This window comes from Meles meles, chromosome 5 (genome assembly GCF_922984935.1).
Source record: "Meles meles chromosome 5, mMelMel3.1 paternal haplotype, whole genome shotgun sequence".
In the NCBI taxonomy this organism is placed as follows: Eukaryota; Metazoa; Chordata; class Mammalia; order Carnivora; family Mustelidae; genus Meles; species Meles meles.
Window position 1 is genome coordinate 157588339 of NC_060070.1, and position 71657 is coordinate 157659995.

Sequence of the window (71657 nt, forward strand, 5' to 3'; positions counted from 1 at the left end):
ACGTCCCGGCGACAACGGCACCTTTCGCGGCTTCGTCCCAGCCGTGGAGTGAGAGATCACTCCGTTCCCCCACAGGGCCAGCCCCCTCCACGGGCGCCCCGGCCGCCCGCCACGGCGGAGGCGGACGCCCGGCCACGGCGCCTCCATTCACTCTGCTCGGGAAAACTCCCCGGCGCCGGGGCCGCCAGCCGCGCCCCATCGTCGCGGCTCGTTTTAGGGGTGGCCGCGCCATGCCCCGAGCGAGAAAGCGCCCTGCTCCACACGGCACTGGGCGCTGACCAGGGCTGCCCAACGCCGGCCAATTCTCACGAGCGTTCTGCCCAAATCGATCCCGATTTGGGCAGAACGCTCGTGAGAATTAGCCGGAAAACGCCCGGCGAACACACTTCGGGCACTACAGGGCCGCAGGGCCGCCCCCCCGGGGCCCTGTCCGGGATCGCGTGTCGTCGCTTTCCGGCACCGCCAGGAGGAGCTCCGGGAGGCGGGCCCCGGGGAGGCCGACGCCTCCCGCTCCTCAGCCTCCGGGGTTCCCCTCCCTGGCGCCGGCCGCTGGGGCCGGGCCAGCCCCGAAACCCGGGCCCGGGCCCGGGCCTGCTTGCTCAGCCTTCCGTTGCCAGGGGCCTGAGCCTGGGGGCCTCCGCATGGGGAACCCTGAGTCCCGCGCCACGAGTCCCCCCGACCGTCCCGGCGACAACGGCACCTTTCGCGGCTTGGTCCCAGCCGTGGAGTGAGAGATCACTCCGTTCCCCCACAGAGGCCAGCCCCCTCCAAAGGCGCCCCGGCCGCCCGCCACGGCGGAGGCGGACGCCCGGCCACGGCGCCTCCATCCACTCTGCTCGGGGAAAAACTCCCCGGCGCCGGGGCCGCCGGCCGCGCCCCATCGTCGCGGCTCGTTTTCCGGGAGGCCGTGCCACGCCCCGAGCGAGAAAGCGCCCTGCTCCACGCGGCCCTGGGCGCTGACCAAATCGATCCCGATTTGGGCAGAACGCTCGTGAGAATTGGCCGGAAAACGCCCGGCGAACACACTTCGGGCACCACAGGGCCGCAGGGCCGCCCCCCCGGGGCCCTGCCCGGGATCGCGTGTCGTCGCTTTCCGGCACCGAAAGGAGGAGCTCCGGGAGGCGGGCCGCGGGGAGGCCGACGCCTCCCGCTCCTCAGCCTCCGGGGGTCCCCTCCCTGGCGCCGGCCGCTGGGCCCGGGCTAGCCCCGAAACCCGGGCTCGGGCCCGGGCCTGCTTGCTCAGCCTTCCGTTGCCAGGGGCCTGAGCCTGGGGGCCTCCGCATGGGGAACCCTGAGTCCCGCGCCACGAGTCCCCCCGACCGTCCCGGCGACAACGGCACCTTTCGCGGCTTGGTCCCAGCCGTGGAGTGAGAGATCACTCCGTTCCCCCACAGGGCCAGCCCCCTCCACGGGCGCCCCGGCCGCCCGCCTCGGCGGAGGCGGACGCCCGGCCACGGCGCCTCCATTCACTCTGCTCGGGAAAACTCCCCGGCGCCGGGGCCGTCGGCCGCGCCCCATCGTCGCGGCTCGTTTTCCGGGTGGCCGCGCCATGCCCCGAGCGAGAAAGCGCCCTGCTCTACACGGCACTGGGCGCTGACCAGGGCTGCCCAACGCCGGCCAATTCTCACGAGCGTTCGGCCCAAATCGATCCCGATTTGGGCAGAACGCTCGTGAGAATTGGCCGGAAAACGCCCGGCGAACACACTTCGGGCACCAGAGGGCCGCAGGGCCGCCCCCCGGGGCCCTGTCAGGGATCGCGTGTCGTCGCGTTCCGGCACCGCCAGGAGGAGCTCCGGGAGGCGGGCCCCGGGGAGGCCGACGCCTCCCGCTCCTCAGCCTCCGGGGGTCCCCTCCCTGGCGCCGGCCGCTGGTGCCTGGCCAGCTCCGAAAGCTGGGCCCGGGCCCGGGCCTGCTTGCTCAGCCTTCCGTTGCCAGGGGCCTGAGCCTGGGGGCCTCCGCATGGGGAACCCTGAGTCCCGCGCCACGAGTCCCCCCGACCGTCCCGGCGACAACGGCACCTTTCGCGGCTTGGTCCCAGCCGTGGAGTGAGAGATCACTCCGTTCCACCACAGAGGCCAGCCCCCTCCACGGGCGCCCAGGCCGCCCGCCACGGCGGAGGGGGACGCCCAGCCACGGCGCCTCCATCCACTCTGCTCGGGGAAAACTCCCCGGCGCCGGGGCCGCCGGCCGCGCCCCATCTTCGCGGCTGGTTTTCCGGGTGGCCGCGCCATGCCCCGAGCGAGAAAGCGCCCTGCTCCACGCGGCACTGGGCGCTGACCAGGGCTGCCCAACGCCGGCCAATTCTCACGAGCGTTCGGCCCAAATCGATCCCGATTTGGGCAGAACGCTCGTGAGAATTGGCCGGAAAACGCCCGGCGAACACACTTCGGGCACCACAGGGCCGCAGGGCCGCCCCTCCGGGGCTTTGTGCGGGATCGCGTGTCGTCACGTTCCGGCACCGCCAGGAGGAGCTCCGGGAGGCGGGCCCAGTGGGGGCCGACGCCTCCCGCTCCTCAGCCTCCGGGGGTCCCCTCCCTGGCGCCGTCCGCTGGTGCAGGCCAGCCCCGAAAGCTAGGCCCGGGCCCGGGCCTCCTTGCTCAGCCTTCCGTTGCCAGGGGCCTGAGCCTGGGAGCCTCCGCATGGGGAACCCTGAGTCCCGCGCCACGAGTCCCCCCGACCGTCCCGGCGACAACGGCACCTTTCGCGGCTTGGTCCCAGCCGTGGAGTGAGAGATCACTCCGTTCCCCCACAGAGGCCAGCCCCCTCCACGGGCGCCCCGGCCGCCCGCCACGGCGGAGGCGGACGCCCGGCCACGGCGCCTCCATCCACTCTGCTCGTGGAAAACTCCCCGGCGCCGGGGCCGCCGGCCGCGCCCCATCTTCGCGGCTCGTTTTCCAGGTGGCCGCGCCATGCCCCGAGCGAGAAAGCGCCCTGCTCCACGCGGCACTGGGCGCTGACCAGGGCTGCCCAACGCCGGCCAATTCTCACGAGCGTTCTGCCCAAATCGATCCCGATTTGGGCAGAACGCTCGTGAGAATTGGCCGGAAAACGCCCGGCGAACACACTTCGGGCACCAGAGGGCCGCAGGGCCGCCCCCCTGGGGCCCTGTCCGGGATCGCGTGTCGTCGCGTTCCGGCACCGCCAGGAGGAGCTCCGGGAGGCGGGCCCCGGGGAGGCCGACGCCTCCCGCTCCTCAGCCTCCGGGGGTCCCCTCCCTGGCGCCGGCCGTTGGGGCCGGGCCAGCCCCGAAAGTCGGGCCCGGGCCCGGGCCTGCTTGCTCAGCCTTCCGTTGCCAGGGGCCTGAGCCTGGGGGCCTCCGCATGGGGAACCCTGAGTCCCGCGCCACGAGTCCCCCCGACCGTCCCGGCGACAATGGCACCTTTCGGGGCTTCGTCCCAGCCGTGGAGTGAGAGATCACTCCGTTCCCCCACAGAGGCCAGCCCCCTCCACGGGCGCCCCGGCCGCCCGCCACGGCGGAGGCGGACGACCGGCCACGGCGCCTCCATCCACTCTGCTCGGGGAAACTCCCCGGCGCCGGGGCCGCCGACCGCGCCCCATTGTCGTGGCTCGTTTTCCGGGTGGCCGCGACATGCCTCGAGCGAGAAAGGGCCCTGCTCACGCGGAACTGGGCGCTGACCAGGGCTGCCCAACGCCGGCCAATTCTCACGAGCGTTCTGCCCAAATCGATCCCGATTTGGGCAGAACGCTCGTGAGAATTGGCCGGAAAACGCCCGGCGAACACACTTCGGGCACCAGAGGGCCGCAGGGCCGCCCCCCCGGGGCCCTGTCCGGGATCGCGTGTCGTCGCGTTCCGGCACCGCCAGGAGGAGCTCCGGGAGGCGGGCCCCGGGGAGGCCGACGCCTCCCGCTCCTCAGCCTCCGGGGGTCCCCTCCCTGGAGCCGGCCGCTGGTGCCGGGCCAGCCCCGAAAGCTAGGCCCGGACCCGGGCCTGCTTGCTCAGCCTTCCGTTGCCAGGGGCCTGAGCCTGGGTGCCTCCGCATGGGGAACCCTGAGTCCTGCGCCCAGAGTCCCCCCGACCGTCCCGGCGACAACGGCACTTTTCGCGGCTTGGTCCCAGCCGTGGAGTGAGAGATCACTCCGTTCCCCCACAGAGGCCAGCCCCCTCCACGGGCGCCCCGGCCGCCCGCCACGGCGGAGGCGGACGCCCGGCCACGGCGCCTCCATCCACTCTGCTCGAGGAAAACTCCCCGGCGCCAGGGCCGCCGGCCGCGCCCCATCTTCGCGGCTCGTTTTCCGGGTGGCCGCGCCATGACCCGAGCGAGAAAGCGCCCTGCTCCACGCGGCACTGGGCGCTGACCAGGGCTGCCCAACGCCGGCCAATTCTCACGAGCGTTATGCCCAAATCGATCCCGATTTGGGCAGAACGCTCGTGAGAATTGGCCGGAAAACGCCCGGCGAATTCACCTCGGGCACCACAGGGACGCAGGGCGGCCCCCCCGGGGCCCTGTCCGGGATCGCGTGTCGTCGCGTTCCCGCACCGCCGGGAGGAGCATCGGGAGGCGTGCCCCGGGGAGGCTGACGCCTCCCGCACCTCAGCCTCCGGGGTCCCATCCCTGGCGCCGGCAGCTGGGGCCGGGCCAGTCCCGAAAGCCAGGCCCGGGCACGGGCCGGCCTGCACAGCCTTCCGTTGCCAGGGGCCTGAGCCTGGGGGCCTCCCCATGGGGAACACTAAATCCCGCGCCACGAGTCCCCCGACCGTCCCGGCGACAACGGCACCTTTCGCGGCTTTGTCCTAGCTGCCCAGTGAGAGACCAGTCCGTTTCCCCACAGAGGCCAGCCCCCTCCAGGGGCGCCCCGGCCTCCCGCCACGGCGGAGGTGGACGCCTGGCCACGGCGCATCCATGCACTTTGCTCGGGGAAAACTCCCCGGCGCTGCGGCTCTCGACCGCGCCCCAAGTCGCGGCTCGTTCTCCGGGTGGCCGCGACATGCCCCGAGCGAGAATGGGCCCTGCTCCACGCGGCCCTGGGCGCTGACCAGGGCTGCCCAACGCCGGCCAATTCTCACGAGCGTTCTGCCCAAATCGATCCCGATTTGGGCAGAACGCTCGTGAGAATTGGTCGGAAAACGCCCGGCGAACACACTTCGGGCACCAGAGGGCCGCAGGGCCGCCCCCCCGGGGCCCTGTCCGGGATCGCGTGTCGGCGCGTTCCGGCACCGCCAGGAGGAGCTCCGGGAGGCGGGCCCCGGGGAGGCCGACGCCTCCCGCTCCTCAGCCTCCGGGGGTCCCCTCCCTGGCGCCGGCCGCTGGGGCCGGGCCAGCCCCGAAAGCCGGGCCCGGGCCCGGGCCTGCTTGCTCAGCCTTCCGTTGCCAGGGGCCTGAGCCTGGGGGCCTCCGCATGGGGAACCCTGAGTCCCGCGCCACGAGTCCCCCCGACCGTCCCGGCGACCACGGCACCTTTCGCGGCTTCGTCCCAGCCGTGGAGTGAGAGATCACTCCGTTCCCCCACAGAGAACAGCCCCCTCCACGGGCGCCCCGGCCGCCCGCCACGGCGGAGGCGGACGCCCGGCCACGGCGCCTCCATCCACTCTGCTCGGGGATCCGGGTGGCCGCGCCATGCCCCGAGCGAGAAAGGGCCCTGCTCCACGCGGCCCTATGCGCTGACCAGGGCTGCCCAACGCCGGCCAATTCTCACGAGCGTTCTGCCCAAATCGATCCCGATTTGGGCAGAACGCTCGTGAGAATTGGCCGGAAAACGCCCGGCGAACACCGTTCGGGCACCACAGGGCCGCAGGGCCGCCCCCCCGGGGCCCTGTCCGGGATCGCGTGTCGGCGCGTTCCGGCACCGCCAGGAGGAGCTCCGGGAGGCGGGCCCCGGGGAGGCCGACGCCTCCCGCTCCTCAGCCTCCGGGGGTCCCCTCCCTGGCGCCGGCCGCTGGGGCCGGGCCAGCCCCGAAAGCCGGGCCCGGGCCCGGGCCTGCTTGCTCAGCCTTCCGTTGCCAGGGGCCTGAGCCTGGGGGCCTCCCCATGGGGAACACTGAGTCCCGCGCCACGAGTCCCCCGACCGTCCCGGCGACAATGGCACCTTTCGTGGCTTCGTCCTAGCCGCGGAGTGAGGGACCAGTCCGTTTCCCCACAAAGGCCAGCCCCCTCCACGGGCGCCCCGGCCGCCCGCCACGGCGGAGGCGGACGCCCGGCCACGGCGCCTCCATCCACTCTGCTCGGGGAAAACTCCCCGGCGCCGCGGCTGCCGGCCGCGCCCCATCGTCGCGGCTCGTTTTCCGGGCGGCCGCGACATGCCCCGAGCGAAAAAGGGCCCTGCTCCACGCGGAACTGGGCGCTGACCAGGGCTGCCCAACGCCGGCAAATTCTCACGAGCGTTCTGCCCAAATCGATCCCGATTTGGGCAGAACGCTCGTGAGAATTGGCCGGAACACGCCCGGCGAACAAACTTCGGGCACCAGAGGGCCGCAGGGCCGCCCCCCCGGGGCCCTGTCCGGGATCGCGTGTCGTCGCCTTCCGGCACCGCCGGGAGGATCTCCGGGAGGCGTGACCCGGGGAGGCCGACGCCTCCCGCTCCTCAGCCTCCGGGGGTCCCCTCCCTGGCGCCGGCAGCTGGGGCCGGGCCAGCCCCGAAATCCGGGCCCGGGCCCGGGCCTGCTTGCTCAGCCTCCCGTTGCCAGGGGCCTGAGCCTGGGGGCCTCCGCATGGGGAACCCTGAGTCCCGCGCCACGAGTCCCCCCGACCGTCCCGGTGACAACGGCAACTTTCGCGGCTTCGTCCCAGCCATGGAGTCAGAGATCACTCCGTTCCCCCACAGAGGCCAGCCCCCTCCAGGGGCGCCCCGGCCGCCCGCCACGGCGGAGGCGGACGCCCGGCCACGGCGCCTCCATCCACTCTGCTCGGGGAAAACTCCCCAGCGCCGGGACCGCCGGCCGCGCCCCATCGTCGCGGCTCGTTTTCCGGGTGGCCGCGCCATGCCCCGAGCGAGAAAGGGCCCTGCTCCACGCGGCCCTGGGCGCTGACCAGGGCTGCCCAACGCCGGCCAATTCTCACGAGCGTTCTGCCCAAATCGATCCCGATTTGGGCAGAACGCTCGTGAGAATTGGCCGGAAAACGCCCGGCGAACACACTTCGGGCACCACAGGGCCGCAGGGCCGCCCCCCCGGGGCCCTGTCCGGGATCGCGTGTCGTCGCGTTCCGGCACCGCCAGGAGGAGCTCCGGGAGGCGGGCCCTTGGGAGGCCGACGCCTCCCGCTCCTCAGCCTCCGGGGGTCCCCTCCCTGGCGCCGGCCGCTGGGGCCGGGCCAGCCCCGAAAGCCGGGCCCGGGCCCGGGCCTGCTTGCTCAGCCTTCCGTTGCCAGGGGCCTGAGCCTGGGGGCCTCCGCATGGGGAACCCTGAGTCCCGCGCCACGAGTCCCCCCGACCGTCCCGGCGACCACGGCACCTTTCGCGGCTTCGTCCCAGCCGTGGAGTGAGAGATCACTCCGTTCCCCCACAGAGAACAGCCCCCTCCACGGGCGCCCCGGCCGCCCGCCACGGCGGAGGCGGACGCCCGGCCACGGCGCCTCCATCCACTCTGCTCGGGGATCCGGGTGGCCGCGCCATGCCCCGAGCGAGAAAGGGCCCTGCTCCACGCGGCCCTGGGCGCTGACCAGGGCTGCCCAACGCCGGCCAATTCTCACGAGCGTTCTGCCCAAATCGATCCCGATTTGGGCAGAACGCTCGTGAGAATTGGCCGGAAAACGCCCGGCGAACACCCTTCGGGCACCACAGGGCCGCAGGGCCGCCCCCCCGGGGCCCTGTCCGGGATCGCGTGTCGGCGCGTTCCGGCACCGCCAGGAGGAGCTCCGGGAGGCGGGCCCCGGGGAGGCCGACGCCTCCCGCTCCTCAGCCTCCGGGGGTCCCCTCATTGGCGCCGGCCGCTGGGGCCGGGCCAGCCCCGAAAGCCGGGCCCGGGCCCGGGACTGCTTGCTCAGCCTTCAGTTGCCAGGGGCCTGAGCCTGGGGGCCTCCGCATGGGGAACCCTGAGTCCCGCGCCACGAGTCCCCCCGACCGTCCCGGCGACCACGGCACCTTTCGGGGCTTCGTCCCAGCCGTGGAGTGAGAGATCACTCCGTTCCCCCACAGAGCCCAGCCCCCTCCACGGGCGCCCCGACCGCCCGCCACGGCGGAGGCGGTCGCCGGGCCACGGCGCCTCCATCCACTCTGCTCGGGGAAAACTCCCCGGCGCCGGGGCCGCCGGCCGCGCCCCATCGTCGCGGCTCGTTTTCCGGGTGGCCGCGCCATGCCCCGAGCGAGAAAGGGCCCTGCTCCACGCGGCCCTGGGCGCTGACCAGGGCTGCCCAACGCCGGCCAATTCTCACGAGCGTTCTGCCCAAATCGATCCCGATTTGGGCAGAACGCTCGTGAGAATTGGCCGGAAAACGCCCGGCGAACACACTTCGGGCACCACAGGGCCGCAGGGCCGCCCCCCCGGGGCCCTGTCCGGGATCGCGTGTCGTCGCGTTCCGGCACCGCCAGGAGGAGCTCCGGGAGGCGGGCCCCGGGGAGGCCGACGCCTCCCGCTCCTCAGCCTCCGGGGGTCCCCTCCCTGGCGCCGGCCGCTGGGGCCGAACCAGCCCCGAAAGCCGGGCCCGGGCCCGGGCCTGCTTGCTCAGCCTTCCGTTGCCAGGGGCCTGAGCCTGGGGGCCTCCGCATGGGGAACCCTGAGTCCCGCGCCACGAGTCCCCCCGACCGTCCCGGCGACCACGGCACCTTTCGCGGCTTCGTCCCAGCCGTGGAGTGAGAGATCACTCCGTTCCCCCACAGAGGCCAGCCCCCTCCACGGGCGCCCCGGCCGCCCGCCACGGCGGAGGCGGACGCCGGGCCACGGCGCCTCCATCCACTCTGCTCGGGGAAAACTCCCCGGCGCCGGGGCCGCCGGCCGCGCCCCATCGTCGCGGCTCGTTTTCAGGGTGGCCGCGCCATGCCCCGAGCGAGAAAGGGCCCTGCTCCACGCGGCCCTGGGCGCTGACCAGGGCTGCCCAACGCCGGCCAATTCTCACGAGCTTTCTGCCCAAATCGATCCCGATTTGGGCAGAACGCTCGTGAGAATTGGCCGGAAAACTCCCGGCGAACACACTTCGGGCACCAGAGGGCCGCAGGGCCGCCCCCCCGGGGCCCTGTCCGGGATCGCGTGTCGTCGCGTTCCGGCACCGCCAGGAGGAGCTCCGGGAGGCGGGCCCCGGGGAGGCGGACGCCTCCCGCTCCTCAGCCTCCGGGGGTCCCCTCCCTGGCGCCGGCCGCTGGGGCCGGGCCAGCCCCGAAATCCGGGCCCGGGCCCGGGCCTGCTTGCTCAGCCTTCCGTTGCCAGGGGCCTGAGCCTAGGGGCCTCCGCATGGGGAACCCTGAGTCCCGCGCCACGAGTCCCCCCGACCATCCCGGCGACCACGGCACCTTTCACGGCTTCGTCCCAGCCGTGGAGTGAGAGATCACTCCGTTCCCCCACAGAGGCCAGCCCCCTCCACGGGCGCCCCGGCCGCCCGCCACGGCGGAGGCGGACGCCCGGCCACGGCGCCTCCATCCACTCTGCTCGGGGAAAACTCCCCGGCGCCGGGGCCGCCGGCCGCGCCCCATCGTCGCGGCTCGTTTTCCGGGTGGCCGCGCCATGCCCCGAGCGAGAAAGGGCGCTGCTCCACGCGGCCCTGGGCGCTGACCAGGGCTGCCCAACGCCGGCCAATTCTCACGAGCGTTCTGCCCAAATCGATCCCGATTTGGGCAGAACGCTCGTGAGAATTGGCCGGAAAACGCCCGGCGAACACACTTCGGGCTCCACAGGGCCGCAGGGCCGCCCCCCCGGGGCCCTGTCCGGGATCGCGTGTCGTCGCGTTCCGGCACCGCCAGGAGGAGCTCCGGGAGGCGGGGCCCGGGGAGGCCGACGCCTCCCGCTCCTCAGCCTCCGGGGGTCCCCTCCCTGGCGCCGGCCGCTGGGGCCGGGCCAGCCCCGAAAGCCGGGCCCGGGCCCGGGCCTGCTTGCTCAGCCTTCCGTTGCCAGGGGCCTGAGCCTGGGGGCCTCCGCATGGGGAACCCTGAGTCCCGCGCCACGAATCCCCCCGACCGTCCCGGCGACCACGGCACCTTTCGCGGCTTCGTCCCAGCCGTGGAGTGAGAGATCATTCCGTTCCCCCACAGAGGCCAGCCCCCTCCACGGGCGCCCCGGCCGCCCGCCACGGCGGAGGCGGACGCCCGGCCACGGCGCCTCCATCCACTCTGCTCGGGGAAAACTCCCCGGCGACGGGGCCGCCGGCCGCGCCCCATCGTCGCGGCTCGTTTTCCGGGTGGCCGCGCCATGCCCCGAGCGAGAAAGGGCCCTGCTCCACGCGGCCCTGGGCGCTGACCAGGGCTGCCCAACGCCGACCAATTCTCACGAGCGTTCTGACCAAATCGATCCCGATTTGTCAGAACGCTCGTGAGAATTGGCCGAAAAGGCCCGGTGAACACACTTCGGGCACCACAGGGCCGCAGGGCGGCCCCCCCCGGGGTCCTGTCTGGGATCGCGTGTCGACGCGTTTCGGCACCGCCAGGAGGAGCTCCGGGAGGCGTGCCGCGGGGCGGCCGACGCCTCCCGCTCCTCAGCCTCCGGGGGTCCCCTCCCTGGCGCCGGCAGCTGGGGCCGGGCCAGCCCCGAAAGCCGGGCCCGGGCCCGGGCCTTTTTGCTCAGCCTTCCGTTGCCAGGGGCCTGAGCCTGGGGGCCTCCCCATGGGGAACCCTGAGTCCCGCGCCACGAGTCCCCCGACCGTCCCGGCGACTACGGCACCTTTCGCGGCTTCGTCCTAGCCGCGGAGTGAGAGACCAGTCCGTTTCCCCACAGAGGCCAGCACCCTCAGGGGCGCCCCTGCCGCCCGCCACGGCGGAGGCGGACGCCCGGCCACGGCGCCTCCATCCACTCTGCTCGGGGAAAACTCCCCGGCGCCGCGGCTGCCGGCCGCGCCCCATCGTCGCGGCTCGTTTTCCGGGTGGCCGCGACATGCCCCGAGCGAGAGAGGGCCCTGCTCCACGCGGAACTGGTCGCTGACCGGGGCCTCCCAACGCCGGCCAATTCTCACGAGCGTTCTGCCCAAATCGATCCCGATTAGGGCAGAACGCTCGTGAGGATTGGCCAGAAAACGCCCGGCGAACACACTTCGGGCACCACAGGGCCGCAGGGCCGCCACCCCGGGGCCATGTCCGGGATCGCGGGTCGTCGCATTCCGGCACCGCCGGGAGGAGCTCCGGGATGCGGGCCCAGGGGAGGCCGACGCCTCCCGCTCCTCAGCCTCCGCGGGTCCCCTCCCTGGCGCTGGCAGCTGGGGCCGGGCCAGCCCCGAAAGCCGGGCCCGGGCCCGGGCCTGCTTGCTCAGCCTTCCGTTGCCAGGGGCCTGAGCCTGGGGGCCACCCCATGGGGAACCATGCGTCCCGCGCTACGAGTCCGCCGACCATCCCGGCGACAACGGCACTTTTCGCGTATTCGTCCTAGCCGCGGAGTGAGAGACCAATCCGTTTCCCCACAGAGGTAAGCCCCATCCAGGGGCGCCCCGGCCGCCCGCCACGGCGGAGGCGGACGCCCGGCCATGGCCCCTCCATCCACTCTGCTCGGGGAAAACTCCCCGGCGCCGCGGGCGCCGGCCGCGCCCCATCGTCGCGGCTCGTTTTCCGGGTGGCCGCGACATGCCCCGAGCCAGAAAGGGCCCTGCTCCACGCGGAACTGGGCGCTGACCAGGGCTGCCCAACGCCGGGCCAGCCCCGAAAGCCGGGCCCGGGCCCGGGCCTGCTTGCTCAGCCTTCCGTTACCAGGTGCCTGAGCCTGGTGGCCTCCCCATGGGGAACCCTGAGTCCCGCGCCACGAGTCCCCCGACCGTCCCGGCCACAACGGCACCTTTCGCGGCTTCGTCCTAGCCGCGGAGTGAGAGACCAGTCCGTTTCCCCACAGAGGCCAGCCCCCTCCACGGGCGCCCCGGCCGCCCGCCACGGCGGAGGCGGACGCCCGGCCACGGCGCCTCCATCCACTCTGCTCGGGGAAAACTCCCCGGCGCCGCGGCTGCCGGCCGCGCCCTATCGTCGCGGCTCGTTTTCCGGGTGGCCGCGACATGCCCCGAGCGAGAAAGGGCCCTGCTCCACGCGGAACTGGGCTCTGACCAGGGCTGCCCAACGCCGGCCAATTCTCACGAGCGTTCTGCCCAAATCGGGATCGATTTGGGCAGAACGCTCGTGAGAATTGGCCGGAAAACGCCCGGCGAACACACTTCGGGCACCACAGGGCCGCAGGGCGGCCCCCCCCGGGGCCCTGTCCGGGATCGCGTGTCGTCGCGTTCCGGCACCGCCAGGAGGAGCTCCGGTAGGCGTGCCGCGGGGAGGCCGACGCCTCCCGCTCCTCAGCCTCCGGGGTTCCCCTCCCTGGCGCCGGCAGCTGGGGCCGGGCCAGCCCCGAAAGCCGGGCCCGGGCCCGGGACTGCTTGCTCAGCCTTCCGTTGCCAGGGGACTGAGCCTGCGGGCCTCCCCATGGGGAACCCTGAGTCCCGCGGCACGAGTCCCCCGACCGTCCCGGCGACAATGGCACCTTTCGCGGCTTCATCCTAGCCGCGGAGTGAGAGACCAGTCCGTTTCCCCACAGAGGCCAGCCCCCTCCAGGTGCGCCGCGGCCGCCCGCCACGGCGGAGGCGGACGCCCGGCCACGGCGCCTCCATCCACTCTGCTCGGGGAAAACTCCCCGGCGCCGCGGCTGCCGGCCGCGCCCCATCGTCGCGGCTCGTTTTCCGGACGGCCGCGCCATGCCCCGAGCGAGAAAGGGCCCTATTCCACGCGGAGCTGGGCGCTGACCAGGGCTGCCCAACGCCGGCCAATTCTCACGAGCGTTCTGCCCAAATCGATCCCGATTTGGGCAGAACGCTCGTGAGAATTGGCCGGAAAACGCCCGGCGAACACACTTCGGGCCCACAGGGCCGCATGGCGGCCCCCCCCGGGGCCCTGTCCGGGATCGCGTGTCGTCGCGTTCCGGCACCGCCAGGAGTAGCTCCGGGAGGCGGGAACCGGGGAGGCCGACGCCTCCCGCTCCTCAGCCTCCGGGTGTCCACTCCCTGGCGCCGGAATCTGGGGTCGGGCCAGCCCCGAAAGCCGGGCCCGGGCCCGGGCCTGCTTGCTCAGCCTTCCGTTGCCAGGGGCCTGAGCCTGGGGGCCTCCCCATGGGGAACACTGAGTCCCGCGCCACGAGTCCCCCGACCGTCCCGGCGACAATGGCACCTTTCGTGGCTTCGTCCTAGCCGCGGAGTGAGGGACCAGTCCGTTTCCCCACAGAGGCCAGCCCCCTCCAGGGGCGCCCCGGCCGCCCGCCACGGCGGAGGCGGACGCCCGGCCACGGCGCCTCCATCCACTCTGCTCGGGGAAAACTCCCCGGCGCCGCGGCTGCCGGCCGCGCCCCATCGTCGCGGCTCGTTTTCCGGGCGGCCGCGACATGCCCCGAGCGAAAAAGGGCCCTGCTCCACGCGGAACTGGGCGCTGACCAGGGCTGCCCAACGCCGGCAAATTCTCACGAGCGTTCTGCCCAAATCGATCCCGATTTGGGCAGAACGCTCGTGAGAATTGGCCGGAACACGCCCGGCGAACAAACTTCGGGCACCAGAGGGCCGCAGGGCCGCCCCCCCGGGGCCCTGTCCGGGATCGCGTGTCGTCGCCTTCCGGCACCGCCGGGAGGATCTCCGGGAGGCGTGACCCGGGGAGGCCGACGCCTCCCGCTCCTCAGCCTCCGGGGGTCCCCTCCCTGGCGCCGGCAGCTGGGGCCGGGCCAGCCCCGAAATCCGGGCCCGGGCCCGGGCCTGCTTGCTCAGCCTCCCGTTGCCAGGGGCCTGAGCCTGGGGGCCTCCGCATGGGGAACCCTGAGTCCCGCGCCACGAGTCCCCCCGACCGTCCCGGCGACAACGGCAACTTTCGCGGCTTCGTCCCAGCCATGGAGTCAGAGATCACTCCGTTCCCCCACAGAGGCCAGCCCCCTCCAGGGGCGCCCCGGCCGCCCGCCACGGCGGAGGCGGACGCCCGGCCACGGCGCCTCCATCCACTCTGCTCGGGGAAAACTCCCCAGCGCCGGGACCGCCGGCCGCGCCCCATCGTCGCGGCTCGTTTTCCGGGTGGCCGCGCCATGCCCCGAGCGAGAAAGGGCCCTGCTCCCCGCGGCCCTGGGCGCTGACCAGGGCTGCCCAACGCCGGCCAATTCTCACGAGCGTTCTGCCCAAATCGATCCCGATTTGGGCAGAACGCTCGTGAGAATTGGCCGGAAAACGCCCGGCGAACACACTTCGGGCACCACAGGGCCGCAGGGCCGCCCCCCCGGGGCCCTGTCCGGGATCGCGTGTCGTCGCGTTCCGGCACCGCCAGGAGGAGCTCCGGGAGGCGGGGCCCGGGGAGGCCGACGCCTCCCGCTCCTCAGCCTCCGGGGGTCCCCTCCCTGGCGCCGGCCGCTGGGGCCGGGCCAGCCCCGAAAGCCGGGCCCGGTCCAGGCCTGCTTGCTCAGCCTTCCGTTGCCAGCAGCCTGAGCCTGCGGGCCTCCCCATGGGGAACCCTGAGTCCCGCGCCACGAGTCCCCCGACCGTCCCGGCGTCATCGGCCCCTTTCTTGGCTGCGACACAGCTGTGGGCGACAGATCTTTTTGTTCCCCCAGAGAGGCCAAGCCCTTCCTGGGCGCACCGGCCTCCCTTCAAGGTGGAGCCGGATGCCCGACCACAGCCTCTCCATCAACTCTGCTCGGAGCAAGCTCCCCAGCGCTGAGGCCCCCGGCCGGGCCCCGTCGTCTCGGCGCGTTTTTGGTGGCTGGGACATACCCCGAGCGAGAAAGGGTCCTGGGCCATGCGGAACAAGGTGGTCCCCATGGTTGTCCAACGCCAGCTAATTTTCATGAGCGCTCTGCCCAAATCGATCCCGATTAGATATGGACCCTCAACTCTATTGTGATATAATCATCGAGAAATCAGGAAAAAATATTCAATGTAACAAAAGACATTCTCCTCAATCAATGGTGCTGGGAAAACTGGACAGCGATATGTAGAAGAATGAAACTCGACCATTCTCTTACACCATACACAATGATAAACTCGAACTCGATAAAGGAGCTCAACGTGAGACAGGATTCTCTCAGAATCCTAGAGGAGTTCATAGGCAGTAACCTCTTCGATATCAGCCACAGCAACTTCTTTCAAGATATGTCTCCAAAGGCCAAGGAAACAAAAGCGAAAATGAACTTTTGGCACTTCATCAAGATCAAAAGCTTCTGCACAGCAAAGGGAACAGTCCACCAATCAAAAGGCAACCCACGGAATGGGAGAAGATATTTGTAAATGACAGTTCAGACAAAAGGTTGATATCCAGGATCTACAAAGAACTTCTCAAACTCAACACACACAAAACAGATAATCATATCCAAAAATGGGCAGAAGATATGAACAGACACTCCTCCAACGAAGACATACAAATGGCTATCAGACACATGACAAAATGTTCATCATCACTAGCCATCAGGGAGATTCAAATGAAAACGACATTGAGATACCACCTGACACCAGTTAGAAAGGCCACAATTAGCAAGACAGGAAACAACGTGTGTTGGAGAGGATGTGGAGAAAGGGGAACCCTCTTACACTGTTGGTGGGAATGCAAGTTGGTGCAGCCACTTTGGAGAACAGTGTGCAGATGACTCAAGAAATTAAAAATAGAGCTTCCCTATGACCCTGCAATTGCACTGCTGGGTATTTACCCCAAAGATACAGATGGAGTGAAAAGAAGGGCCATCTGTACCCCAATGTTTATAGCAGCAAAGGCCTCGGTCACCAAACTGTGGAAAGAACCAAGATGCCCTTCAATGGACGAATGGATAAGGAAGATGTGGTCCATATACAAGATGGAGTATTATGCCTCCATCAGAAAGGATGAATACCAACTTTTGTAGCAATATGGACGGGAGTGGAAGAGATTATGCTGAGTGAAATAAGTCAAGCAGAGAGAGTCAATTATCATATGGTTTCACTTATTTGTGGAGCATAACAAAGAACAAGGAGGACATGGGGAGATGGAGAGGAGAAGGAAGTTGTGGGAAATGGGAAGGGGAGGTGAACCATGAGAGACTACGGACTCTGAAAAAGAACCTGAGGGTCTTGAATGGGTGGGGAGTGGGAGGTTGGGAGAACAAGGTGGTGGGTATTAGGGAGGGCACGTGTTGCATGGAGCACTGGGTGTGGTGCAAAAATAAGGAATACTGTTACGCTGAAAAGAAATAATATAGATAGATAGATAGATATTGAAAGTGAAAAAAAAAGGAATGTGCTGAACCTACAGAGCAGAAGAAATCAGAATGCCTCCCTGACGCCACCCCCAATACCGCCGCCCCTGAGGAGCAGGAATGAGGAGTCTCACGGTCCTGCAGACTCACGTCCTCAACTCAGGCATCGGGATTGGTCATCACTGTGCCGGCAGATCCGGGCCGCCATGCCCCTGTGACCTAAACCTAACCCTCGGTTGGGTGTTCAGGCTTCAGTCCCCAGAGGACTGGCTCCCTAGCCCTCCAGACTGGGGACCCCATATTCCCAACGTAGGACTCTGGCCGCCACCCATGATGAAACTTGACCACATGGACCTTTGCAGAACGCTCCTTGCCGGAGAAACCTCCATGACCCCTAAAGCCAACCACATCTTCTGAGCACCCCCACACCACAATTCCTTAGCCTTACAGGCCACCAGAACAATGCCCTCAGCCCAGCCCTCCAGAGAGCCTGAGTCCGTGCTGGCACATCAGGCCTGCCATTCTCCCAGGACCAAACCCTAAGCCTAGGTTGGGTGTTCAGGTTCTAGAACCCTGACACCCAATTCCACCCATGGGTGGGAGCATCAAACTGATGGCATGACTCAGCTTCTCAACCAGCAGGAGATTCCATTTGGTGCTCTCCAACACCCTCAGAGCCCTAGGAACCGGCCAAGCTGCCCTGAGGCCATTCCCGCCATCTTTGCACCTCCAGGCCAAAAACCCAGGGCCTGAGAAGCCTCCGGAGCCCTGCCCTCAACTCAGCCCTTGAGTGAGCCAATATCTGTGCTGGCAGATCCCACATGCCTTCTCCCTAAGACATAACCTTAACGCTAAGCCTAACCCTAATACTAACTCTAGCCCAGGTTGTGTGTTCAGGCATCCCTCCTCCATAGCCTGGTCCCCCAAACGGCCAGATGGGGGACCCCTGAGCTGCACCCCATAATTGCGCCTGATCCCAGGAGGAAACCCTGCCCTTTAGAAATGTGTTGAACCCGCAGAGCGGGAGAAACCTGCATGCCTCCCAGAGGCCACTGCCACTTCTGGCACACCCAAGGACCAGGAACCAGGACTCTCACAGTGCTACAGACTCGCGCCCTCAACTCGGGCATTGGGAAGCATCACCACAGCGCCATCAGATCGGGGCTGCCATGCCCTTACAACCCTACCCTAACCCTAGGTTGGGTGTCAGGCTTCTGTCCCCTGAGGACTGGACCCCTAGCCCTCCAGACTGGGGACCCTGGATTCCCAATGCAGGACTCTGGCTGCCACCCACGATGAAACTGGACCATATGATCCTGTGCAGTATGCTCCTGGCCACAGAATCCTCCATGCCCCCTAAGGCCACCCACGCCTTCCAAGAAATGCCACACCACAAACCCAGAGCCTGACAGGCCACCAGAGCAATGCCCTCAACTCAGCCCTCCGGAGAGCCTGAGCCGCACTGGCAGGCCTGCCATTCTCCCAGGACGAAACCCTAACACTAGGTTGGGTGTTCAGGCATTGGACCCAGAGGCCTGACACCCAATTCCTCCCATGGGTTGAGCATCAGACTGTCGGCAGGACTCAGTTCTCAGCCAGGAGGAGACCTTTTCATTTGGTGTTCTCTCACACCCTCAGAGCAGTAGCAACCAGCCATTCTCCCTTGAGGCCATTCCCACCAGCTTTGCTCCTCCAGGCCAAGAACCCAGGGCCTGAGGAGCCTCCTGAGTCCTGCCCTCAACTCAGCCCTTGGGTGAGCCCGTATCTGTGCTAGCAGATCCGACATGCCCTGTCCCTAAGCCTAACACTAACCATAATACTAAACCTAGCCCAGGTTGTGTGTTCAGGCGTCCATACTCTGACTCCTGGTCCCCAAGGCCCCAGATGGGGGACCCGTGAGCGATACCCCATCATTGAACCTGACACCAGGAGGAAACCATGCTGTTTAGAATTGTGCTGAACCCACAGAGTGGGATAAATTTGAATGTCTCCCTGAGGCCACCCCACTTCCAGCGCCCCCAAGGACCAAGAACCAGGAGTCTCATGGTCCTGCAGACACACGCTCTGAACTCAAGCATTGGGATGGGTCACCACAGCGCCAGCAGATTGGGGCTGCAATGCCCCTACAACCTAACCCTCACAGCAGGACTCACCCTCTCAGCCAGAAGGTGACCTTTCATTTCGTGCTATCTAATGCCCTGAGAATTGTAGAAACTGGCATGCTCCCCTGAGGCGATTTTCAACATCTTTGCCCGTACAGCCCAAAACCCCAGTGCCCGAGGAGCCTCCAGAGTCCCGCCCTCAACTCAGCCCTTGGGTGAGCTGATATCTGTGCTTGCATATCCGACATGCCTTGTCCCTAAGACATAACCTTAACCCTAATCCTAATACTAACCCTAGCCCAGGTTCGTGCTCAGGCATCATCCTCCCACAACTGGTCGGTGCTCAAAACCCCAGATAGGGGACCCCTGAGTTGCACCCCATAATTGCACATGATCCCAGCATGAACCGTGCCGTTTAGAAATGGGCTGAAGCCAAAGAGCAGGAGAAGCCTGCAAGTCTCCCTGAGGCCAAAGCACTTCTGGACCCTCCCAAGGACCGGGAACCAGAGTCTCAATGTCCTGCAGACATAGCCTCAACTCAGGCATCAGGATGGGTCACCACAGCACTGGCAGATTGGGGTTACCATGCCCCAAAGACTTAACCATAATGCTAGGATGGGTGTTTATGCTTCGATCCACAGAGGCCTGGCTCCCTAGCCGTCCAGACTGGGGACCCTGTATTTGCAATGCTGGACTCCGGCTGCCACCCACAAGGAAAATGGCCCACATGGCCCTGTGCAGTACGCTCCTGGCCGGAGAAACCTCCATGCCCCCTAAAGACACCCACACCTTCCGAGGACCCACACACCACCGCCCAGTGCCTGATGGGCCACCAGAGCAATACCCTCAACTCAGCCCTCCGGAGAGCCTGAGTCCGCACTGGCACCTCAGGCCTGCCATGCTCCCAGGACCAAACCCTAATACCCTAGCTCAGGTGGTCAGGCTCTGGACCCCAGAGGCCTGATACCCAATTCCATCCCAGTGGATAGGATCATCAGACTGATGGCAGGACTCAGCCTCTCAGCCAGGAGAATAAATGAAATAAACCATTTCATTTAGTGCTATCTAACACTCTCAGAGACCTAGAAACCAGCATGCTCCCCTGAGGCCATTCCCACCATCTTTACCTTCTAGGAAAAAAACCCAGGGCCCAAGGAGCCTCCTGAGTCCCGCCTTCAACTCAGCCCTTGGGTGAGCCCATATAAGTGTTACCAGATCCAACATGCCTCGTCCCTAAGACATAACCGTAACCCTAATCTTTTTATTTTTTTTTAAGATTTTATTCATTTCTTTGACAGAGACAGATCAGAAGAAGGCACAGAGAGGACGAAGCACGCTCCCCGCTGAGCAGAGAGCCTGATGTGGGGCTCGATCCCAGGACCCTGAGATCATGACCTGAGCGGAAGGCAGAGGCTTTAACCAACTGAGCCACCCAGGCGCCCCACCTTAACACTAATCTTAACACTAACCCTAACCACAAAACCTAACCCTAACCTCTAAACCTAACATAACAACCTCGGAGCAGTAGAAACCATCATGCTCCCCAGAGGCGATTCCCACATTCTTTGCCCATCCAGTCCAAAAATCCAGGGCCTGAGGAGACTCCTGAGTCCCGACCTCAACACAGCCCTTGGGTGAGTCCATATCTGTGCTGGCAGATCTGACATGCCTTGTCCCTAAGACATACGCCTAACCCTAAGCCGAACCCTAAACCTTACCTCTAACCCTATCCCCTAACTCCTAACCCTAACCCCAACCCTAACCCTAACCCCTAACAACTAACCCTAACACTCTCCGAACCTCTATCCCTAACCCTAACCCTCCAGACTGGGGATTCCAAAGTCACAACACAGGACTCTGCCTGCCCTCCAGAAAGAAAGGTGCATGAGCACCTAAACACACCCGCCATTGGAAATGCCCCAGACATAATGCCAGATTCTGCCACAACGCCAGATGCATGTCATCCACTCAGCCCTGAGGGAGCCTGCCTCAACACAGCATATCAACAGCATATCAGAGCTGCCATGCCCCTAGGCCTTAACCCTAACCCTAGGTTGGGTGTACAGGCTTCCGTACCCAGAGGCCTAGCCACCAAACCCGCCAGATTGTGGATGCATGAGACTCATTCTGGCAGTCTGGAGGCTGCCTATGCTGTTACAGTGCCATTTGGAGCTACTCAGACCTCAGAGCAAAAGATAACTTCATGCCCCCCAAGGCAAGCCCCAGCATCTGAGCCCCTCCTGAACACAAACCCAGATTCACACTAGCCACCTATCACCGACCCTCAACTCAGGCCACCGGGGAGTCCGCCTCAGCACTGGCAGATTGGGCCTGTCACGCCCCAAGACCTTAACCTTAGTTTGAGTTTCCAGGCTTCCATCCCAAGAGGCCTAGCCTCCAGGCTCCCTGGATTAAGGACCCCTGAGTGACATTGCAGGATTCCAACAGCCACGCAGGATGAAACCTTGCAGTTTGGAGCTGCTGAATACTCAGAGGGTGAGAAACCTTCAAGCCCCCGTAAAGCTATCCGCACAATTTGCGGCACCCCAGGCCAGAAAGCTGGTTTCTATGAAGCTACTGGACACATGCCCTCAACTCAGCCCTGAGGGGAGCCCATCTCAGCGCCAGCAGATTGGGCCTGCCATGACCCTAGACCCTAACCCTAACCCTTGGTGGGGTATACAGCCTTCCGTGCCCAGAGGCCTGTACCCCAAGCCCATCAGACTGGGGATGACTGAGACTCCCGCCAGCACTCCTCCAGCCTCCTAGGGCAAAATGGTGCCATTTGGAACTGTGCAGGAACCTCAGAGCAGGAGAAAGCTGCATGCCCCCCGAGGACACCACTAGCTTCTTTGCCCCCACAAACACCAACACAGACCTCAATTCCTGCCTGATTCCCACCCTCCATTCGGCCTATCCAGGAGACCCCCTCAATTGCAGCAGATCGGGCCTGCCATGTCCCTAAGCCTTAACCCTAACCCTAGTTTGGATTTTCAGGCTTCCATCCCAAGAGGCCTGGCCCCCACGCCCCCCAGATTAAGGACTTCTGAGCAACACCACAGGACACAGCCTGTCACACAGTGGAAACCTTGTGGTTTGGAGCTGCAATGAACCCTCAGATGGGGAGAAACTTTCATGCCACCCTAAAGCCACCCCAATAATCAACAGCCACTCTGGCCATAGAGCTGGATTCCATCCCGCCACCAAATGCATACCCTCAACTCAGCCCATACGGGATCCCGCCTCAGCACTGGCAGATCGGGCCTGCCATTGCCCCTAGGCCCTAACCCTAACACAAGTTTGGGTGTTCAGTCTTCCATGCTGAGGGTCCAGGCAACAAAATCCCCTGGATTAAGGAATCTTGACATACACCTCAGGACTCCGCTTGCCACACAGTAGGAACCTGTGCCTTGGAGTTGTGCTGAACCCTCAGAGGGGGAGAAACTTGCCCCTCTAAAGGCACTCCCATCATCTGCATCCGTCCCCCCGGCCATAAACCAGATTCTGCTGAGCTGCCAGACGCATGCCATAAATTCAGACCCTAGGGCGCCCCACCTCAACATAAGCAGATCGGGCCACCATGCCCCTAGGCCCTTACCAGAACCCCTCTTTAGGTTTTCAGGCTTCCATCCCAGGGGGCCTGCCTCCCATGTCCCCCCAGATTAAGGTCTACTGAGCGCCACCACGGGACTCCACCTGGCACTCATGAGGAAAACTTGTGGTTTAGAGCTGCACTGAACACTCAGACGGGGAGAAACCTGCAAACCCCCGTAATGCCACCCCACCATGAGTCACCCCCATGGCCATAAAACCAGATTCTCCTGCGATGCCAGATCTATGCCCTCAACTCGACCCTTAGGGGAGCCCGCATCAGCACCGGCACATTGGACCTGCCATGCCCTTCGGCCCTAACCATAAACCGAGGTGGGGTGTACAGGCTTTCATGAACAGAGGCCTGTCCCGCAAGCCCGCCAGATTGGGCACCTCCGAGATTCATGCCAGTAGAGATTAAGGATTCCTCAGTGACACCCCAGGACTGCGTCTGCCACACAGGAGGAAACCATGCCATTTGGAGCTCTGCAGAACCCTCAGGGTAGGAGAAACCTGCATGCAACCCTGAGGTCACGCCCAGCTTCTGTGGCATCCCTGGACACAAACTCTGAGTATGACATGCCACCTGATACCCACCCTGAAGTCAGCCCACCAGGGAGCTCACCTCAGCAGTAGCAGATTGAGCATGCCATGCCCCTACGCCCTTACCGTAGCTCTAGTTTCTGATTTCGGGCTTCCATCCCAAGAGGCCTGGCCCCCAAACTCCCCAGATTCAGGACCCCCCTGTAACAAGGCAGAAACCTGAATGCCATGCAGGGGGAAGCCATGACATTTGGAGCTCCAAAGTTTCCTCAGAGAGGGAGAAACCAGCATGCCCCTCTAAAGCCACCCCCACGATCAGCCGTCCCTCTGGCCAGAAACCCTGACTCTTCTGCATTGCAGGATGCATTTCCTCAACTCAATTCTGAGGGTATCTCACCTCTGTGTCGGCTGATCAGGCCTGTCCTGCCCAGCCCATTACCCTTAACCCTATGTTGCATTTTCAGGCTTCCTTCCCCAGGGGCCTATCCACCAAGCCCTCTAGATTGGTAAACTTGGAGCCACACTGTAGGAGTCCCCCTGCCACCCAGCAGGAAACTTGTCCCTTTGGAGCTGTGTGGAACCCTCAGAGCCAGAGAAACCTGCATGACCCCATTAGGACTCCCCCACATTCTGCAGCCCCCTGGCCACAAACCCAGAGCCTGATTCACCACCTGACCCCCATTCTCAACTCAGCTCCTTGGGGAACTCACCTCAACACCAGCAGTTCGGGCCTGCCACGCCACTAGCTCAGCTCTGCTCATGGACACCACCAGCTCTAGGCAGACCTAGAACTCCCCTGTCTGCGGCAAAGCTCTGGGATCCCCCCTCCTTCTTCCCAATTTACACTGGCCCAGGCATTCATGAGAAAGGGGAAGGCTACCTCTTGAATGCTTAATACCTCCTTTCCTCTTCAGCCCTATTTCTCTCCACTTACCTTTGCACCTGGGCAAACTGAAAGTAACATATCAATGGAACATGTACATGCTCTGAGATCTAAATCTTTCATGGCAACTTTCTGAGGGCTCCTTATGCAATAGGAAACTAGTGTATCCTGCCACAGAGTGTTTCATAATGAACAGCTACAGAACAGGAGAGCAAAAGTCATTCCAGTTTTACCTCAGTCTTCATGAAGTAGAACATGGTCTTCTTTTCTTCATTGACTTCAATTCCAATTCGTTTCCATGCAATGTTCATTCCTCTCCTTCAGGGGTAGGATTTTGTGATTCCTCACCTGCATAGAACACCCAGAGCTCATCACAACAAGTACTCTCCCTAATAGCTGTCACCCACTTAACTCTTCGCCCCACACCCCTGCCCCCTAGCAACCCTCGATTTTGCTCTAGTTTAGAGTCTGTTTCCTCATTGGCCTTTCTCTCCTCACTATGTTCATCTGTTTTCTTTCTGAAATTCCATAGAGGTCAAGATATAGGCTATTGGTCTTTTCTTACTGATTTTACTTAGCTAAATCCACTGTAGATCCATCCACATCCTTGCAGATGGTAAGATTTCATCCTTTTTGAACCTGGATCCTATTCCATTAAGAAGATGTGGGAGAATGAATACACATACACACACACACACACACACACACACACAAACATATGATATATATGAGTGATATATATATATATATCACTCATCAGTGAATGGACATTTGGTCTCCCTCCATTGTTTTACAATGGTTGAAAATGCTGCTGTAAATATCACGGTGCTTATACCCCACTGAATGTGCATTTTTGTGCCCTTTAGGGAAATAACTAGGAGGGCAATTGCTGGATCCTACTGTTGTTCAGTTCTTAGCTTTTGGAGGACACACTGTATTCTTTCCAAGAGTGGCTGCAACAACACGCATGCCCACCAACAATGTAGGAGGGTTCCGGTTTTGGGTGGTTTTTTTTTTTTTTAGATTTTATTTATTTATTTGACAGAGGTCACAAGTAGGCAGAGAGGCAGGCAGAGAGAGAGGACGAAGCAGACTCCCCGCTGAGCAGAGAGCCCAATGCGGGGCTCAATCTCAGGACCCTGAGACCATGACCTGAGCCGAAAGCAGTGGCTTAACCCACTGAGCCACACAGGTGCCCCCGAGGGTTCCACTTTAAACAGAACATTCCCTGCCAGCAATTACCTAAGGAGGAAATATAAAACCTGTGGGAAAACCTGACTCACTGAGCATCAGGAAAGCAGCCACAGAAATTCAGCCCAGGGTTCCTGACACCAAGTCCCTTGAAGCCAACAGAGTGCCTTTATCCAGGGAAATTCCCAAAGACTCTCCTTCTGACTTCACTACCCATGAAACTGCAGAGAAAATACAGCATGTCCAACCATATATAGCTGTTTGATTGAACCTAGGAAGACAAGCATCCCTTTTAAATTGTCCAAGACTCCTTGGAATCATTTTGAATTTTCCCTCTGCCCTCATTGGAACTCTTTGGATTCAAAGACGAATCCATTAGGATACATCACCTTGGACAAAGAGGAAGCCATCATCCAAGTCTCTATCTGACCACAAACAGCCACCTCACTCTAGATGCCAGCCGTTCCACCAGAGCCTAGGCCCAGTGGAGTAAACACTGTTCGGTGAAGGAATACTTTCTATGTTCAAAAGGCACACCAAGTCAATCTCACCTTCCCTTTCGAATCCAAGGGATTTCCTAGGAAAGAGATGTTCCAAATACCTTTGTAAGCCAGAAATAAAGAGAGAAAATGAGATCCCTGCCAGGTGCTCCCTGCAGAGAAACTCAGGAGCTCTGGCACCCGCACGAGATTGCTTACAGCTGGTTCAGTGTGCCATTTGTGAGCTCCACTGGAGACAAGAGAAAAGCCCAGGAAATTTGGGGTGAAAGGGAATTTTTACCTGCCATCCTGGCATGGATGTGACATTGTGACCCACAGGCCTGCTGTTTTCTCTGAACACTGACGTCCTGGGACAAGCTGCATGACTGACTCAGACGCTGACTTCCAAACTTCAGGTCTCATGGAGCCAGAGTGAAGAAGGGTTGTCAGGTGCAGATAAGCAGGCGTCTCCCACCTAAAGCCTGCACACCTGCTCTGATTCCTGGGAGAAGGAGAGACACAGGCTTGTTTCTTAACTGGTCATTCACTTCCCTCTCAAGCTGGTCAATGCCCTTGTCCTTTTTGGAGAAACAAACATACTTTTCCAAACAAACACTCAGCTCCTCGGTTCCAAATGCACCATGAGTCGGGTTTGGTTCCCCTGGCTCCAGAACCCAACTGGGAGGACCCTCCTGAACCATCCTGACAGCACATTACCAGCAAACCTGGGGAAAGAGGGCACAATGCTGAGTGGGGGACAGGCTCCATCAATTCTTACCACCACCCTTGAGCCTGGAGAAACAGAGACTATACAGCTCACCACTCCGTCCTGTAAAAAGAAGCTGTAGTGCCTCACGTTTCAGGGTCTCTCACCGGGCACCTCCGCCCTGCCTTCAGAGCCAGCAAGCTGCACTGACTCCTCTTCAGGTGTGTTTCCCATGGCAGCTCGCCGCTGCCTCCAGTGGTGGCAAGCAGCATCGCCATGCCTTCCAGGGTATCTCACACCACTGCTCACCACTCCCTCCAGTGGAGTGAACTGGCACTGCCGGGCCTTCCATAGACTCATTTTTTTCTTATTTGTTTATTTACAGCATAACAGTGTTCATTGTTTTGGCATCACACCCAGTGCTCCATGCAGTACGTGCCCTCCCTATTAACCACCACCTGATTCCTCAAACTCCCACCCCACCCTGCCCCTCCAAAACCCTCTGGTTGTTTTTCAGAGTCCATAGTCTCTCATGGTTCATCTCCCCTTCCAGTTTCTCTCAACTCCCTCTCCTCTCCATCTCCCTATGTCCTCCGTGTTATTTGCTATGCTCCACAAATAAGTGAGACCATATGATACATGACTCTCTCTCTGCTTGACTTATTTCGCTCAGCATAATTTCTTCCAGTCCCGTCCATGTTGCTACAAAAGTTGGGTATTCATCCTTTCTGATGGAGGCATAATACTCCATTGCGTATATGTACCACATCTTCCTTATCCATTCATCCGTTGAAGGGCATCTTGGTTCTTTCCACAGTTTGGTGAGCATAGCCATTGCTACAATAAACATTGGGGTACAGATGGCCCTTCTTTTCACTACATCTGTATCTTTGGGGTAAATACCCAGCAGTGCAATTGCAGGGTCATAGGGAAGCTCTATTCTTAATTTCTGGAGGAATCTCCACACTGTTCTCCAAAGTGGCTGCACCAACTTGCATTCCCACCAACAGTGTAAGAGGGTTCCCCTTTCTCCACATCCTCTCCAACAATCGTTGTTTCCTGTCTTGCTAATTTTGGCCATTCTAACTGGTGTCAGGTGGTATCTCAATGTGGTTTTAATTTGAATCTCCCTGATGGCTAGTGATGATGAACATTTTTTCATGTGTCTGATAGCCATTTGTATGTCTTCGTTGGAGAAGTGTCTGTTCATATCTTCTGCCCATTTTTGGATATGATTATCTGTTTTGTGTGTGTTGAGTTTGAGAAGTTCTTTCTAGATCCTGGATATCAACCTTTTGTCTGTACTGTCATTTGCAAATATCTTCTCCCATTCCGTGGGTTGCCTTTTTGTTTGGTGGACTGTTTCCTTTGCTGTGCAGAAGCTTTTGATCTTGATGAAGTGCCAAAAGTTTATTTTCGCTTTTGTTTCCTTGGCCTTTGGAGACATATCTTGAAAGAAGTTGCTGTGGCTGATATCGAAGAGGTTACTGCCTATGTTCTCCTCTAGGATTCTGATGGATTCCTGTCTCATGATGAGGTCTTTTATCCATTTCGAGTGTAAGAGAATGGTTGAGTTTCATTATTCTACATATAGCTGTCCAGTTTTCCCAGCACCATTGATTGAAGAGACTGTCTTTTTTTCCATTGAATATTTTTTCCTGTTTTGTCGAAGATTATTTCACCGTGGAGTTGAGGGTCCATATCTGGGCTCTCCACTCTGTTCCACTGGTCTATGTGTCTGTTTTTATGCCAGGACCACGCTGTCTTGGTGATCGCAGCTTTGTAGTAAAGCTTGAAATCGGGTAACGTGATGCCGCCAGTTTTGTTTTTGTTTTTCAACATTTCCTTAGCAATTCGGGGTCTCTTCTGATTCCATACAAATTTTAGGATTATTGGCTCCAGCTCTTTGAAAACTACCGGTGGAATTTTGATCGGAATGGCATTAAAAGCATAGATTGCTCTAGGCAGTATAAACATTTTAACAATGTTTATTCTTCCAATCCAAGAGCATGGAATTGTCTTCCATCTTTTTGGGTCTTCTTCAATTTCTTTCATGAGTGTTCTGTAGTTCCTCGAGTACAGGTCCTTTACCTCTTTGGTTAGGTTTATTCCCAGGTATCTTATGGTTCTTGGTGCTATAGTAAATGGAATCGATTCTCTAATTTCCCTTTCTGTATTTTCATTGTTAGTGTATAAGAAAGCCACTGATTTCTGTACATTGACTTTGTATCCTGCCACGTTACTGAATTGCTGTATGAGTCTAGTAGTTTGGGGGTGGAGTCTTTGGGGTTTTCCATATAAAAAATCATGTCATCTGCGAAGAGAGAGAGTTTGACTTCTTCCTTGCCAATTTGGATACCTTTTATTTCTCTTTGTTGTCTGATTGCCATTGCTAGGACTTCTAATACTATGTTGAACAAGAGTGGTGAGAGTGGGCATCCAAGCCCATTAGAATAACGTCAGACCTTTTCACAGAGACCTGGCAAGCCAGGAAGGGCTGGCAAAATATATTCAGAGTACTAAATGAGAAGAACATGCAACCAAGAATACTCTATCCGGCAAGACTGACATTTAAAATGGATGGAGAGATAAAGAGTTTCCAAGATCAGCAAGGCTTAAAAGACTATGCAACCACCAAGCCGACACTGCAGGAAATATTAAGGGGGGTCCTATAAAAGAGAAAAAATCCTAAGAATATCATTGAACAGAAATATAGAAACAATCTACAGACAGAAAGACTTCAAAGACAACATGACATGAATCAAAACCTATCTCTCAATAATCACTCTCAATGTGAATGGCCTAAATGCGCCCATAAAACGACACAGGGTTGCAGATTGGATAAAACGACAGGACCCATCCGTATGTTGTCTACAAGAGACCCATTTTGAACCTAAGGATACACCCAGACTGAAAGTGAACGGATGGAGAAGCATCTTTCACGCCAATGGGCCTCAAAAGAAGGCCGGGGTAGCGATTCTCATATCAGATAAATTAGATTTTAAACTAAAGACTGTAGTCAGAGATACAGAAGGACACTCCATAATTCTTAAAGGGACTATCCGCCAAGATGATCTAACAATTGTGAATATCTATGCCCCCAATATGGGAGCACCCAATTCCATAAGAAAACTATTAATCAAGATAAAGAGTCATATTGATATGAATACAATAATAGTAGGAGATCTTCATACGCCTCTCTCAAAAATAGACAGATCATCGAAGCAGAAAATTAAAAAAGAAATAAGAGCATTGAATGAAACATTGGACCAGATGGACCTCATAGACATATACAGAACATTCCACCCTAAAACAACAGAATACACATTCTTCTCAAGTGCACATGGAACCTTCTCCAGAATAGAGCACATACGGCGTAACAAGGATTGAGGATGCCTGATACTCATGCTGGGAATCTGCCTGCCACGCAGGGCACCGCTGTGCTGTTTGGAGCTGCGCTGAACCCTCAGAGCTGGAGAAACTTCCATGCACCCCTGAAGTCACCCCCAGGTTATGCGAACGTCTGGACACACACCTAGAGGCTAAGACCCCGTCTGACACCCGAGCTCAACTCAGCGCACCAGGGCACCTGCCTCTGCACTGGCATATCAGGTCTACCATGGCCCTAGGCCTTAACCCTATCCCTAATTTTGGTTTTCAGGTATCATCCCCAAGAGTCCTGACCCCAAGACCCCAAGATTAAAGAATCCTGAGTGACACCCCAGGACTCTGTCCACCATGCAGGAGGAAACCATGCTGTTTGGAGCTGTGTCGAATCCTCAGAGTGGGAGAAACCTGCACGGTTCACCTGAGGCTATCCCCCACCCTCTGCTCACTATTGGGCCACAAATGTGGAGGCTGGCACTCAGCCTGCCTACCACCCAGGAGGAAACCGTGCCATTTGAAACTGAGTAGAACACTCAGAGTGGGAGAAACTGCATGCCTCCCTGAGCACAACCCCCTCCTTCAGCGGTCCCCTGACCACAAACCTGGACCCTCTCATGCCACCGGACCTCTGCCCTCAATTCATCCCCCTGGGATCCCTTCTCAGTGCCAGCAAATTGGGCCTGCCATGCCCCTGACCCTAACCTTAAGCCTAGGTTGCTTTTTCAGTCTTCATCCCCAGAGGCTGGTCCCCCAATTCCTCCATATTTGGACCCCTGAGCCACAACCCAGTGCTCTGTCTGCCACCCAGGAGGAAACCGTTCTGTTTGGAGCTGCACAGAACCATCGGAATGGGAGAAATCTTCATGCTCCCTGAAGCCACCTCCAACTTCGGCCACCCCCCAGGCACAAACCCAGATCGTAATGTACCACCTGACCATGGCCCTCAACTCAGTACCCCAGACATCTAGCCTCAGCACCAGCAGATCAGGCCAGCCATGCCCCTGTGCTCTTTTCCAAGCCCTAGGTTGTGTTTTCAGTCTTCTGTCCTCTGATGATTGACACCAAAGCTCCGCTGATGGGTTACACCTGAACTATACCAGAATATTTCTTGGCCCCCTGAGGCTATCCCACTTTCAGCACCCCCCGTTCACACCTAGATCTTAACACTCACACTGACCCACGTCCTCAACTCTGCTCCCCAGGTCACTCCTCTCAGGGTGGCCTATTGAGACTGACATGACCCTCAGCCCTAACCAAAACTTAGGTACATTTTCTGTCTTGTGTCCCAAGAATACAGGTACCAAAGCCCCACATAAGTGGGACCCCTGAGAAATGCCAGAGGACTCTGTCTTCAACCCAGAAGGAAACAGTAGAATTGGAACTCTGCCAAGGACTGAGAGCAGGAGAAATCTGCCTTTCCCCCCATGGCCACCAACCCGGAGCCTGACTCAGACTGACCCATGTTCTCTACTCAGTCCCCGTGAGAGCTCTGCACAGCACCAGCAAATCAGGCCTGTCATGTTGCTGGGACCTAGCCCTAACCCTAGGTTGGGGTTTCATGCTCTGTCCCCAGAGGACCGGCACCCAAGTCCCACGGATGGGGACCCCTGAGCAATATTTGAGATCTCTGCCTGCCACCCAGAAGGAAACCATACCATTTGGGACTCTGCAAAGGATTCTGAGCAGGAGAAATCTGCCACGCACCACTGAGTTCACCCAGAGTCAGCAGCTGGACACAAACCTGAACCTGACACTTACTCTATCCATCCCTCTGTACTCAGCCCTCTGGATAGCTTGCCACACCACCATCAGATTGGGCCTGCCATGCTCCTAACCCCTAACTGAAGCTTAGTTTGTGTTCTGAGCATTCAATTCCTAGGGGTCTGGCTCCCTACCCCACGGACTGGGGTCACCTTAGCCATACCACAGGACTCATCCTAACACACAGGAGGAAAGCGTGCCATGTAGACCTCTAGAAAGTATTCAAAGCAGGATAAAATGCCTGCCCATCTGAGCCTATACCAGCAAACCCCCAATTTCAGTGGCCTCTAGGTCACAAACCCTGTGCCTGACCAGAACCAGAACACTCATCCTTCATTCCAGCCTCTAGGAACCACACACACTGTCAGCTGTTTGGGCCTGCAATGTCCTTCGGCCCTAACTCTATCCCTAGCTTGGGTTCTCATGTCTCCGTCCCCTAAGGGTGGGCTCCAAAGCCCTAGGATTTGGGGATGCCTGAGCAATACCACAGGACTCAGCCTCACACCCAGATGGAAATCTTTCCATAATGGACTCCAGTAAGTATATAGGTCAGTATAAATATGAAGGCCCATCTGTTTCCATCCCAGTGAACTCCCACATTCAAGGGCTCATGGATTGAAACCCTGAGCCGGACACTCACCCTGACCCATGTCCTCAACTCAGCCCTCCAGGACGCTCACCACACGGTTGGCAATTCAGACCTTCCATTTTCCTAGGTCCTAACCCTAACCCTATTTGGAGTTCTGAGAGGTCCATCTGTAGAGGCCTGGATCCCAAGCCCCGGGTATTGGGAACACTGTAGCAAAACCAGAGGACCAGCCCGCCACACAAAAGGAAACTCCTTTTTTTACTCCAGACTGGATTCAGAGCATGAGACATCTGAATGCAAACCTGAGACAATGTCAGTGAACCTACACTTCCATCCACCCTCTGAAGACAATCCCTGAGCTTGATACACACCCTAAATCTCCATTGTATCTCAGACCTTGTGAAAATCTCCAAAGTTCTGGCTGATTGTATCTTCTAGGCTTCTGGGCCTTAATCCAACGGAAGGTCTAGACATGGGTGAAAATATGAACAGATATTTCTCCAATGATGACACGCATGTGACCAACAGATATATACATAAATGTTCTATATCACATGGCTTCTGGGAAATGCAAATCTAAACCACATTGAGGTGTCCTATCACACCAGGCAGAATGTCTAAAGTTAACAGGACATGAAACCACAAATATTGGTGAGGATGCAGAGAATGGAGAACCCTCCTACACTCCTGGTTGGAATGCAGACTGTTATATCCACTCTGGAAAACAGTACGGGGTTTCCTCAAGAAGTTAAAAGTAAAGTTACCCTAAAACACAGCTATTTCACTACAGGGCTTTTACCACAAAAATAGAGATGTAGGGGAAAGAACTGGCACATGCACCCCAGTGTTCATCGCAACAATATCCACTCTAGATAAACTATGGAAAGAACCCAGATATCTATGGACAGAGGAATGGATAAAGAAGATGTGGTTCATATATTCAATGGAATATTCCTCAGCCACCAGAAAGGATGAATACTTACCATCACATCAACCTGGATGGGTCTGGAAGATATTATGCTGAGTAAAATATGTCAATGAAAGAAACACAATTATCATACGGTTTCACTCATATGTGAAATATCAGAAACAGGGCAGAGAACCGTAGGCAAAGGAAGGGGAAACAGAATGGGAAGTCATCAGAGATGGGGAAAAAACCATGATAGACTCTTAACTATAGCAACCAACTGAGGGTTGCTGGATGGGGTGTGGGGGGGTAACTGGGGTGATGGGCATTAAGGAGGGCACGTGATGCAATACACATCTGATATATTATTTAACACTACATCTGAAAATAATGATGTATGATAAGTTGGCTCATTGAATTCAAATAAAAAATGAAAGAACTCAAATAAACTACCCTAACAATTTGTATGGAATCACAAAAGATACTGAACAACCAGCACAATGTTATGAAGGAAAACAAAGCTGGAGGCGTCACAATTCCATATTTCAAATTATACTACAAAGCTGCATTCATCCTCACAGTATGGGACTGGCAAAAAAAAAAAAAATACACACAGTGACCAAGGAAACGGAATAGAAGCTCAGACATCAGCCCACAATCACGTGCCCAATTGATCTTCTGCAAAACAGGCAAAACTATTAAAAGGGAAAAGGACAGTTTCTACAACAAATGGTGTTGGGAAAACTGAACAGCTATGCACAAAACAATGAAATTAGACTGCTTTCTTACACCATATGGACAAATAAACTCAAAACAGTTTCAAGACCTCAATGTGAGACCTTAAATCATAAAAATCCTACAAGAGGGCACAGACAGTAACTTCTCTGACATGAACCATACATTTAATAGACATGCCTCCTAAGGCAAAGGAAACAAAAGCAAAAATAAACTACTAGAGCTCCATCAATATAAAAACTTACCGCACAGCAGAACAGCAATGAAAATGTAATAAATAGAATACAACGTACTTAATAGGAGAAGATGTTTGCAAATATCATGTGCAATAAAGGGGTAGTGTCCAAAATATGTAGAACTGATACAACGCAACAACCAAAAAACAAAAAATCCAATTAAAAAATAGACAGAAGACATGAACAGACATTGCTCCAAAGAAGACATACAGATGGCCAACAGTCACGTGAGAAGATGTTCACATCAGCCATCAACAGGAAAATCCAAATGAAAAGGTCCATGAGATATTACCTCATACTATCAGAATGGCTAACAGCACCAGCACAAGAAAACAAATGTTGGGAGGATGTGGGTAAAAGGGAACCCTCTTGCACTGTGGTGGGAATGCTAGCTGCTGCAGTCCCTGTGGAAAACAGTATCACTGTTCCTCAAAACGTTAAATATTAGAACTACCTTATAATCCAGCAATCACACTACCGGGTGATTACCCGACGAATATGAGAACAGTAACTCAAAAGGATACATGTGCCCCTATGTTTCTTGCAACATTAATTACAATATTACAATATGGAAACAATCCAAGTATTTCTTGATAACTTGATAAATGAGATGATAAATGTATACACACACACACACACACACACACACACACACAGTGTGAAATTACTCAGCCATAAAAAATCTTGCCATTTGCAGACACATGGATGGAGCTAGAGAATACTATCCTAAGTGAAATCAGTCAGTCAGAGAAAGACAAAGGCCTTTGGATGTCACTCTTCCATGGAATTTAGGAAACAAACATACATAAATAAAGGAGAAAGAAGATCCAAAACAAAAACCGACTCTGTGGTTACCAGAGTGGAAGTGGATGGAGGGATGAGTGATATAGATGACGGGGACTAAGAGTACAATTTTCTTTTTTTTATTTGTTTATTTTCAACATAACAGTGTTCACTGGTTTTGCACCACACCCAGTGCTCCATGCAGTATGTGCCCTCCCTATTACCCACCACCTGGTTCCCCAACCTCCCAACCCCCGCCCTTCCAAAACACTCAGGTTGTTTTTCAGAGTCCATAGTCTCTCATGGTTCATCTCCCCTTCCAGGTTCCCTCAACTCCCTCTCCTCTCCATCTCCCCATGTCCTCCGTGTTCTTTGTTATGCTCCACAAATAAGGGAGACCATATGATATTTGACTCTCTCTGCTTGACTTATTTCACTCAGCATAATCTCTTCGAGTCCCGTCCATGTTGCTACAAAAGTTGGGTATTCATCCTTTCTGGTGGAGGCATAATACTCCATTGTGTATATGTACCACATCTTCCTTATCCATTCATCCATTGAAGGGCATCTTGGTTCTTTCCACAGTTTGGTGGCCATTGCTGCAATAAACATTGGGGTACAGATGGCTCTTCTTTTCACTCCGTCTGTATCTTTGGGGTAAATACCCATCAGTGTAATTGCAGGGTCATAGGGAAGCTCTATTTTTAATTTCTTGAGTCATCTGCACACTGTTCTCCAAAGTGGCTGCACTAAATTGCAGTCTCACCAACAGTGTAACAGGGTTCCACTTTCTCGACATCCTCTCCAACAAACGTTATTTCCTGTCTTCCTAATTTTGGACATTCTAACTGGTGTCAGGTGGTATCTCAATGTAGTTTTAATTAGAATCTCCCTGATGGCGAGGCAGACGCCTCCCTCTCCAAGGATTCTGGGGGTCTCACCTTGGCGGTGGCAGCTGGGGCCGGGCCTGCCACGAAATCCGGGCCCGGTCAGGCCTGCTTGTTCAGCCTTCCATTGCCAGGGGCCTGTACCTAGGGCCTCACCCCGATAATCCTGAGCCCCGGGCCACAAGTCCACCACAGTCCCAGAGACAATGGTGCCTTTCGCGCTGCGTCCCAGCCGAGGAGAGAGATCAATTCGTTCCCCCACAGAGGCCAGACCCCTCCACGGGCGCCCCGGGGGCCTGCCACGGCGAAGGCGGACGCCCGGCCACGGCGCCTCCATCAACTCTGCTGGGGAAAACTCCCCGGCGCCGGGACCGCCGACCGCGCCCCATCGTCAGGGCTCGTTTTCCGGGTGGCCGCGACATGACCCAAGAGAGAAAGGGTCCTGTTCCACACGGAACTGGGCGGTCACCACGGCTGCCGAAAGCCGGCCAATTCTCACGAGAGTTCTGCCCAAATCGATCCCGATTTGGGCATAACGCTCGTGAGAATTGGCCGGAAAACAGGTGGCAAACACACTTCGGGAACGACAGGGCCGCAGGGCCGCCCCCCCGGGGTCCTGTCCGGGATCGCGCGTCGTCGCGTTCCGGCACCGCCAGGAGGAGCTCCGGGAGGCGGGCCCCGGGGAGGCCGACGCCTCCCGCTCCTCAGCCTCCGGGGGGCCCTCCCTGGCGCCAGCAGCTGGGGCCGGGCCTGCACCGAAAGCCGGGCCCGGGTCCAGGCCTGCTTGCTCAGACTTCCGTTGCCAGGGGCCTGAGCCTGGGGGCCTCCCCATGGGGAACCCTGAGTCCCGTGCCACGAGTCCCCCGACCGTCCCGGCGACAACGGCACCTTTCGCGGCTTCCTCCCAGCCATGGAGTGAGAGATCAATCCGTTCCCCCACAGAGGCCAGCCCCCTCCACGGGCGCCCCGGCCGCCCGCCACGGCGGAGGCGGACGCCCGGCCTCGGCGCCTCCATCAAATCTCCTCGGGAAAACTCCCCGGCGCCGGGGCCACCAGCCGCGCCCCATCGTCGCGGCTCGTTTTTCGGGTGGCCGCGCCATGCCCCGAGCGAGAAAGGGCCCTGCTCCACGCGGCCCTGGGCGCTGACCAGGGCTGCCCAACGCCGGCCAATTCTCACGAGCGTTCAGCCCAAATCAATCCGGATTTGGGCAGAACGCTCGTGAGAATTGCCCGGAAAACGCCCAGCGAACACACTTCGGGCACCAGAGGGCCGCAGGGCCGCCCCCCCGGGGCCCTGTCCGGGATCGCGTGTCGTCGCGTTCCGGCACCGCCAGGAGGAGCTCCGGGAGGCGGGCCCCGGGGAGGCCGACGCCTCCCGCTCCTCAGCCTCCGGGGGTCCCCTCCCTGGCGCCGGCCGCTGGGGCCGGGCCAGCCCCGAAAGCCGGGCCCGGGCCCGGGCCTGCTTGCTCAGCCTTCCGTTGCCAGGGGCCTGAGCCTGGGGGCCTCCGCATGGGGAACCCTGAGTCCCCCGCCACGAGTCACCCCGACCGTCCCGGCGACGACGGCACCTTTCGCGGCTTCGTCCCAGCCGTGGAGTGAGAGATCACTCCGTTCCCCCACAGAGGCCAGCCTCCTCCACGGGCGCCCCGGCCGCCCGCCACGGCGGAGGCGGACGCCCGGCCACGGCGCCTCCATCCACTCTGTTTGGGGAAAACTCCCCGGCGCCGGGGCCGCCGGCCGCGCCCCATCGTCGCGGCTCGTTTTCCGGGTGGCCGCGCCATGCCCCGAGCGAGAAAGGGCCCTGCTCCACGCGGCCCTGGGCGCTGACCAGGGCTGCCCAACGCCGGCCAATTCTCACGAGCGTTCTGCCCAAATCGATCCCGATTTGGGCAGAACGCTCGTGAGAATTGGCCGGAAAACGCCCGGCGAACACACTTCGGGCACCAGAGGGCCGCAGGGCCGCCCCCCCGGGGCCCTGTCTGGGATCGCGTGTCGTCGCGTTCCGGCACCGCCAGGAGGAGCTCCGGGAGGCGGGCCCCGGGGAGGCCGTCGCCTCCCGCTCCTCAGCCAACGGGGGTCCCCTCCCTGGCGCCGGCCGCTGGGGCCGGGCCAGCCCCGAAAGCCGGGCCCGGGCCCGGGCCTGCTAGCTCAGCCTTCCGTTGCCAGGGGCCTGAGCCTGGGGGCCTCCGCATGGGGAACCCTGAGTCCCGCGCCACGAGTCCCCCCGACCGTCCCGGCGACCACGGCACCTTTCGCGGCTTCGTCCCAGCCGGGGAGTGAGAGATCACTCCGTTCCCCCACAGAGGCCAGCCCCCTCCACGGGCGCCCCGGCCGCCCGCCACGGCGGAGGCGGACGCCCGGCCACGGCGCCTCCATCCACTCTGCTCGGGGAAAACTCCCCGGCGCCGGGGCCGCCGGCCGCGCCCCATCGTCGCGGCTCGTTTTCCGGGTGGCCGCGCCATGCCCCGAGCGAGAAAGGGCCCTGCTCTACGCGGCCCTGGGCGCTGACCAGGGCTGCCCAACGCCGGCCAATTCTCACGAGCGTTCTGCCCAAATCGATCCCGATTTGGGCAGAACGCTCGTGAGAATTGGCCGGAAAACGCCCGGCGAACACACTTCGGCCACCAGAGGGCCGCAGGGCCGCCCCCCCGGGGCCGTGTCCGGGATCGCGTGTCATCGCGTTCCGGCACCGCCAGGAGGAGCTCCGGGAGGCGGGCCCCGGGGAGGCCGACGCCTCCCGCTCCTCAGCCTCCGGGGGTCTCCTCCCTGGCGCCGGCCGCTGGGGCCGGGCCAGCCCCGAAAGCCGGGCCCGGGCCCGGGCCTGCTTGCTCAGCCTTCCGTTGCCAGGGGCCTGAGCCTGGGGGCCCCCGCATGGGGAACCCTGAGTCCCGCGCATCGAGTCCCCTGACCGTCCCGGCGACAACGGCACCTTTCGCGGCTTCGTCCCAGCCCTGGAGTGAGAGATCACTCCGTTCCCCCACAGAGGCCAGCCCCCTCCACGGGCGCCCCGGCCGCCCGCCACGGCGGAGGCGGACGCCCGGCCACGGCGCCTCCATCCACTCTGCTCGGGGAAAACTCCCCGGCGCCGGGGCCGCCGGCCGCGCCCCATCGTCGCGGCTCGTTTTCCGGGTGGCCGCGCCATGCCCCGAGCGAGAAAGGGCCCTGCTCCACGCGGCCCTGGGCGCTGACCAGGGCTGCCCAACGCCGGCCAATTCTCACGAGCGTTCAGCCCAAATCGACCCCGATTTGGGCAGAACGCTCGTGAGAATTGGCCGGAAAACGCCCGGCGAACACACTTCGGGCACCAGAGGGCCGCAGGGCCGCCCCCCCGGGGCCCTGTCCGGGATCGCGTGTCGGCGCGTTCCGGCACCGCCAGGAGGAGCTCCGGGAGGCGGGCCCCGGGGAGGCCGACGCCTCCCGCTCCTCAGCCTCCGGGGGTCCCCTCCCTGGCGCCGGCCGCTGGGGCCGGGCCAGCCCCGAAAGCCGGGCCCGGGCCCGGGCCTGCTTGCTCAGCCTTCCGTTGCCAGGGGCCTGAGCCTGCGGGCCTCCCCATGGGGAACCCTGAGTCCCGCGCCACGAGTCCCCCGACCGTCCCGGCGCCATCGGCCCCTTTCTTGGCTGCGACACAGCTGTGGGCGACAGATCTTTTTGTTCCCCCAGAGAGGCCAAGCCCTTCCTGGGCGCACTGGCCTCCCTTCAAGGTGGAGCCGGATGCCCGACCACAGCCTCTCCATCAACTCTGCTTGGAGCAAGCTCCCCAGCGCTGAGGCCCCCGGCCGGGCCCCGTCGTCTCGGCGCGTTTTTGGTGGCTGGGACATACCCCGAGCGAGAAAGGGTCCTGGGCCATGCGGAACAAGGTGGTCCCCATGGTTGTCCAACGCCAGCTAATTTTCATGAGCGCTCTGCCCAAATCGATCCCGATTAGATATGGACCCTCAACTCTATTGTGATATAATCATCGAGAAATCAGGAAAAAATATTCAATGTAACAAAAGACATTCTCCTCAATCAATGGTGCTGGGAAAACTGGACAGCGATATGTAGAAGAATGAAACTCGACCATTCTCTTACACCATACACAATGATAAACTCGAACTCGATAAAGGAGCTCAACGTGAGACAGGATTCTCTCAGAATCCTAGAGGAGTTCATAGGCAGTAACCTCTTCGATATCAGCCACAGCAACTTCTTTCAAGATATGTCTCCAAAGGCCAAGGAAACAAAAGCGAAAATGAACTTTTGGCACTTCATCAAGATCAAAAGCTTCTGCACAGCAAAGGGAACAGTCCACCAATCAAAAGGCAACCCACGGAATGGGAGAAGATATTTGTAAATGACAGTTCAGACAAAAGGTTGATATCCAGGATCTACAAAGAACTTCTCAAACTCAACACACACAAAACAGATAATCATATCCAAAAATGGGCAGAAGATATGAACAGACACTCCTCCAACGAAGACATACAAATGGCTATCAGACACATGACAAAATGTTCATCATCACTAGCCATCAGGGAGATTCAAATGAAAACGACATTGAGATACCACCTGACACCAGTTAGAAAGGCCACAATTAGCAAGACAGGAAACAACGTGTGTTGGAGAGGATGTGGAGAAAGGGGAACCCTCTTACACTGTTGGTGGGAATGCAAGTTGGTGCAGCCACTTTGGAGAACAGTGTGCAGATGACTCAAGAAATTAAAAATAGAGCTTCCCTATGACCCTGCAATTGCACTGCTGGGTATTTACCCCAAAGATACAGATGGAGTGAAAAGAAGGGCCATCTGTACCCCAATGTTTATAGCAGCAAAGGCCTCGGTCGCCAAACTGTGGAAAGAACCAAGATGCCCTTCAATGGACGAATGGATAAGGAAGATGTGGTCCATATACAAGATGGAGTATTATGCCTCCATCAGAAAGGATGAATACCAACTTTTGTAGCAATATGGACGGGAGTGGAAGAGATTATGCTGAGTGAAATAAGTCAAGCAGAGAGAGTCAATTATCATATGGTTTCACTTATTTGTGGAGCATAACAAAGAACAAGGAGGACATGGGGAGATGGAGAGGAGAAGGAAGTTGTGGGAAATGGGAAGGGGAGGTGAACCATGAGAGACTACGGACTCTGAAAAAGAACCTGAGGGTCTTGAATGGGTGGGGAGTGGGAGGTTGGGAGAACAAGGTGGTGGGTATTAGGGAGGGCACGTGTTGCATGGAGCACTGGGTGTGGTGCAAAAATAAGGAATACTGTTACGCTGAAAAGAAATAATATAGATAGATAGATAGATATTGAAAGTGAAAAAAAAAGGAATGTGCTGAACCTACAGAGCAGAAGAAATCAGAATGCCTCCCTGACGCCACCCCCAATACCGCCGCCCCTGAGGAGCAGGAATGAGGAGTCTCACGGTCCTGCAGACTCACGTCCTCAACTCAGGCATCGGGATTGGTCATCACTGTGCCGGCAGATCCGGGCCGCCATGCCCCTGTGACCTAAACCTAACCCTCGGTTGGGTGTTCAGGCTTCAGTCCCCAGAGGACTGGCTCCCTAGCCCTCCAGACTGGGGACCCCATATTCCCAACGTAGGACTCTGGCCGCCACCCATGATGAAACTTGACCACATGGACCTTTGCAGAACGCTCCTTGCCGGAGAAACCTCCATGACCCCTAAAGCCAACCACATCTTCTGAGCACCCCCACACCACAATTCCTTAGCCTTACAGGCCACCAGAACAATGCCCTCAGCCCAGCCCTCCAGAGAGCCTGAGTCCGTGCTGGCACATCAGGCCTGCCATTCTCCCAGGACCAAACCCTAAGCCTAGGTTGGGTGTTCAGGTTCTAGAACCCTGACACCCAATTCCACCCATGGGTGGGAGCATCAAACTGATGGCATGACTCAGCTTCTCAACCAGCAGGAGATTCCATTTGGTGCTCTCCAACACCCTCAGAGCCCTAGGAACCGGCCAAGCTGCCCTGAGGCCATTCCCGCCATCTTTGCACCTCCAGGCCAAAAACCCAGGGCCTGAGAAGCCTCCGGAGCCCTGCCCTCAACTCAGCCCTTGAGTGAGCCAATATCTGTGCTGGCAGATCCCACATGCCTTCTCCCTAAGACATAACCTTAACGCTAAGCCTAACCCTAATACTAACTCTAGCCCAGGTTGTGTGTTCAGGCATCCCTCCTCCATAGCCTGGTCCCCCAAACGGCCAGATGGGGGACCCCTGAGCTGCACCCCATAATTGCGCCTGATCCCAGGAGGAAACCCTGCCCTTTAGAAATGTGTTGAACCCGCAGAGCGGGAGAAACCTGCATGCCTCCCAGAGGCCACTGCCACTTCTGGCACACCCAAGGACCAGGAACCAGGACTCTCACAGTGCTACAGACTCGCGCCCTCAACTCGGGCATTGGGAAGCATCACCACAGCGCCATCAGATCGGGGCTGCCATGCCCTTACAACCCTACCCTAACCCTAGGTTGGGTGTCAGGCTTCTGTCCCCTGAGGACTGGACCCCTAGCCCTCCAGACTGGGGACCCTGGATTCCCAATGCAGGACTCTGGCTGCCACCCACGATGAAACTGGACCATATGATCCTGTGCAGTATGCTCCTGGCCACAGAATCCTCCATGCCCCCTAAGGCCACCCACGCCTTCCAAGAAATGCCACACCACAAACCCAGAGCCTGACAGGCCACCAGAGCAATGCCCTCAACTCAGCCCTCCGGAGAGCCTGAGCCGCACTGGCAGGCCTGCCATTCTCCCAGGACGAAACCCTAACACTAGGTTGGGTGTTCAGGCATTGGACCCAGAGGCCTGACACCCAATTCCTCCCATGGGTTGAGCATCAGACTGTCGGCAGGACTCAGTTCTCAGCCAGGAGGAGACCTTTTCATTTGGTGTTCTCTCACACCCTCAGAGCAGTAGCAACCAGCCATTCTCCCTTGAGGCCATTCCCACCAGCTTTGCTCCTCCAGGCCAAGAACCCAGGGCCTGAGGAGCCTCCTGAGTCCTGCCCTCAACTCAGCCCTTGGGTGAGCCCGTATCTGTGCTAGCAGATCCGACATGCCCTGTCCCTAAGCCTAACACTAACCATAATACTAAACCTAGCCCAGGTTGTGTGTTCAGGCGTCCATACTCTGACTCCTGGTCCCCAAGGCCCCAGATGGAGGACCCGTGAGCGATACCCCATCATTGAACCTGACACCAGGAGGAAACCATGCTGTTTAGAATTGTGCTGAACCCACAGAGTGGGATAAATTTGAATGTCTCCCTGAGGCCACCCCACTTCCAGCGCCCCCAAGGACCAAGAACCAGGAGTCTCATGGTCCTGCAGACACACGCTCTGAACTCAAGCATTGGGATGGGTCACCACAGCGCCAGCAGATTGGGGCTGCAATGCCCCTACAACCTAACCCTCACAGCAGGACTCACCCTCTCAGCCAGAAGGTGACCTTTCATTTCGTGCTATCTAATGCCCTGAGAATTGTAGAAACTGGCATGCTCCCCTGAGGCGATTTTCAACATCTTTGCCCGTACAGCCCAAAACCCCAGTGCCCGAGGAGCCTCCAGAGTCCCGCCCTCAACTCAGCCCTTGGGTGAGCTGATATCTGTGCTTGCATATCCGACATGCCTTGTCCCTAAGACATAACCTTAACCCTAATCCTAATACTAACCCTAGCCCAGGTTCGTGCTCAGGCATCATCCTCCCACAACTGGTCGGTGCTCAAAACCCCAGATAGGGGACCCCTGAGTTGCACCCCATAATTGCACATGATCCCAGCATGAACCGTGCCGTTTAGAAATGGGCTGAAGCCAAAGAGCAGGAGAAGCCTGCAAGTCTCCCTGAGGCCAAAGCACTTCTGGACCCTCCCAAGGACCGGGAACCAGAGTCTCAATGTCCTGCAGACATAGCCTCAACTCAGGCATCAGGATGGGTCACCACAGCACCGGCAGATTGGGGTTACCATGCCCCAAAGACTTAACCATAATGCTAGGATGGGTGTTTATGCTTCGATCCACAGAGGCCTGGCTCCCTAGCCGTCCAGACTGGGGACCCTGTATTTGCAATGCTGGACTCCGGCTGCCACCCACAAGGAAAATGGCCCACATGGCCCTGTGCAGTACGCTCCTGGCCGGAGAAACCTCCATGCCCCCTAAAGACACCCACACCTTCCGAGGACCCACACACCACCGCCCAGTGCCTGATGGGCCACCAGAGCAATACCCTCAACTCAGCCCTCCGGAGAGCCTGAGTCCGCACTGGCACCTCAGGCCTGCCATGCTCCCAGGACCAAACCCTAATACCCTAGCTCAGGTGGTCAGGCTCTGGACCCCAGAGGCCTGATACTCAATTCCATCCCAGTGGATAGGATCATCAGACTGATGGCAGGACTCAGCCTCTCAGCCAGGAGAATAAATGAAATAAACCATTTCATTTAGTGCTATCTAACACTCTCAGAGACCTAGAAACCAGCATGCTCCCCTGAGGCCATTCCCACCATCTTTACCTTCTAGGAAAAAAACCCAGGGCCTAAGGAGCCTCCTGAGTCCCGCCTTCAACTCAGCCCTTGGGTGAGCCCATATAAGTGTTACCAGATCCAACATGCCTCGTCCCTAAGACATAACCGTAACCCTAATCTTTTTATTTTTTTTTAAGATTTTATTCATTTCTTTGACAGAGACAGATCAGAAGAAGGCACAGAGAGGACGAAGCACGCTCCCCGCTGAGCAGAGAGCCTGATGTGGGGCTCGATCCCAGGACCCTGAGATCATGACCTGAGCGGAAGGCAGAGGCTTTAACCAACTGAGCCACCCAGGCGTCCCACCTTAACACTAATCTTAACACTAACCCTAACCACAAAACCTAACCCTAACCTCTAAACCTAACATAACAACCTCGGAGCAGTAGAAACCATCATGCTCCCCAGAGGCGATTCCCACATTCTTTGCCCATCCAGTCCAAAAATCCAGGGCCTGAGGAGACTCCTGAGTCCCGACCTCAACACAGCCCTTGGGTGAGTCCATATCTGTGCTGGCAGATCTGACATGCCTTGTCCCTAAGACATACGCCTAACCCTAAGCCGAACCCTAAACCTTACCTCTAACCCTATCCCCTAACTCCTAACCCTAACCCCAACCCTAACCCTAACCCCTAACAACTAACCCTAACACTCTCCGAACCTCTATCCCTAACCCTAACCCTCCAGACTGGGGATTCCAAAGTCACAACACAGGACTCTGCCTGCCCTCCAGAAAGAAAGGTGCATGAGCACCTAAACACACCCGCCATTGGAAATGCCCCAGACATAATGCCAGATTCTGCCACAACGCCAGATGCATGTCATCCACTCAGCCCTGAGGGAGCCTGCCTCAACACAGCATATCAACAGCATATCAGAGCTGCCATGCCCCTAGGCCTTAACCCTAACCCTAGGTTGGGTGTACAGGCTTCCGTACCCAGAGGCCTAGCCACCAAACCCGCCAGATTGTGGATGCATGAGACTCATTCTGGCAGTCTGGAGGCTGCCTATGCTGTTACAGTGCCATTTGGAGCTACTCAGACCTCAGAGCAAAAGATAACTTCATGCCCCCCAAGGCAAGCCCCAGCATCTGAGCCCCTCCTGAACACAAACCCAGATTCACACTAGCCACCTATCACCGACCCTCAACTCAGGCCACCGGGGAGTCCGCCTCAGCACTGGCAGATTGGGCCTGTCACGCCCCAAGACCTTAACCTTAGTTTGAGTTTCCAGGCTTCCATCCCAAGAGGCCTAGCCTCCAGGCTCCCTGGATTAAGGACCCCTGAGTGACATTGCAGGATTCCAACAGCCACGCAGGATGAAACCTTGCAGTTTGGAGCTGCTGAATACTCAGAGGGTGAGAAACCTTCAAGCCCCCGTAAAGCTATCCGCACAATTTGCGGCACCCCAGGCCAGAAAGCTGGTTTCTATGAAGCTACTGGACACATGCCCTCAACTCAGCCCTGAGGGGAGCCCATCTCAGCGCCAGCAGATTGGGCCTGCCATGACCCTAGACCCTAACCCTAACCCTTGGTGGGGTATACAGCCTTCCGTGCCCAGAGGCCTGTACCCCAAGCCCATCAGACTGGGGATGACTGAGACTCCCGCCAGCACTCCTCCAGCCTCCTAGGGCAAAATGGTGCCATTTGGAACTGTGCAGGAACCTCAGAGCAGGAGAAAGCTGCATGCCCCCCGAGGACACCACTAGCTTCTTTGCCCCCACAAACACCAACACAGACCTCAATTCCTGCCTGATTCCCACCCTCCATTCGGCCTATCCAGGAGACCCCCTCAATTGCAGCAGATCGGGCCTGCCATGTCCCTAAGCCTTAACCCTAACCCTAGTTTGGATTTTCAGGCTTCCATCCCAAGAGGCCTGGCCCCCACGCCCCCCAGATTAAGGACTTCTGAGCAACACCACAGGACACAGCCTGTCACACAAGTGGAAACCTTGTGGTTTGGAGCTGCAATGAACCCTCAGATGGGGAGAAACTTTCATGCCACCCTAAAGCCACCCCAATAATCAACAGCCACTCTGGCCATAGAGCTGGATTCCATCCCGCCACCAAATGCATACCCTCAACTCAGCCCATACGGGATCCCGCCTCAGCACTGGCAGATCGGGCCTGCCATTGCCCCTAGGCCCTAACCCTAACACAAGTTTGGGTGTTCAGTCTTCCATGCTGAGGGTCCAGGCAACAAAATCCCCTGGATTAAGGAATCTTGACATACACCTCAGGACTCCGCTTGCCACACAGTAGGAACCTGTGCCTTGGAGTTGTGCTGAACCCTCAGAGGGGGAGAAACTTGCCCCTCTAAAGGCACTCCCATCATCTGCATCCGTCCCCCCGGCCATAAACCAGATTCTGCTGAGCTGCCAGACGCATGCCATAAATTCAGACCCTAGGGCGCCCCACCTCAACATAAGCAGATCGGGCCACCATGCCCCTAGGCCCTTACCAGAACCCCTCTTTAGGTTTTCAGGCTTCCATCCCAGGGGGCCTGCCTCCCATGTCCCCCCAGATTAAGGTCTACTGAGCGCCACCACGGGACTCCACCTGGCACTCATGAGGAAAACTTGTGGTTTAGAGCTGCACTGAACACTCAGACGGGGAGAAACCTGCAAACCCCCGTAATGCCACCCCACCATGAGTCACCCCCATGGCCATAAAACCAGATTCTCCTGCGATGCCAGATCTATGCCCTCAACTCGACCCTTAGGGGAGCCCGCATCAGCACCGGCACATTGGACCTGCCATGCCCTTCGGCCCTAACCATAAACCGAGGTGGGGTGTACAGGCTTTCATGAACAGAGGCCTGTCCCGCAAGCCCGCCAGATTGGGCACCTCCGAGATTCATGCCAGTAGAGATTAAGGATTCCTCAGTGACACCCCAGGACTGCGTCTGCCACACGGGAGGAAACCATGCCATTTGGAGCTCTGCAGAACCCTCAGGGTAGGAGAAACCTGCATGCAACCCTGAGGTCACGCCCAGCTTCTGTGGCATCCCTGGACACAAACTCTGAGTCTGACATGCCACCTGATACCCACCCTGAAGTCAGCCCACCAGGGAGCCCACCTCAGCAGTAGCAGATTGAGCATGCCATGCCCCTACGCCCTTACCGTAGCTCTAGTTTCTGATTTCGGGCTTCCATCCCAAGAGGCCTGGCCCCCAAACTCCCCAGATTCAGGACCCCCCTGTAACAAGGCAGAAACCTGAATGCCATGCAGGGGGAAGCCATGACATTTGGAGCTCCAAAGTTTCCTCAGAGAGGGAGAAACCAGCATGCCCCTCTAAAGCCACCCCCACGATCAGCCGTCCCTCTGGCCAGAAACCCTGACTCTTCTGCATTGCAGGATGCATTTCCTCAACTCAATTCTGAGGGTATCTCACCTCTGTGTCGGCTGATCAGGCCTGTCCTGCCCAGCCCATTACCCTTAACCCTATGTTGCATTTTCAGGCTTCCTTCCCCAGGGGCCTATCCACCAAGCCCTCTAGATTGGTAAACTTGGAGCCACACTGTAGGAGTCCCCCTGCCACCCAGCAGGAAACTTGTCCCTTTGGAGCTGTGTGGAACCCTCAGAGCCAGAGAAACCTGCATGACCCCATTAGGACTCCCCCACATTCTGCAGCCCCCTGGCCACAAACCCAGAGCCTGATTCACCACCTGACCCCCATTCTCAACTCAGCTCCTTGGGGAACTCACCTCAACACCAGCAGTTCGGGCCTGCCACGCCACTAGCGCAGCTCTGCTCATGGACACCACCAGCTCTAGGCAGACCTAGAACTCCCCTGTCTGCGGCAAAGCTCTGGGATCCCCCCTCCTTCTTCCCAATTTACACTGGCCCAGGCATTCATGAGAAAGGGGAAGGCTACCTCTTGAATGCTTAATACCTCCTTTCCTCTTCAGCCCTATTTCTCTCCACTTACCTTTGCACCTGGGCAAACTGAAAGTAACATATCAATGGAACATGTACATGCTCTGAGATCTAAATCTTTCATGGCAACTTTCTGAGGGCTCCTTATGCAATAGGAAACTAGTGTATCCTGCCACAGAGTGTTTCATAATGAACAGCTACAGAACAGGAGAGCAAAAGTCATTCCAGTTTTACCTCAGTCTTCATGAAGTAGAACATGGTCTTCTTTTCTTCATTGACTTCAATTCCAATTCGTTTCCATGCAATGTTCATTCCTCTCCTTCAGGGGTAGGATTTTGTGATTCCTCACCTGCATAGAACACCCAGAGCTCATCACAACAAGTACTCTCCCTAATAGCTGTCACCCACTTAACTCTTCGCCCCACACACCTGCCCCCTAGCAACCCTCGATTTTGCTCTAGGTTAGAGTCTGTTTCCTCATTGGCCTTTCTCTCCTCACTATGTTCATCTGTTTTCTTTCTGAAATTCCATAGAGGTCAAGATATAGGCTATTGGTCTTTTCTTACTGATTTTACTTAGCTAAATCCACTGTAGATCCATCCACATCCTTGCAGATGGTAAGATTTCATCCTTTTTGAACCTGGATCCTATTCCATTAAGAAGATGTGGGAGAATGAATACACATACACACACACACACACACACACACACACACAAACATATGATATATATGAGTGATATATATATATATATCACTCATCAGTGAATGGACATTTGGTCTCCCTCCATTGTTTTACAATGGTTGAAAATGCTGCTGTAAATATCACGGTGCTTATACCCCACTGAATGTGCATTTTTGTGCCCTTTAGGGAAATAACTAGGAGGGCAATTGCTGGATCCTACTGTTGTTCAGTTCTTAGCTTTTGGAGGACACACTGTATTCTTTCCAAGAGTGGCTGCAACAACACGCATGCCCACCAACAATGTAGGAGGGTTCCGGTTTTGGGTGGTTTTTTTTTTTTTTTAGATTTTATTTATTTATTTGACAGAGGTCACAAGTAGGCAGAGAGGCAGGCAGAGAGAGAGGACGAAGCAGACTCCCCGCTGAGCAGAGAGCCCAATGCGGGGCTCAATCTCAGGACCCTGAGACCATGACCTGAGCCGAAAGCAGTGGCTTAACCCACTGAGCCACACAGGTGCCCCCGAGGGTTCCACTTTAAACAGAACATTCCCTGCCAGCAATTACCTAAGGAGGAAATATAAAACCTGTGGGAAAACCTGACTCACTGAGCATCAGGAAAGCAGCCACAGAAATTCAGCCCAGGGTTCCTGACACCAAGTCCCTTGAAGCCAACAGAGTGCCTTTATCCAGGGAAATTCCCAAAGACTCTCCTTCTGACTTCACTACCCATGAAACTGCAGAGAAAATACAGCATGTCCAACCATATATAGCTGTTTGATTGAACCTAGGAAGACAAGCATCCCTTTTAAATTGTCCAAGACTCCTTGGAATCATTTTGAATTTTCCCTCTGCCCTCATTGGAACTCTTTGGATTCAAAGACGAATCCATTAGGATACATCACCTTGGACAAAGAGGAAGCCATCATCCAAGTCTCTATCTGACCACAAACAGCCACCTCACTCTAGATGCCAGCCGTTCCACCAGAGCCTAGGCCCAGTGGAGTAAACACTGTTCGGTGAAGGAATACTTTCTATGTTCAAAAGGCACACCAAGTCAATCTCACATTCCCTTTCGAATCCAAGGGATTTCCTAGGAAAGAGATGTTCCAAATACCTTTGTAAGCCAGAAATAAACAGAGAAAATGAGATCCCTGCCAGGTGCTCCCTGCAGAGAAACTCAGGAGCTCTGGCACCCGCACGAGATTGCTTACAGCTGGTTCAGTGTGCCATTTGTGAGCTCCACTGGAGACAAGAGAAAAGCCCAGGAAATTTGGGGTGAAAGGGAATTTTTACCTGCCATCCTGGCATGGATGTGACATTGTGACCCACAGGCCTGCTGTTTTCTCTGAACACTGACGTCCTGGGACAAGCTGCATGACTGACTCAGACGCTGACTTCCAAACTTCAGGTCTCATGGAGCCAGAGTGAAGAAGGGTTGTCAGGTGCAGATAAGCAGGCGTCTCCCACCTAAAGCCTGCACACCTGCTCTGATTCCTGGGAGAAGGAGAGACACAGGCTTGTTTCTTAACTGGTCATTCACTTCCCTCTCAAGCTGGTCAATGCCCTTGTCCTTTTTGGAGAAACAAACATGCTTTTCCAAACAAACACTCAGCTCCTCGGTTCCAAATGCACCATGAGTCGGGTTTGGTTCCCCTGGCTGCAGAGCCCAACTGGGAGGACCCTCCTGAACCATCCTGACAGCACATTACCAGCAAACCTGGGGAAAGAGGGCACAATGCTGAGTGGGGGACAGGCTCCATCAATTCTTACCACCACCCTTGAGCCTGGAGAAACAGAGACTATACAGCTCACCACTCCGTCCTGTAAAAATAAGCTGTAGTGCCTCACGTTTCAGGGTCTCTCACCGGGCACCTCCGCCCTGCCTTCAGAGCCAGCAAGCTGCACTGTCTCCTCTTCAGGTGTGTTTCCCATGGCAGCTCGCCGCTGCCTCCAGTGGTGGCAAGCAGCATCGCCATGCCTTCCAGGGTATCTCACACCACTGCTCACCACTCCCTCCAGTGGCGTGAACTGGCACTGTCGGGCCTTCCATAGACTCATTTTTTTTTTATTTGTTTATTTACAGCATAACAGTGTTCATTGTTTTGGTATCACACCCAGTGCTCCATGCAGTACGTGCCCTCCCTATTAACCACCACCTGATTCCTCAAACTCCCACCCCACCCTGCCCCTCCAAAACCCTCTGGTTGTTTTTCAGAGTCCATAGTCTCTCATGGTTCATCTCCCCTTCCAGTTTCTCTCAACTCCCTCTCCTCTCCATCTCCCTATGTCCTCCGTGTTATTTGCTATGCTCCACAAATAAGTGAGACCATATGATACATGACTCTCTCTCTGCTTGACTTATTTCGCTCAGCATAATCTCTTCCAGTCCCGTCCATGTTGCTACAAAAGTTGGGTATTCATCCTTTCTGATGGAGGCATAATACTCCATTGCGTATATGTACCACATCTTCCTTATCCATTCATCCGTTGAAGGGCATCTTGGTTCTTTCCAGTTTGGTGAGCATAGCCATTGCTACAATAAACATTGGGGTACAGATGGCCCTTCTTTTCACTACATCTGTATCTTTGGGGTAAATACCCAGCAGTGCAATTGCAGGGTCATAGGGAAGCTCTATTCTTAATTTCTGGAGGAATCTCCACACTGTTCTCCAAAGTGGCTGCACCAACTTGCATTCCCACCAACAGTGTAAGAGGGTTCCCCTTTCTCCACATCCTCTCCAACAATCGTTGTTTCCTGTCTTGCTAATTTTGGCCTTTCTAACTGGTGTCAGGTGGTATCTCAATGTGGTTTTAATTTGAATCTCCCTGATGGCTAGTGATGATGAACATTTTTTCATGTGTCTGATAGCCATTTGTATGTCTTCGTTGGAGAAGTGTCTGTTCATATCTTCTGCCCATTTTTGGATATGATTATCTGTTTTGTGTGTGTTGAGTTTGAGAAGTTCTTTCTAGATCCTGGATATCAACCTTTTGTCTGTACTGTCATTTGCAAATATCTTCTCCCATTCCGTGGGTTGCCTTTTTGTTTGGTGGACTGTTTCCTTTGCTGTGCAGAAGCTTTTGATCTTGATGAAGTGCCAAAAGTTCATTTTTGCTTTTGTTTCCTTGGCCTTTGGAGACATATCTTGAAAGAAGTTGCTGTGGCTGATATCGAAGAGGTTACTGCCTATGTTCTCCTCTAGGATTCTGATGGATTCCTGTCTCATGATGAGGTCTTTTATCCATTTCGAGTGTAAGAGAATGGTTGAGTTTCATTATTCTACATATAGCTGTCCAGTTTTCCCAGCACCATTGATTGAAGAGACTGTCTTTTTTTCCATTGAATATTTTTTCCTGTTTTGTCGAAGATTATTTCACCGTGGAGTTGAGGGTCCATATCTGGGCTCTCCACTCTGTTCCACTGGTCTATGTGTCTGTTTTTATGCCAGGACCACGCTGTCTTGGTGATCGCAGCTTTGTAGTAAAGCTTGAAATCGGGTAACGTGATGCCGCCAGTTTTGTTTTTGTTTTTCAACATTTCCTTAGCAATTCGGGGTCTCTTCTGATTCCATACAAATTTTAGGATTATTGGCTCCAGCTCTTTGAAAACTACCGGTGGAATTTTGATTGGAATGGCATTAAAAGCATAGATTGCTCTAGGCAGTATAAACATTTTAACAATGTTTATTCTTCCAATCCAAGAGCATGGAATTGTCTTCCATCTTTTTGGGTCTTCTTCAATTTCTTTCATGAGTGTTCTGTAGTTCCTCGAGTACAGGTCCTTTACCTCTTTGGTTAGGTTTATTCCCAGGTATCTTATGGTTCTTGGTGCTCTAGTAAATGGAATCGATTCTCTAATTTCCCTTTCTGTATTTTCATTGTTAGTGTATAAGAAAGTCACTGATTTCTGTACATTGACTTTGTATCCTGCCACGTTACTGAATTGCTGTATGAGTCTAGTAGTTTGGGGGTGGAGTCTTTGGGGTTTTCCATATAAAAAATCATGTCATCTGCGAAGAGAGAGAGTTTGACTTCTTCCTTGCCAATTTGGATACCTTTTATTTCTCTTTGTTGTCTGATTGCCGTTGCTAGGACTTCTAATACTATGTTGAACAAGAGTGGTGAGAGTGGGCATCCAAGCCCATTAGAATAACGTCAGACCTTTTCACAGAGACCTGGCAAGCCAGGAAGGGCTGGCAAAATATATTCAGAGTACTAAATGAGAAGAACATGCAACCAAGAATACTCTATCCGGCCAGACTGACATTTAAAATGGATGGAGAGATAAAGAGTTTCCAAGACCGGCAAGGCTTAAAAGACTATGCAATCACCAAGCCGACACTGCAGGAAATATTAAGTGGGGTCCTATAAAAGAGAAAAAATCCTAAGAATATCATTGAACAGAAATATAGAAACAATCTACAGACAGAAAGACTTCAAAGGCAACATGACATGAATCAAAACCTATCTCTCAATAACCACTCTCAATGTGAATGGCCTAAATGCGCCCATAAAACGACACAGGGTTGCAGATTGGATAAAACGACAGGACCCATCCATATGTTGTCTACAAGAGACCCATTTTGAACCTAAGGATACACCCAGACTGAAAGTGAACGGATGGAGAAGCATCTTTCATGCCAATGGGCCTCAAAAGAAGGCCGGGGTAGCGATTCTCATATCAGATAAATTAGATTTTAAACTAAAGACTGTAGTCAGAGATACAGAAGGACACTCCATAATTCTTAAAGGGACTATCCGCCAAGATGATCTAACAATTGTGAATATCTATGCCCCCAATATGGGAGCTCCCAATTCCATAAGAAAACTATTAATCAAGATAAAGAGTCATATTGATATGAATACAATAATAGTAGGAGATCTTCATACGCCTGTCTCAAAAATAGACAGATCATCGAAGCAGAAAATTAAAAAAGAAATAAGAGCATTGAATGAAACATAGGACCAGATGGACCTCATAGACACATACAGAACATTCCACCCTAAAACAACAGAATGCACATTCTTCCCAAGTGCACATGGAACCTTCTCCAGAATAGACCACATACTGCGTCACAAGGATTGAGGATGCCTGATACTCATGCTGGGAATCTGCCTGCCACGCAGGGCACCGCTGTGCTGTTTGGAGCTGTGCTGAACCCTCAGAGCTGGAGAAACTTCCATGCACCCCTGAAGTCACCCCCAGGTTATGCGAACGTCTGGACACACACCCAGAGGCTAATGCCCCGTCTGACACCCGAACTCAACTCAGCGCACCAGGGCACCTGCCTCTGCACTGGCATATCAGGTCTACCATGGCCCTAGGCCTTAACCCTATCCCTAATTTTGGTTTTCAGGTATCATCCCCAAGAGTCCTGACCCCAAGACCCCAAGATTAAAGAATCCTGAGTGACACCTCAGGACTCTGTCCACCATGCAGGAGGAAACCATGCTGTTTGGAGCTGTGTCGAATCCTCAGAGCGGGAGAAACCTGCACGGTTCACCTGAGGCTATCCCCCACCCTCTGCACACTATTGGGCCACAAATGTGGAGGCTGGCACTCAGCCTGCCTACCACCCAGGAGGAAACCGTGCCATTTGAAACTGAGTAGAACACTCAGAGTGGGAGAAACTGCATGCCTCCCTGAGCACAACCCCCTCCTTCAGCGGTCCCCTGACCACAAACCTGGACCCTCTCATGCCACCGGACCTCTGCCCTCAATTCATCCCCCTGGGATCCCTTCTCAGTGCCAGCAAATTGGGCCTGCCATGCCCCTGACCCTAACCTTAAGCCTAGGTTGCATTTTCAGTCTTCATCCCCAGAGGCTGGTCCCCCAATTCCTCCATATTTGGACCCCTGAGCCACAACCCAGTGCTCTGTCTGCCACCCGGGAGGAAACCGTTCTGTTTGGAGCTGCACAGAACCATCGGAATGGGAGAAATCTTCATGCTCCCTGAAGCCACCTCCACCTTCGGCCACCCCCCAGGCACAAACCCAGATCGTAATGCACCACCTGACCATGGCCCTCAACTCAGTACCCCAGACATCTAGCCTCGGCACCAGCAGATCAGGCCAGCCATGCCCCTGTGCTCTTTTCCAAGCCCTAGGTTGTGTTTTCAGTCTTCTGTCCTCTGATGATTGACACCAAAGCTCCGCTGATGGGTTACACCTGAACTATACCAGAATATTTCTTGGCCCCCTGAGGCTATCCCATTTTCAGCACCCCCCGTTCACACCTGGATCTTAACACTCACACTGACCCACGTCCTCAACTCTGCTCCCCAGGTCACTCCTCTCAGGGTGGCCTATTGAGACTGACATGACCCTCAGCCCTAACCAAAACTTAGGTACATTTTCTGTCTTGTGTCCCAAGAATACAGGTACCAAAGCCCCACATATGTGGGACCCCTGAGAAATGCCAGAGGACTCTGTCTTCAACCCAGAAGGAAACAGTAGAATTGGAACTCTGCCAAGGACTGAGAGCAGGAGAAATCTGCCTTTCCCCCCATGGCCACCAACCCGGAGCCTGACTCAGACTGACCCATGTTCTCTACTCAGTCCCCGTGAGAGCTCTGCACAGCACCAGCAAATCAGGCCTGTCATGTTGCTGGGACCTAGCCCTAACCCTAGGTTGGGGTTTCATGCTCTGTCCCCAGAGGACTGGCACCCAAGTCCCACGGATGGGGACCCCTGAGCAAGATTTGAGATCTCTGCCTGCCACCCAGAAGGAAACCATACCATTTGGGACTCTGCAAAGGATTCTGAGCAGGAGAAATCTGCCACGCACCACTGAGTTCACCCAGAGTCAGCAGCTGGACACAAACCTGAACCTGACACTTACTCTATCCATCCCTCTGTACTCAGACCTCTGGATAGCTTGCCACACCACCATCAGATTGGGCCTGCCATGCTCCTAACCCCTCACTGAAGCTTAGTTTGTGTTCTGAGCATTCAATTCCTAGGGGTCTGGCTCCCTACCCCACGGACTGGGGTCACCTTAGCCATACCACAGGAGGAAAGCGTGCCATGTAGACCTCTAGAAAGTATTCAAAGCAGGATAAAATGCCTGCCCATCTGAGCCTATACCAGCAAACCCCCAATTTCAGTGGCCTCTAGGTCACAAACCCTGTGCCTGACCAGAACCAGAACACTCATCCTTCATTCCAGCCTCTAGGAACCACACACACTGTCAGCTGTTTGGGCCTGCAATGTCCTTTGGCCCTAACTCTATCCCTAGCTTGGGTTCTCATGTCTCCGTCCCCTAAGGGTGGGCTCCAAAGCCCTAGGATTTGGGGATGCCTGAGCAATACCACAGGACTCAGCCTCACACCCAGATGGAAATCTTTCCATAATGGACTCCAGTAAGTTTATAGGTCAGTATAAATATGAAGGCCCAACTGTTTCCATCCCAGTGAACTCCCACATTCAAGGGCTCATGGATTGAAACCCTGAGCCGGACACTCACCCTGACCCATGTCCTCAACTCAGCCCTCCAGGACGCTCACCACACGGTTGGCAATTCAGACCTTCCATTTTCCTAGGTCCTAACCCTAACCCTATTTGGAGTTCTGAGAGGTCCATCTGTAGAGGCCTGGATCCCAAGCCCTGGGTATTGGGAACACTTTAGCAAAACCAGAGGATCAGCCCGCCACACAAAAGGAAACTCCTTTTTTTTACTCCAGACTGGATTCAGAGCATGAGACATCTGAATGCAAACCTGAGACAATGTCAGTGAACCTACACTTCCATCCACCCTCTGAAGACAATCCCTGAGCTTGATACACACCCTAAATCTCCATTGTATCTCAGACCTTGTGAAAATCTCCAAAGTTCTGGCTGTTTGTATCTTCTAGGCTTCTGGGCCTTAATCCAACGGAAGGTCTAGACATGGGTGAAAATATGAACAGATATTTCTCCAATGATGACACGCATGTGACCAACAGATATATACATAAATGTTCTATATCACATGGCTTCTGGGAAATGCAAATCTAAACCACATTGAGGTGTCCTATCACACCAGGCAGAATGTCCAAAGTTAACAGGACATGAAACCACAAATATTGGTGAGGATGCAGAGAATGGAGAACCCTCCTACACTCCTGGTTGGAATGCAGACTGTTATATCCACTCTGGAAAACAGTACGGGGTTTCCTCAAGAAGTTAAAAGTAAAGTTACCCTAACACACAGCAATTTCACTACAGGGCTTTTACCACAAAAATAGAGATGTAGGGGAAAGAACTGGCACCTGCACCCCAGTGTTCATCGCAACAATATCCACTCTAGATAAACTATGGAAAGAACCCAGATATCTATGGACAGAGGAATGGATAAAGAAGATGTGGTTCATATATTCAAAGGAATATTCCTCAGCCATCAGAAAGGATGAATACTTACCATCACATCAACCTGGATGTGTCTGGAAGATATTATGCTGAGTAAAATATGTCCATGAAAGAAACACAATTATCATAGGGTTTCACTCATATGTGAAATATCAGAAACAGGGCAGAGAACCGTAGGCAAAGGAAGGGGAAACAGAATGGGAAGTCATCAGAGATGGGGAAAAAACCATGATAGACTCTTAACTATAGCAACCAACTGAGGGTTGCTGGATGGGGGGTGGGGGGGTAACTGGGGTGATGGGCATTAAGGAGGGCACGTGATGCAATACACATCTGATATATTATTTAACACTACATCTGAAAATAATGATGTATGATAAGTTGGCTCATTGAATTCAAATAAAAAATGAAAGAACTCAAATAAACTACCCTAACACTTTGTATGGAATCACAAAAGATACTGAACAACCAGCACAATGTTATGAAGAAAAACAAAGCTGGAGGCGTCACAATTCCATATTTCAAATTATACTACAAAGCTGCGTTCATCCTCACAGTATGGGACTGGCAAAAAAAAAAAAAAATACACACAGTGACCAAGGAAACGGAATAGAAGCTCAGACATCAGCCCACAATCACGTGCCCAATTAATCTTCTGCAAAACAGGCAAAACTATTAAAAGGGAAAAGGACAGTTTCTACAACAAATGGTGTTGGGAAAACTGAACAGCTATGCACAAAACAATGAAATTAGACTGCTTTCTTACACCATATGGACAAATAAACTCAAAACAGTTTCAAGACCTCAATGTGAGACCTTAAATCATAAAAATCCTACAAGAGGGCACAGACAGTAACTTCTCTGACATGAACCATACATTTAATAGACATGCCTCCTAAGGCAAAGGAAACAAAAGCAAAAATAAACTACTAGAGCTCCATCAATATAAAAACTTACCGCACAGCAGAACAGCAATGAAAATGTAATAAATAGAATACAACGTACTTAAGAGGAGAAGATGTTTGCAAATATCATGTGCAATAAAGGGGTAGTGTCCAAAATATGTAGAACTGATACAACGCAACAACCAAAAAACAAAAAATCCAATTAAAAAATAGACAGAAGACATGAACAGACATTGCTCCAAAGAAGACATACAGATGGCCAACAGTCACGTGAGAAGATGTTCACATCAGCCATCAACAGGAAAATCCAAATGAAAAGGTCCGTGAGATATTACCTCATACTATCAGAATGGCTAACAGCACCAGCACAAGAAAACAAATGTTGGAAGGATGTGGGTAAAAGGGAACCCTCTTGCACTGTGGTGGGAATGCTAGCTGCTGCAGTCCCTGTGGAAAACAGTATCACTGTTCCTCAAAACGTTAAATATTAGAACTACCTTATAATCCAGCAATCACACTACCGGGTGATTACCCGACGAATATGAGAACAGTAACTCAAAAGGATACATGTGCCCCTATGTTTCATGCAACATTAATTAAAATATTACAATATGGAAACAATCCAAGTATTTCTTGAAAACATGATAAATGAGATGATAAATGTACACACACACACACACACACACACAGTGGGAAATTACTCAGCCATAAAAAATGAAATCATGCCATTTGCAGACACATGGATGGAGCTAGAGAATACTATCCTAAGTGAAATCAGTCAGTCAGAGAAAGACAAAGGCCTTTGGATGTCACTCTTCCATGGAATTTAGGAAACAAACATACATAAATAAAGGAGAAAGAAGATACAAAACAAAAACCGACTCTGTGGTTACCAGAGTGGAAGTGGATGGAGGGATGAGTGATATAGATGACGGGGTCTAAGAGTACGATTTTCTTTTTTTTTTTTATTTGTTTATTTTCAGCATAACAGTGTTCACTGTTTTTGCACCACACCCAGTGCTCCATGCAGTACGTGCCCTCCCTATTACCCACCACCTGGTTCCCCAACCTCCCAACCCCCGCCCTTCCAAAACACTCAGGTTGTTTTTCAGAGTCCATAGTCTCTCATGGTTCATCTCCCCTTCCAGGTTCCCTCAACTCCCTCTCCTCTCCATCTCCCCATGTCCTCCGTGTTCTTTGTTATGCACCAAAAATAAGGGAGACCATATGATATTTGACTCTCTCTGCTTGACTTATTTCACTCAGCATAATCTCTTCGAGTCCCGTCCATGTTGCTACAAAAGTTGGGTATTCATCCTTTCTGATGGAGGCATAATACTCCATTGTGTATATGGACCACATCTTCCTTATCCATTCATCCGTTGAAGGGCATCTTGGTTCTTTCCACAGTTTGGCGACCGTGGCCATTGCTGCAATAAACATTGGGGTACAGATGGCTCTTCTTTTCACTCCATCTGTATCTTTGGGGTAAATACCCATCAGTGTAATTGCAGGGTCATAGGGAAGCTCTATTTTTAATTTCTTGAGTCATCTGCACACTGTTCTCCAAAGTGGCTGCACTAAATGGCAGTCTCACCAACAGTGTAACAGGGTTCCACTTTCTCGACATCCTCTCCAACAAACGTTATTTCCTGTCTTCCTAATTTTGGACATTCTAACTGGTGTCAGGTGGTATCTCAATGTAGTTTTAATTAGAATCTCCCTGATGGCGAGGTAGACGCCTCCCTCTCCACAGATTCTGGGGGTCTCACCTTGGCGGTGGCAGCTGGGGCCGGGCCTGCCATGAATTCCGGGCCCGGACCCAGGCCTGCTTCTTCAGACTTCCATTGCCAGGGGCCTGTACCTAGGGCCTCACCCCGGGAATCCTGAGTCCCGGGCCACAACTCCGCCACAGTCCCAGAGACAATGGTGCCTTTCGCGGCTGCATCCCAGCCGAGGAGTGAGATCAATTCGTTCCCCCACAGAGGCCAGACCCCTCCAAGGGCGCCCCGGGGGCCTAACACGGCGAAGGCGGACGCCCGGCCACAGCCCCTCCATTAACTCAGCTCGGGGAAAACTCCCCGGCGCCGGGACCGCCGACCGCGCCCCATCGTCACGGCTCATTTTCCGGGTGGCCGCGACATGCCCCAAGAGAGAAAGGGCCCTGGTCCACACGGAACTGGGCGGTCACCATGGCTGTCGAAAGCCGGCCAACTCTGACGAGCGTTCTGCCCAAATCGGGATCGATTTTGGCAGAACGCTTGTGAGAATTGGCCGGAAAACGCCCGGCGAAGACACTTCGGGCACCACAGGGCCTCAGGGCCGCCCCCCCGGGGCCCTGTCCGGGATCGCGTGTCGTCGCGTTACGTTCTGCCCAAATCGATCCCGATTTGGGCAGAACGCTCGTGAGAATTGGCCAGAAAACGCCCGGCGAACACACTTCGGGCACCACAGGGCCGCAGGGCGGCCCCCCCCCGGGGCCCTGTCCGGGATCGCGTGTCGTCGCGTTCCGGCACCGCCGGGAGGAGCTCCGGGAGGCGTGCCCCGGGGAGACCGACGCCTCCCGCTCCTCAGCCTCCGGGGGTCCCCTCCCTGGCCCCGGCAGTTGGGGCCGGGCCAGCCCCGAAAGCCGGGCCCGGGCCCGGGCCTGCTTGCTCAGCCTTCCGTTGCCAGGGGCCTGAGCCTGGGGGCCTCCGCATGGGGAACCCTGAGTCCCGCGCCACGAGTCCCCCCGACCGTCCCGGCGACAACGGCACCTTTCGCGGCTTCGTCCCAGCCGTGGAGTGAGAGATCACTCTGTTGCCCCACAGAGGCCAGCCCCCTCCACGGGCGCCCCGGCCGCCCGCCACGGCGGAGGCGGACGCCCGGCCACGGCGCCTCCATCCAATCTGCTCGGGGAAAACTCCCCGGCGCCGGGGCCGCCGGCCGCGCCCCATCGTCGCGGCTCGTTTTCCGGGTGGCCGCGCCATGCCCCGAGCGAGAAAGGGCCCTGCTCCACGCGGCCCTGGGCGCTGACCAGGGCTGCCCAACGCCGGCCAATTCTCACGAGCGTTCTGCCCAAATCGATGCCGATTTGGGCAGAACGCTCGTGAGAATTGGCCGGAAAACGCCAGGCGAAAACACTTCAGGCACTACAGGTCCGCAGGGCCGCCCCCCCGGGGCCCTGTGCGGGATCGCGTGTCGTCGCGTTCCGGCACCGCCAGGAGGAGCTCCGGGAGGCGTGCCCCGGGGATGCCGACGCCTCCCGCTCCTCAGCCTCCGGGGGTCCCCTCCCTGGCGCCGGCCGCTGGGGACGGGCCAGCCCCGAAAGCCGGGCCTGGGCCCGGGCCTGCTTGCTCAGCCTTCCGTTGCCAGGGGCCTGAGCCTGGGGGCCTCCGCATGGGGAACCCAGTGTCCCGCGCCACGAGTCCCCCCGACCGTCCCGGCGACAACGGCACCTTTCGCGGCTTCCTCCCAGCCGTGGAGTGAGAGATCACTCAGTTCCCCCACAGAGGCCAGCCCCCTCCACGGGCGCCCCGGCCGCCCGCCACGGCGGAGGCGGACGCCCGGCCACGGCGCCTCCATCCACTCTGCTCGGGGAAAAATCCCCAGCGCCGGGGCCGCCGGCCGCGCCCCATCGTCGCGGCTCGTTTTCCGGGTGGCCGCGCCATGCCCCGAGCGAGAAAGGGCCCTGCTCCACGCGGCACTGGGCGCTGACCAGGGCTGACCAACGCCGGCCAATTCTCACGAGCGTTCTGCCCAAATCGATGACGATTTGGGCAGATCGCTCGTGAGAATTGGCCGGAAAACGCCCGGCGAACACACTTCGGGCACCACAGGGCTGCAGGGCCGCCCCCCCGGGGCCCTGTGCGGGATCGCGTGTCGTCGCGTTCCGGCACCACCAGGAGGAGCTCAGGGAGGCGGGCCCCGGGGAGGCCGACGCCTCCCGCTCCTCAGCCTCCAGGGGTCCCCTCCCTGGCGCCGGCCGCTGGGGCCGGGCCAGCCCCGAAAGCCGGGCCCGGGCCCGGGCCTGCTTGCTCTGCCTTCCGTTGCCAGGGGCCTGAGCCTGGGGGCCTCCCCATGGGGAACCCTGAGTCCCGCGCCAGGAGTCCCCCGACCGTCCCGGCGACAACGGCACCTTTCGCGGGTTCGTCCTAGCCGCGGAGTGAGAGACCAGTCCGTTTCCCCACAGAGGCCAGCCCCCTCCAGGGGCGCCCCGGCCGCCCGCCACGGCGGAGGCGGACGCCCGGCCACGGCGCCTCCATCCACTCTGCTCGGGGAAAACTCCCCGGCGCCGCGGCTGCCGGCCGCGCCCCATCGTCGCGGCTCGTTTTCCGGGTGGCCGCGACATGCCCCGAGCGAGAAAGGGCCCTGCTGCACGCGGAACTGGGCGCTGACCAGGGCTGCCCAACGCCGGCCAATTCTCACGAGCGTTCTGCCCAAATCGATCCCGATTTGGGCAGAACGCTCGTGAGAATGGCCGGAAAACGCCCGGCGAACACACTTCGGGCACCACAGGGCCGCAGGGCGGCCCCCCCCGGGGCCCTGTCCGGGATCGCGTGTCGTCGCGTTCAGGCACCGCCAGGAGGAACACCGGGAGGCGTGCCCCGGGGAGGCCGACGCCTCCCGCTCCTCAGCCTCCTGGGTTCCCCACCCTGGCGCCGGCAGCTTGGGCCGGGCCAGCCCCGAAAGCCGGGCCCGGGCCCGGGCCTGCTTGCTCAGCCTTCCGTTCCCAGGGGCTTGAGCCTGGGGGCCTCCCCATGGGGAACCCTGAGTCCCGCGCCACGAGTGCCCCGACCGTCCCGGCGACAACGGCAACTTTCGCGGCTTCGTCCTAGCCGCGGAGTGAGAGACCAGTCCGTTTCCCCACAGAGGCCAGCCCCCTCCAGGTGCGCCCCGGCCGCCCGCCACGGCGGAGGCGGACGCCCGGCCACGGCGCCCCCATGCACTCTGCTCGGGGAAAACTCCCCGGCGCCGCGGCTGCCGGCCGCGCCCCATCGTCGCGGCTCGTTTTCCGGGTGGCCGCGACATGCCCCGAGCGAGAAAGGGCCCTGCTCCTCGCGGAACTGGGCGCTGACCAGGGCTGCCGAACGCCGGCCAATTCTCACGAGCGTTCTGCCCAAATCGATGCCGATTTGGGCAGAACGCTCGTGAGAATTGGCCGGAAAACGCCAGGCGAAAACACTTCGGGCACTACAGGTCCGCAGGGCCGCCCCCCCGGGGCCCTGTGCGGGATCGCATGTCGTCGCGTTCCGGCACCGCCAGGAGGAGCTCCGGGACGCGTGCCCCGGGGATGCCGACGCCTCCCGCTCCTCAGCCTCCGGGGGTCCCCTCCCTGGCGCCGGCCGCTGGGGCCGGGCCAGCCCCGAAAGCCGGGCCCGGGCCCGGGCCTGCTTGCTCAGCCTTCCGTTGCCAGGGGCCTGAGCCTGGGGGCCTCCGCATGGGGAACCCAGTGTCCCGCGCCATGAGTCCCCCCGACCGTCCCGGCGACAACGGCACCTTTCGCGGCTTCGTCCCAGCCGTGGAGTGAGAGATCACTCAGTTCCCCCACAGAGGCCAGCCCCCTCCACGGGCGCCCCGGCCGCCCACCACGGCGGAGGCGGACGCCCGGCCACGGCGCCTCCATCCACTCTGCTCGGGGAAAAATCCCCAGCGCCGGGGCCGCCGGCCGCGCCCCATCGTCGCGGCTCATTTTCCGGGTGGCCGCGCCATGCCCCGAGCGAGAAAGGGCCCTGCTCCACGCGGCACTGGGCGCTGACCAGGGCTGCCCAACGCCGGCCAATTCTCACGAGCGTTCTGCCCAAATCGATCCCGATTTGGGCAGAACGCTCGTGAGAATGGCCGGAAAACGCCCGGCGAACTCACTTCGGGCACCACAGGGCCGCAGGGCGGCCCCCCCCGGGGCCCTGTCCGGGATCGCGGGTCGTCGCGTTCAGGCACCGCCAGGAGGAACACCGGGAGGCGTGCCCCGGGGAGGCCGACGCCTCCCGCTCCTCAGCCTCCTGGGTTCCACACACTGGCGCCGGCAGCTGGGGCCGGGCCAGCCCCGAAAGCCGGGCCCGGGCCCGGGCCTGCTTGCTCAGCCTTCCGTTCCCAGGGGCCTAAGCCTGGGGGCCTACCCTTGGGGAACCCTGAGTCCCGCGCCACGAGTGCCCCGACCGTCCCGGCGACAACGGCATCTTTCGCGGCTTCGTCCTAGCCGCGGAGTGAGAGACCAGTCCGTGTCCCCAAAGAGGCCAGCCCCCTCCAGGGGCGCCCCTGCCGCCCGACACGGCGGAGGCGGACGCCCGGCCACGGCGCCTCCATGCAATCTGCTTGGGGAAAACTCCCCGGCGCCGCGGCTGCCGGCCGCGCACCATCGTCGCGGCTCGTTTTTCGGGTGGCCGCGACATGCCCCGAGCGAGAAAGGGCCCTGTTCCACGCGGAACTGGGCGCTGACCAGGGCTGTCCAACGCCGGCCAATTCTCACGAACGTTCTGCCCAAATCGATCCCGATTTGGGCAGAACGCTCGTGAGAATTGGCCGGAAAACATCCGGCGAACACACTTCGGGCACCACAGGGCCGCAGGGCGGCCCCCCCCGGGGCCCTGTCCGGGATCGCGTGTCTTCGCGTTCCGGCACCGCCAGGAGGAGCTCCGGGAAGCGTGCCCCGGGGAGACCGACGCCTCCCGCTCCTCAGCCTCCGGGGGTCCCCTCCCTGGCCCCGGCAGCTGGGGCCGGGCCAGCCCCGAAACCCGGGCCCGAGCCCGGGCCTGCTTGCTCAGCCTTCCGTGGCCAGGGGCCTGAGCCTGGGGGTCTCCCCATGGGGAACCCTGAGTCCCGCGCCACGAGTCCCCCGACCGTCCCGGCGACATCGGCACCTTTCGCGGCTTCGTCCTAGACGCGGAGTGAGAGACAATTCCGTTTCCCCACAGAGGCCAGCCCCCTCAAGGGGCGCCCCGGCCGCCCGCCACGGCGGAGGCGGACGCCCGGCCACGGCGCCTCCATGCACTCTGCTCGGGGAAAACTCCCCGGCGGCGCGGCTGACGGCCGCGCCCCATAGTCGCGGCTCGTTTTCCGGGTGGCCGCGAAATGCCCCGAGCGAGAAAGGGCCCTGCTCCACGCGGAACTGGGCGCTGACCTGGGCTGCCCAACGCCGGCCAATTCTCACGAGCGTTCTGCCCAAATCGATCCCGATTTGGGCAGAACGCTCGTGAGAATTGGCCGGAAAACGCCCGGTGAACTCACTTCGGGCACCACAGGGACGCAGGGCCGCCCCCCCGGGGCCCTGTCCGGGATCGCGTGTCGTCGTGTTCCGTCACCGCCGGAAGGAGCTCCGGGAGGCGTGCCCCAGGGAGGCCGACGCCTCCCGCTCCTCAGCCTCCGGGTGTCCCCTCCCTGGCGCCGGCCGCTGGGGCCGGGCCAGCCCCGAAAGCCGGGCCCGGGCCCGGGCCTGCTTGCTCAGCCTTCCGTTGCCAGGGGCCTGAGCCTGGGGGCCTCCGCATGGGGAACCCTGAGTCCCGCGCCACGAGTCCCCCCGACCGTCCCGGCGACAACGGCACCTTTCGCGGCTTCGTCCCAGCCGTGGAGTGAGAGATCACTCTGTTGCCCCACAGAGGCCAGCCCCCTCCACGGGCGCCCCGGCCGCCCGCCACGGCGGAGGCGGACGCCCGGCCACGGCGCCTCCATCCAATCTGCTCGGGGAAAACTCCCCGGCGCCGGGGCCGCCGGCCGCGCCCCATCGTCGCGGCTCGTTTTCCGGGTGGCCGCGCATTGCCCCGAGCGAGAAAGGGCCCTGCTCCACGCGGAACTGGGCGCTGACTAGGGCTGCCCAACGCCGGCCAATTCTCATGAGCGTTCTGCCCAAATCGATCCCGATTTGGGCAGAAGGCTCGTGAGAATTGGCCGGAAAACGCCCCGCGAACACACTTCGTGCACCACAGGGCCGCATGGTGGCCCCCCCCGGGGCCCTGTCCGGGATCGTGTGTCGTCGCGTTCCGGCACCGCCAGGAGGAGCTCCGGGAGGCGTGCCCCGGGGAAGCCGACGCCTCCCGCTCCTCAGCCTCCGGGGGTCCCCTCCCTGGCGCCGGCAGCTGGGGCCGGGCCAGCCCCGAAAGCCGGGCCCGGCCCGGGCCTGCTTGCTCAGCCTTCCGTTGCCAGGGGCCTGAGCCTGGGGGCCTCCCCATGGGGAACCCTGAGTCCCGCGCCAGGAGTCCCCCGACCGTCCCGGCGACAACGGCACCTTTCGCGGGTTCGTCCTAGCCGCGGAGTGAGAGACCAGTCCGTTTCCCCACAGAGGCCAGCCCCCTCCAGGGGCGCCCCGGCCGCCCGCCACGGCGGAGGCGGACGCCCGGCCACGGCGCCTCCATCCACTCTGCTCGGGGAAAACTCCCCGGCGCCGCGGCTGCCGGCCGCGCCCCATCGTCGCGGCTCGTTTTCCGGGTGGCCGCGACATGCCCCGAGCGAGAAAGGGCCCTGCTGCACGCGGAACTGGGCGCTGACCAGGGCTGCCCAACGCCGGCCAATTCTCACGAGCGTTCTGCCCATATCGATCCCGATTTGGGCAGAACGCTCGTGAGAATGGCCGGAAAACGCCCGGCGAACACACTTCGGGCACCACAGGGCCGCAGGGCCGCCCCCCCGGGGCCCTGTAAGGGATCGCGTGTCGTCGCGTTCCGGCACCGCCAGGAGGAGCTCCGGGAGGCGTGCCCCGGGGAGGCCGACGACTCCCGCTCATCAGCCTCCGGGCTTCCCCTCCCTGGCGCCGGCAGCTGGGCCCGGGCCAGCCCGAAAGCCGGGCCCGGCCCGGGCCTGCTTGCTCAGCCTTCCGTTGCCAGGGGCCTGAGCCTGGGGGCCTCCCCATGGGGAACGCTGAGTCCCGCGCCAGGAGTCCCCCGACCGTCCCGGCGACAACGGCACCTTTCGCGGGTTCGTCCTAGCCGCGGAGTGAGAGACCAGTCCGTTTCCCCACAGAGGCCAGCCCCCTCCAGGGGCGCCCCGGCCGCCCGCCACGGCGGAGGCGGACGCCCGGCCACGGCGCCTCCATCCACGCTGCTCAGGGAAAACTCCCCGGCGCCGCGGCTGCCGGCCGCGCCCCATCGTCGCGGCTCGTTTTCCGGGTGGCCGCGACATGCCCCGAGCGAGAAAGGGCCCTGCTGCACGCGGAACTGGGCGCTGACCAGGGCTGCCCAACGCCGGCCAATTCTCACGAGCGTTCTGCCCAAATCGATCCCGATTTGGGCAGAACGCTCGTGAGAATGGCCGGAAAACGCCCGGCGAACACACTTCGGGCACCACAGGGCCGCAGGGCGGCCCCCCCAGGGGCCCTGTCCGGGATCGCGGGTCGTCGCGTTCAGGCACCGCCAGGAGGAACACCGGGAGGCGTGCCCCGGGGAGGCCGACGCCTCCCGCTCCTCAGCCTCCTGGGTTCCCCACCCTGGCGCCGGCAGCTTGGGCCGGGCCAGGCCCGAAAGCCGGGCCCGGGCCCGGGCCTGCTTGCTCAGCCTTCCGTTCCCAGGGGCCTGAGCCTGGGGGCCTCCGCATGGGGAACCCAGTGTCCCGCGCCAGGAGTCCCCCCGACCGTCCCGGCGACAACGGCACCTTTCGCGGCTTCGTCCCAGCCGTGGAGTGAGAGATCACTCAGTTCCCCCACAGAGGCCAGCCCCCTCCACGGGCGCCCCGGCCGCCCACACCGGCGGAGGCGGACGCCCGGCCACGGCGCCTCCATCCACTCTGCTCGGGGAAAAATCCCCAGCGCCGGGGCCGCCGGCCGCGCCCCATCGTCGCGGCTCATTTTCCGGGTGGCCGCGCCATGCCCCGAGCGAGAAAGGGCCCTGCTCCACGCGGCACTGGGCGCTGACCAGGGCTGCCCAACGCCGGCCAATTCTCACGAGCGTTCTGCCCAAATCGATGACGATTTGGGCAGATCGCTCGTGAGAATTGGCCGGAAAACGCCCGGCGAACACACTTCGGGCACCACAGGGCCGCAGGGCCGCCCCCCCGGGGCCCTGTGCGGGATCGCGTGTCGTCGCGTTCCGGCACCACCAGGAGGAGCTCCGGGAGGCGGGCCCCGGGGAGGCCGACGCCTCCCGCTCCTCAGCCTCCGGGGGTCCCCTCCCTGGCGCTGGCCGCTGGGGCCGGGCCAGCCCCGAAAGCCGGGCCCGGGCCCGGGCCTGCTTGCTCAGCCTTCCGTTGCCAGGGGCCTGAGCCTGGGGGCCTCCTCATGGGGAACCCTGAGTCCCGCGCCACGAGTCCCCCCGACCGTCCCGGCGACAACAGCACCTTTCGCGGCTTCGTCCCAGCCGTGGAGTGAGAGATCACTCCGTTCCCCCACAGAGGCCAGCCCCCTCCACGGGCGCCCCGGCCGCCCGCCACGGCGGAGGCAGACGCCCGGCCACGGGCCCTCCATCCACCCTGCTCGGGGAAAACTCCCCGGCGCCGTGGCTGCCGGCCGCGCCCCATCGTCGCGGCTCGTTTTCCGGGTGGCCGCGACATGCCCCGAGCGAGAAAGGGCCCTGCTGCACGCGGAACTGGGCGCTGACCAGGGCTGCCCAACGCCGGCCAATTCTCACGAGCGTTCTGCCCAAATCGATCCCGATTTGGGCAGAACGCTCGTGAGAATTGGCCGGAAAACGCCCGGCGAACACACTTCGGGCACCACAGGGCCGCAGGGCGGCCCCCCCCGGGGCCCTGTCCGGGATCGCGGGTCGTCGCATTCAGGCACCGCCAGGAGGAAAACCGGGAGGCGTGCCCAGGGGAGGCCGACGCCTCCCGCTCCTCAGCCTCCTGGGTTCCCCACCCTGGCCCCGGCAGCTTGGGCCGGGCCAGCCCCAAAAGCCGGGCCCGGGCCCGGGCCTGCTTGCTCAGCCTTCCGTTCCCAGGGGCCTGAGCCTGGGGGCCTCCCCATGGGGAACCCTGAGTCCCGCGCCACGAGTGCCCCGACCGTCCCGGCGACAACGGCAACTTTCGCGGCTTCGTCCTAGCCGCGGAGTGAGAGACGAGTCCGTGTCCCCAAAGAGGCCAGCCCCCTCCAGGGGCGCCCCGGCCGCCCGCCACGGCGGAGGCGGACGCCCGGCCATGGCGCCTCCATGCACTCTGCTTGGGGAAAACTCCCCGGCGCCGCGGCTGCCGGCCGCGCCCCATCATCGCGGCTCGTTTTCCGGGTGGCCGCGACATGCTCCAAGCGAAAAAGGGCCCTGCTCCACGCGGAACTGGGCGCTGACCAGTGCTGCCCAACGCCGGCCAATTCTCACGAGCGTTCTGCCGAAATCGATCCCGATTTGGGCAGAACGCTCGTGAGAATTGGCCGGAAAAGGCCCGGCGAACACACTTCGGGCACCACAGGGCCGCAGGGCCGCCCCCCCGGGGCCCTGTTCGGGATCGCGGGTCGTCGCGTTCCGGCACCGCCGGGAGGAGCTCCGGGAGGCGTGCCCCGGAGAGGCCGACGCCTCCCGCTCCTCAGCCTCCGGGGGTCACCTCCCTGGCCCCGGCAGCTGGGGCCGGGCCAGCCCCGAAAGCCGGGCCCGGGCCCGGGCCTGCTTGCTCAGCCTTCCGTTGCCAGGGGCCTGAGCCTGGGGGCCTCCCCATGGGGAACCCTGAGTCCGGCGCCACGAGTCCCCCAACCATCCCGGCGACATCGGCACCTTTCGCGGCTTCGTCCTAGCCGCGGAGTGAGAGACCAGTCCGTTTCCCCACAGAGGCCAGCCCCCTCCAGGGGCGTCCCGGCCGCCCGCCACGGCGGAGGCGGACGCCCGGCCACGGCGCCTCCATCCACCCTGCTTGGGGAAAACTCCCTGGCGTCGGGGCCGCCGGCCGCGCCCCATCGTCGCGGCTCGTTTTCCGGGTGGTCGCGCCATGCCCCGAGCGAGAAAGGGCCCTGCTCCACGCGGCACTGGGCGCTGACCAGGGCTGCCCAACGCCGGCCAATTCTCACGAGCGTTCTGCCCAAATCCATGCCGATTTGGGCAGAACGCTCGTGAGAATTGGCCGGAAAACGCCCGGCGAACACACTACGGGCACCACAGGGCCGCAGGGCCGCCCCCCCGGGGCCCTGTGCGTGATCGCGTGTCGTCGCGTTCCGGCACCGCGAGGAGGAGCTCCGGGAGGCGGGCCCCGGGTGGCCGACGCCTCCCGCTCCTCAGCCTCCGGGGGTCCCCTCCCTGGCGCCGGCAGCTGGGGCCGGGCCAGCCCCGAAAGCCGGGCCCGGGCCCGGGCCTGCTTGCTCAGCCTTCCGTTGCCAGGGGCCTGAGCCTGGGGTCCTCCGCATGGGGAACCCTGAGTCCCGCGCCACGAGTCCCCCCGACCATCCCGGCGACAACGGCACCTTTCGCGGCTTCGTCCCAGCAGTGGAGTGAGAGACCAGTCCGTTCCCCCACAGAGGCCAGCCCCCTCCACGGGCGCCCCGGCCGCCCGCCACGGCGGAGGCGGACGCCCGGCCACGGCACCTCCATCCACTCTGCTCGGGGAAAAATCCCAAGCGCCGGGGCCGCCGGCCGCGCCCCATCGTCGCGGCTCGTTTTCCGGGTGGCCGCGCCATGCCCCGAGCGAGAAAGGGCCCTGCTCCTCGCGGAACTGGGCGCTGACCAGGGCTGCCCAACGCCGGCCAATTCTCACGAGCGTTCTGGCCAAATCGATCCCGATTTGGGCAGAACGCTCGTGAGAATTGGCCGGAAAATGCCCGGCGAACACACTTCGGGCACCACAGGGCCGCAGGGCCGCCCCCCCGGGGCCCTGTCCGGGATCACGGGTCGTCGCGTTCCGGCACCGCCGGGAGGAGCTCCGGGAGGCGGGCTCCGGGGAGACCGACGCCTCCCGCTCCTCAGCCTCTGGGGGTCCCCTCCCTGGCGCCGGCAGCTGGGGCTGGGCCAGCCCCGAAAGCCGGGCCCGGGCCCGGGCCTGCTTGCTCAGCCTTCCGTTGCCAGGGGCCTGAGCCTGGGGGCCTCCCCATGGGGAACTCTGAGTCCCGCGCCACGAGTCCCCCGACCGTCCCGGCGACAACGGCACCTTTCGCGGCTTCGTCCTAGCCGCGGAGTGAGAGACCAGTCCGTTTCCCCACAGAGGCCAGCCCCCTCCAGGGGCGCCCCGGCCGCCCGCCATGGCGGAGGCGGACGCCCGGCCATGGCGCCTCAATGCACTCTGCTCGGGGAAAACTCCCCGGTGCCGCGGCTGCCGGCCGCGCCCCATCGTCGTGGCTCGTTTTCCGGATGGCCGCGACATGCCCCGAGCGAGAAAGGGCCCTGCTCCACGCGGAACTGGGCGCTGACCAGGGCTGCCCAACGCCGGCCAATTCTCACGAGCGTTCTGCCCAAATCGATCCCGATTTGGGCAGAACCCTCGTGAGAATTGGCCGGAAAACGTCCGGCGAACACACGTCGTTCACCACAGGGCCGCAGGGCCGTCCCCCCGGGGCCCTGTCCGGGATCGCGGGTCGTCGCCTTCCGGCACCGCCGGGAGGAGCTCCGGGAGGCGGGCCCCGGGGAGGCCGACGCCTCCCGCTCCTCAGCCTCCGGGGGTCCCCTCCCTGGCGCCGGCAGCTGGGACCGGGCCAGCCCCGAAAGCCGGGCCCGGGCTCGGGCCTGCTTGCTCAGCCTTCCATTGCCAGGGTCCTGAGCCTGGGGGCCTCCACATGGGGAACCCTGTGTCCCGCGACACGAGTCCCCCTACCGTCCCGGCGACAACGGCACCTTTCGCGGCTTCGTCCTAGCCGCGGAGTGAGAGACCAGTCCGTTTCCCCACAGAGGCCAGCCCCCTCCAGGGGCGCCCCGGCCGCCCGCCACGGCGGAGGCGGACGCCCGGCCACGGCGCCCCCATGCACTCTGCTCGGGGCAAACTCCCCGGCGCCGCGGCTGCCGGCCGCGCCCCATCGTCGCGGCTCGTTTTCCGGGTGGCCGCGACATGCCCCGAGCGAGAAAGGGCCCTGCTCCTCGCGGAACTGGGCGCTGACCAGGGCTGCCGAACGCCGGCCAATTCTCACGAGCGTTCTGCCCAAATCGATGCCGATTTGGGCAGAACGCTCGTGAGAATTGGCCGGAAAACGCCAGGCGAAAATACTTCGGGCACTACAGGTCCGCAGGGCCGCCCCCCCGGGGCCCTGTGCGGGATCGCATGTCGTCGCGTTCCGGCACCGCCAGGAGGAGCTCCGGGACGCGTGCCCCGGGGATGCCGACGCCTCCCGCTCCTCAGCCTCCGGGGGTCCCCTCCCTGGCGCCGGCCGCTGGGGCCGGGCCAGCCCCGAAAGCCGGGCCCGGGCCCGGGCCTGCTTGCTCAGCCTTCCGTTGCCAGGGTCCTGAGCCTGGGGGCCTCCGCATGGGGAACCCAGTGTCCCGCGCCATGAGTCCCCCCGACCGTCCCGGCGACAA